General features: G+C 41.8%; 1 protein-coding gene and 1 long non-coding RNA gene across 3 annotated transcripts; one reads left to right on the top strand and one right to left on the bottom strand.

Annotated features, from left to right (window-relative positions):
• Positions 1-17,912: 17,912 nt before the first annotated feature.
• LOC123349546 lies at positions 17,913-48,349 on the top strand. 2 transcript variants are annotated; one of them, XR_006573573.1, is made up of 4 exons: positions 17,913-18,040; positions 37,231-37,336; positions 46,228-46,297; positions 47,008-48,349. It is a non-coding gene; the product is annotated as an uncharacterized LOC123349546 (long non-coding RNA). The 2 variants fall into 2 exon arrangements; XR_006573572.1 differs by having other exon boundaries at positions 46,681-48,349.
• Positions 48,350-58,333: 9,984 nt separating this feature from the next.
• IRX3 (iroquois homeobox 3) lies at positions 58,334-63,088 on the bottom strand. Its single transcript, XM_044987454.1, has 4 exons — positions 62,550-63,088; positions 60,351-61,368; positions 59,385-59,451; positions 58,334-58,657 (listed from the first exon to the last, which is right to left on the bottom strand). The coding sequence occupies exons 1-4, from the start codon at positions 62,769-62,771 to the stop codon at positions 58,603-58,605; spliced, it is 1,362 nt and encodes a 453-aa protein (XP_044843389.1). The 5' UTR covers positions 62,772-63,088; the 3' UTR covers positions 58,334-58,602.
• Between the last annotated feature and the right edge of the window lie 9,001 nt (positions 63,089-72,089).

The following is a 72,089-nucleotide window of genomic DNA, read 5'->3' as shown; positions in this document are numbered from 1 at the left end:
GGCCGTTCTTATGTTAATATTCCTGGGGGGGATTTGTCCAGTGGGACAGATCTCAGGCTTGGCACTATGTCCTAGATGCATATATTGTTTTCTCTTTCTTCCACATAGATCTTAAGCCAGTATCCTTTGTAACCAGCTTTTCCTGCAGTCACTGGCAGCTTTGGATTCCACCACACTAGCCCCAAAGTCTCAATTTACCTATTGCTTTGCATAATATATGCTGTACTCAGAATATGTACATTTCTTATTTTCTGACAAAGGGCTTATAAAATAAAAATGAGAAGGGGATTTTGTTATCTAAAAAGATCAGATGTGTCATATAAGCTGTACAGTTGGGCACATGCTGCCATCAAATATTAAAGATGGTATCTTAGGATAAAATGTAGCACATTTTTGTGACTTAAAAACTTCCTACAACAGCAAAAAGGTGTTGGTGGATATTTTAGTTTTTAAAGTAAAGCAGATTTTAAACTACACATGATCACTTGTCTCTACTGCATCTACATCCCAACTCTTTAGCAATGTATATTTAAAAACAAGCAATAAAGCTATTCCCCAAACTTCCATAAATCTTTCACCTTTTAATGATTTTTTTAAACTACTCAACCTCTCTTTATATTTCTTGAATTTTTACAGCCAACAGTTTTGTATGTGGATAAAGTACTAAACAACTGTCATTACAGTCTTATACATGGTGCTCTATGGAAGTATAAATTCAACATTAACATCATACTAAAGAGTAGCTGAATGCATTTTAATAAATGTCCCCGGTGACTTCAGTGTCTAGTATCCAGACAGAATAAAAAATGCTCATACATTACAAGATGTTATGAACCTTTCTATCAAAAGTAGTAAACAAACAGACTTCTTGTGTGCTTAGGTTATTGGGTTACATTTTTAAGCAGTACAGTGGATGACAAATAAGTCCAGGGAGAAGATTATTAGTTGATCCTGTTCAATATTTTCCAGCTGCTAAATGCAGGCATTTAGGATCTGGTCAAAAATTAGACTCTGCTCTCCATATGAATTCATAAAAGTATTGTAATTATGACACACGTTTTTGGCACCCAAAGAGATCATCTGTAAATAAACAGAGATTTACTGATCTGAAGTATTTAATTTCAGTAACAACAACAAGAGGATCTTGCTCAAATCATTAATTATCCAAAAATCTAGAATTCTTAGCTAATACTTTGCAAATTAATAGTAAATATGCTTTCTACTGTCAGACCCATGTTATGACATAGAGTTTGAGTCAGACGACATCATTTTACAAAGCAATAACTGGAGGCAAGCACACTCGATGTAAGTATAATAAGTACCAATGGAAATGATATCAGGAATCTATATTTACTTCATTAATTTATACCCCAGAAACATTTTGTGTATTGACTTTCCAAACGGAATTCATCAGAAAGTAATTAGCTATTCGGTTTATCTGCATTAAGTAGATAAAATATCATTCTATTGACTATTTTGGATGAGCAGATGTTTTGGTTTTGGCACATCTGTATGCAGTAAATCCTTTTTCTGTGCAGGAATGATGTTTTATTATAAGATTTTATATAAAATCTTGAATAAATAATTTAACTTGGAGTTTTTCTATTAAGAGGCTTGTTTTCTAATTCAGAGATCCTTGTAAACAACAACCAGAACCTTTTCCCTGTTAGTAGCGCAACAGCCAAATATGCCACATGTATCCTTATTTTGCACGTGTGTTAACCAATTGCCTTAGAAAAGTAGCAGCCTTACTAATATCTGGATTTATTTTTCACACAAATAGATACATTTCAAGTCAATAACCATGTCATGTACTGTACTAGTCTTACAACATTTCTGTTGCTACTTATGTCCCTGCTTTTTCCATGTGGGACAGTGTAGCAAGTTATGTTTTTATCTAGTAAATGGCTTTCGACTGATAGAAATGGGGGAAGCAAGGGGAATGGGAGATGGAAGGCAAGGGAAACACCGACCTCTTCCTGCCTGTCTATATATTTCTAACTCATCCTCACCATAGTGTTTGGGCACCAAATACAGGGTTAGACTGAGCACAGAGTAAATGGTTTAAGTGACACAGCCCCAGGACTAGAACAGGGAGGTATTGTGTCTTATTCCCTGCCTGGGGTCTCCCTTCCTCTGAGGAGGAAAGGAAGTTATTTCACTCCTTTTCCAGCTGCAGCATACTCACCACTTGTACCTGGTACATGGGAGGGAACAGAGCCATAGGTCCAACAGCGCCTGACCCACTCTCCACTCTTTCTTGCCTAGTTACTTGTTAGTGACTGTGAGGGGAAGGGAGGGGACACAGCCCATTTCCCTCCACACATACACAACACTGAAGCCACAATCCAGGCAAAGCTAGCTCAGCCCCACGGGATAGTTAGGGCTGCCTTATGCTCCCACATAGCCCAAGGACATATTCTAGCCCATGGTGCTTTTCCTTTTCTTTTTTTTTAAAGTTATTCCCTTTCTGGTAGGGGCACTTAGGTACAATGATGGGCCCCTCGTGTAAAATTCAGATTGGCTATTTTCCTGTCATAGGACTGAGCCTTTTGGCACTTTGCACGGAGAGCATGCCTGGCAAGGCACATGTTTCCTTCCTTCATTGTGAGTCTTGCTTCCTTTGCCATTGCACATGACCAGTGGACAACCTGGACAATTGTCTTTTTATCATTTTTATAGTCCGTGGATAACTAATTGTTTCCTGGCCATGTTAATGCCTGACAGGTAGCTGAGGGGCTGCTGTTTTTTTCAATGTCCAGCTGCCAACTCTCGTCAGCCAACTAGCTGACTTTATTACCAGCTCAGGCACCTTTTTTTATGAATGGAGATAGTCAGGGGCTCTGGAATTTACTTCCCCCAGTGATCCAGCAGAGACCAGGTTTGTTTACTGTTAAGTCACAGTGCAAGGCCGATCTATCTTCCCATCTGTTTGCCTTGGGGGGTCGGGGTTGATTGTGGGTTATGTATATGCATACACAGTGCCATTTATGTGGTAGGAGTCTGTTTCTACTGTTACTGATCAACACATTGGTGTTGGTTTTTTTTAATATTGTGCATGTGCCCAGGGACTATCGTGATGAGCACATATTATGTATTTAAAATACCATTTCAAAAAACGCTATTTCCATTTTTTAAACAGATGCCCTAAATCTTGTAAATTGAGCTCGGCTAATGTATTCAGTTGCAAGCTTGGGCATTAAAAGTAAAAACTGTTGATTGAAAACAGAAACATATGTTGCTTTACAGTTCTATAGTGGTGCAGAGTGCTCACCAATGCAACTGGTTTGACTTTTGAACTGAGTACCTGCAATGTTGGCCTCCAGACCGTTCAGAATGAGCCCATTGGTCTTAGTGAGTCCATATGCCTACTCTGAGAACTACTGTCTGTGACACTGACTGCCAGCTGTCTTGGTAGTCTGAGCCACATGAAACAGAAGTGAGATTTTTGGTCACGTATAAGTATCTGGCTGAATGATTCCATAATGTGGGCTGTGCAGTGTGTCACTGGGCCAGATCATGAAAGCCATAACAGGTAGATGCATTTCCCGCTTTCACTCTATCTCCTTTTGTATTCTGGGCTCCAGTCCTGACCCCAGTGACCAAGCTGTTAACCAGACCGGGCGCTGGGTAATTCCTCAGAAAGGGGCCAAGAATTCTCACGCAAGCTATGAAGTAGGAGTAATGCTTGGGCTCTCTGTGATGAGCAACTTCTGACTCAGGTTGGCTTGTGATCCCAGGAGGGTGAGTGGAGACTTAGCTGGATTCGCAGTTAGTGAGACTAATGATACTTACCTATCTCGCTGTGGCTTTGTGAGGCTTAGTTAATTAATTCATGTTTGTAAATCACATTGGAATCCTTTGATGAAAGCTGCTAGAGAAGTGCCAAGTATTTTTTTTAAAGCGTTTATCCTCGCCATTACCCTCACTACTGGTCTGCACTGATCCGTCTAATATCTAAAAGCACACGCACAGCTAGTAACAGATACTAGTCAAATTGTTCTTCATGGGAAGATGTATGGAAGCTTTCACAAAATTAGTTTCATGGATTACCCTGCTTTTCGAAGTACTGCGTGCAGCACTGCAATGAAATGTGGTAGAGACAAGTGTCTGGGCTTCTCATTGATTTGGCTGTGGCCAGTGTGATTTTTTTTTTACATTCAGCACCATGTGCTCTTTCCCATGACAACATTCAGAACAATAATCTGAATTTGTAGGCAGGTTTTGAATTTCCAAATAATTTTAATTAATTCACCCCTTCCATAATTATTTTATTTTTCCACTTCTGGATTTCCAATGGCAGTGTCAGTGATTGAATGTAATTCTTGGAGCCTGGGACAGCAAATGAAGATTTTAATTGATTACCATTATCTGTTATTTTACAGCACTCCAAAAGTGTGTGTTAATTGATCTCACAGGACAAAAGGAGACATGATCTGTGACTAGGGAACTTACAGACTCTGGGCCTGATCCTGTAATTGGTTCCAAATGGGCAATGCATGAGCGCATGGGCTCACCCACCCAGATCTGATTACAGGATATGGGCCATAGTTTGTAACCTGCTCGGGCAGGGATCCTATCTCCCTGTGTGCGGTGAGGTACCTAGCACACTCCTGTGTGCTGTGGAATAATAGTAAGCTGGGGGCCTACTTTCAGACATAGCCCAACAAGGGCAGGTGGGTGAGAAGGTAGTAGAGATGGGCACAGGAATAACCAGGTTTAATTTGTTACTTAAGATCTACACTTAAAACTTTTGCTGGTAATGTTGGCTAGGGGTTTACATTTTTATACAGGCAAAAGTCCTGGTATAGACAATGTTTTACTATCAAAGTATAGCTTATTTCATTCAGGCAATTGGTATAAGCTACAGTGGCAAAAGCACTCTTGCTGGTATAAGTTGGGGCCACCCTGGGCGGGTTTATACTAGCCCTGTATATTTATACTGGCTAACCTTTTCTAGTGGAGAGGCCCTGTAGAGAAGCTAGTGTACAGCATGATGCAACAAGGAATTTTAAAAAATAAAAGAAATCAATGTCTCAGGGCTGTAGCACTCCAGTATAGAAACTAACTTTGCCAACGGCAGCGATTCTCCCATCCGTGTAGGTAATTTACCTCCACAAGAGGCAATAGCTAGTAGGCAGAAGAACTCTTCCATCAACCTAGGGCTGTTTACACTAGGAGTTAGGTTGGTTTTACTGTGCCGCTCAGGGGTGTGGATTTTTCACATCCTTGAGCAACGAAGTTGGGTTGACCTAACTTTTGTTGGCTAATTTCTTGTAGGTATCACAGCAGAGGCAGATCTTAGAGAGAGATTTCATTTCTGCTGCCAGAAGTGAATGCACGCTTTTTCAGCTTGTTGCATTTTCAATTTAAAACAAAACAAAAAACAAAACAGTGCACGTTGCTACAGTATACTGCCACATATGCAGTAAATATCTTAGAAGGTAGGGTGAATTCCATTAACGAAGAATGTGAGATAATTCTGTCTTATTACCTATGTGCAAATGGTATTCTATGTTACAGTAAACATGACACACATATCTGGATCTTGCTAATTGCTTGAGTGAAATTTAACTTCACATGGTAAAAATAATGGAAGGAAATGGATGTACTAAGCACTTTACACCTAATCTTCTTTTCCAAAAGCACAGACAAACATGAGAAAACATGGCATAAACATGTCACTTCAGTGTAAGTCCTAAAAGGAATATTTACCAATCCTCTGAAGTATTCTTTCTCCCTAATCAGCAGAGCTGGTCAAATATTGTTTTCTGATGCAAAGTGGCCTTTTGACAAAACAGAAATTTTCTTGTAAAAATGTTTGGGGTTTCGATAAAGAGCTGAAAATCTGAAAAATGAAAAATGTGTTTTTCTTTTTTAACAGAATTTAAATATAATACATTTTTGATCATCTCTATTAGAGCCATGTGTCAGTGCATACATCACCATATTGATCAGGCTGCTATCAAAAATCCCACCGGCCTTGCCTACACACAGAAGTTGTACCACAGTGACTCTACTGATATAGTTAAAGCAACACATTTCCCCCTTCATGTGAATACAATTAAACAGTTATAAACATGCTTATAGCATATTTTTCTAGGGGGAGGGGATGAGCTATATCAGTATTCCATTCTATTCTATATAGGTTCTTATACCACACTCATCACTATAGTATCTAGTACCTTTCTTAGTGCACTAAACAATGTGATTAACATCTGTCATTGTTCTCTCATCCGATCCCCGGGGGAAGAAGCAGTAGATTGTCTTGTTTTGGTAGGGTAATTTTTTTAAAACATACATGTTGTTATGTGTTTTGTTAGACAAGGCAAGGTCAGAGATATGTGCCTTTCACTTGGAGTGGAAGGTGGTGACGTCTCGATAAGGCATCTTTATACTGGTATAATTGCATCCACACTGGGTTGTTGTACCGGTATAATAACTATATCTGTTTCCTTCCCCAACCACAAAGCTTGTGTCCCATTGGTTTTCCTTCCTAATGACCCCATCCTTCCAATACTTACATTCCTGTATTTCATCAGCCTTTCTGGCCTTGTCTATGTTAGGAAAATTAGCACCCATTTTTTACCAACATGGCAGCTACTCATTTTATCCACGTGTGCACGGGTTAGCATAGAAAAGGCTTGGGTGTTTTCACCACGGTGTCATTACTATTAGGTTATTATTTATTTCTTATTTAGCAATAATTAGTAGTACTAGGCAAAGTAACACTTCCAACTCTGAGACGGTTTTTCTTCATTGTTTACTTATGAATTTACTGCACTGCAGATATCCATGGTACTTTAATATAATATATAAGACATGGCCCCAGCCAAAATCAGCTCTGAAATCAGAAAATTCTGATTTTATTCTCTTTTGAATTTAATTCTAAAGTCAGAAAGGTTCTTGTAATTAGCATCCAAAATCAATCTTTTCTCTTTCTTTTCTTTAGCACTCTACTGTTTTATTTTTCTCTCTTATTTGTATTACTTAAAACTCCCTTTCCTTCTTTCTTCCATTTGCACAGGAATGCATTAGAGAATTGGCACCTCCCTCACCAATCACTCACATAACTCCAGAAGTATGAAGGTCAATTAACACCAAGCCACAGGGGAAAGCTACAATTATCACCTGCCTGTGTGTGCTAACACCAAACCTCTTACAAAGGCCCTTTTAAAAAACATAAGAACATACCACTATTGGAATTCACCGAAGAACGCACTCAGACAACTGGTTTGTGCACAGAGTGATAGAGATTAAAGCATTTCTGGGGCTGATTGGATGATCATGCCATGAGAAGCACTTATATCTTTAAGCTGCTGCTTTGGAGAAGCTGGAGATTGGGACATGTGTGGAGGATCTATCTCAAAGAAATAGATGGATTCTCTTTGGCTGCCTCTACAGTAGGCAATTGGTGGTAGATGTGATGGGTAGGTAGATAGGTAGGTAGTTGTGTTGTGATATCTGTGTTAAAAAATGAGGTTATCTTGTCTGCTCTAGCATGCTACCGTTGTTAGCACTAGTGGAATTGCACTAGTGACAATGTTATTAATCATGTTTATTATAGCAATGCCTAAAGACCAACCAGGAATGGGACCCCATTGTTCTAGGCACTATACAAACACAGAGTAGTATATGGTCCCTGCACACAGAAGCTTACAGTCTGTATAGACAAGACCAACACAGGGCAGGGAAAGGAGTAGAATACACCAGCAGAGGGAACAATGTTACAGGAGTAAACAACGTTAGCACCACGATTTGGGGGTGGGTGGGTGGGTTTAGTTTGGAGAACCTAATTTAAGCGGAAAGAACAAGAAAAGGACATTGAAGGAAAGTGGGGGTGGGGAATAGGGCAGGAAAGAAGAGGGGAAGAAGGAAAGTGGTGGAGTGAAGCTAAGGCAAAGAGACTGAGGGAGAAATAGGGCCTGGGGCATACAACCAAAGAGCACTGGGGAGAGAAATGCAACATAAATCCTAACTGTTGGACTTTCATTTTCTCATCCTAAAGCTGTCATGGAAAAATGTTACCCACTGTATCAGAGGTGAATGGATAGTAATGTAAATAGCAATTGTTACCCATTGTAAGCTGTTAATTTTAAAGCTAGGTTAACACATAACTTTTTTAATTACTTTTTTTTTTTAAAAAAGCTTTGGTGGTGGTGGGTGCTGTTTGCTTGCCTTTTTCAGTGGCTGTTTGCACTGCAGAAGCAAGCAGAGGGACAGACTGTGTGATCAGTATAAAAGAACAGGAAAGTAAGAACCGACAAGAGAAGAAACCGATAGCAGGAAAGAGCACTCAAACCATCAGAAAACTGTAATGAGTACAGGATCAAAAATTAATATATATATTTATATATATTCTTCCTCCCTTCCTCCCCTCGCAAGGAAAAAAACCACAAAATTAAATTAAAAACCAAAACCCAGGACACTGAAAAATATTCAAAACTCAGACCATACAAACAAGTAGATGGATTCTGTCACCCTTACTCACATTGGGTACTTATTTTGTGAGCAGCCCTATTGATTTCAACTGATCTCAGTTATTCCAGTTCTCTGTTTTGTAGCAGCTCCTTTAAGCAACGTGCATTGCACAAATTAATCATACTGGATATATATCTTTTTTCCCTCTATTCTCCTTCCGTCATAGTCATCTTAGATGTTATTGATATTGGGTCAAGTTTTCATTCAAGAAATGATTTTTAAGTTGACAGTGCCCCTTTAATTGGTGGGAAGATGGTTGTGAGAAGACGATCTTGTGGTTAAGGCACTGGGCTAGAACTCAAGAGACCAGGTTTCAGTTACTGGCTTTGCTACAGTGACCTTGGGCAAGTCATTTAGTCTCTCTGTACCTCCCATCTGTACAATGAGGAGACCAGAGCTTCCACATCTTACACAGGTATTGTAAACCACTATGGTGTTAGCTGCCATATAAATATCTACAGAGGGCAATCAAAGATAGGACATCATAGGCTGGCCTATGGCAATGTTTTACACCAATTTAAGTGCTGTGGAGAGGCTGTCAGGGAAGGGAGCAAATGGGGGGAGTAAATGAAAGGGAGATATGCTGGGCAGAGCATAACCAAAGCAAAAAGGCTAAAATGATCATATCTGTAAAGATTTGTCTTCCTTGAAGTTATTTATTTCTGTGCATTGATACCCTTTGATTACAAGGGCCACATGTGTACAGGGGTCCAATCACATGAATCTGATTGTAGGATCGGAGTCCTAGCTTGTCTAAATATCTGGCCCGGTAAAATCTAATCATAATGTATTAAAACTAAAGTCTATACCCCAAGAACAGTATCTGTAGCTCTGAAAAGTTTATGTAGTAGTGTGTCTGGGTGTATTTTTCCAAAGGATGCTGTTTAAATGAATGTTTACAAAGTTGAACAGCGATAGGTACTTCAGTTGGCAGAAGGCTTTAAATACCATTAACTTGCTGTGCAATAACCTTTGTAACTGTCATGTACATCTGTACCAGATACGGACTGGCTACAGAGCTTGCTTATACACACCAGATTGTTCATCATAGGCTCCTTTAACGTTGTGCCAGGTCTGGCTAAGGTTAGCTTTAAATAAGGTATTTTAATCACAGTGACACCTAGTGACTAAACAGTATAATACAGATTAGCATTCCATTATATCTCCCCCTTTAAGTTTTAGGTTGCTACCATTTACAATATTTACACTAGCACACTGTCTTTGAGTTCAGTATGGAACAGTCTGGTAAGTGTCTCCAAGTGAATCCTACTTGTTTTCTAATTACACAATCTAAACACATAATAACTTGGTCATCTGACTGTCCATGAGTTGCAACCACCACTGGCTGTGGTAGGTTTGGAATCCTTGTGTCTTCTTCCTCTTGTTCTGCATCTGCCATCTGTGGAGTTTGCTCTGTGGATTTTTCTTTCTGAGGAACAAACTATAACTGTCGATGGCTTCTGTTCAACTCTCCACTGTTGGTCTCGATAGCATGTGATCTGGGTGCTGAAATTATTTTTTCTTTGTGGCAGCTGGAGTGGTCCATCCCTGGTCTCCATCCAATTTGGCATGAACATAGTAACCAGCCAGGTTCTAGACCCAGCAGTTTTCTGAGTGAAATCTGTTGTAAAAATATTCATAAGCTTTTTCAGCCTTTTTCTCTGATTTGGCTACTCTCTTCATGTCTGCCCACTTTGGAGGAGATGCTTTACCAAAGTTGGAATGGTATTTCTGAGTTGTCTTCTCACCAGGAGTTGTGCTGGACTGTATCTAGTAGCTGCTGATGGTGTTGATCTGTCAATCAGAAGAGCAAGAAATGGAACTTCCAGCTGATTTTCTTGGCATGCTGTACAGTTCTCTTAGCATCTCCAGTCACTTGTGGATAATATGGGCTGCTAGCAATATGATCAAAATTATATTTTGTTCAGAATGACTTAAAGGCTGCTGCAGTGAATTGTGATCTGTTGTCCATCACTAGTTGTTCTGAAATACCAAAGTGAACAAATGTGCACTTCAGTTTCTTGATAACTCCGTGACAAGTTATGTCTTTCAAGTACATTATTTATATACCTCGAAAAATAATCCATGATGGCCAGGTGAGGGTGTTTTCTAAATTCACATACATTTGTAGTTAGTTTCTTCCAAGGGGTATTTGTGCACTATATGTCTCAGCGTTGTCTCTTAAGCTGATTTCTACTGGATCTCCTTTTGAAAGTCCAATATCATCAAATCCTCAATTGAGTTCTTTCACCTTTCTCACTAGGCCCATCAGGGCTGCCAAACTGCGGCTGAGAAGGTTGTTGGTCTTTGATCCTTTGATCACTTGCATTTTAAATACATATCTTTTGTCTTTGTAAGCTGTTTCTTGGGTTGGTCAGAGCTGGGTCAGGTGATTTAAGCTCTGGGAGGGATTGTAAATCCCTTCTGAGATGATTGTGATGTCAGCTTCTGAGTCAATTTTAAAGCCAATCAGGTTTCAATCTCCAGGCAGGTTCTATGTCATCACAAATGTTAGATTCCAGAAACAATGGCTCTTGATTGTCTATAGTATGAATCAACTCCCTTACTGATTTGGTGTGGCAAACAGCTGCAAAATGTCCATTTTCAGGCATGTATTACACTGTGTGTCTCTGGATGCGTATGTATCAACTCTTGGGATCTGACTTTTTCCACACCTTGTAGGCTGGAGTTTGTCCATCGAAGGCCAGGTCTACACTACCATTTACTTCAGTATAACTTTAGGTCGCTCAGGAGGGTGAATAATCCCCTCCCCCTCCCCCAAGCAACATAAATTACACAGACCTAAGCGCAGGGGTGGACAGCTCTCTGCTGGTGGTAGAGCATTCTCCCGTTAACATAGAGCGTCTTCACCAGATGCACTACAGTGCCGCGGCTGCATCGGTGCAGCTGTGTTGATGTAGCGCTTCTAGTGTGGACTAGCCTTTAGCCTGGGAGTTCTCTTTCCTTGCCTCCAGGGTTTTATAATGATGATTTTAGCACTCCAGTGTTTGTTTATATCTTCTAAGCTACTTTCAGGATTTTCAAGAGGTTCCTGCTTTTTGTTCTGTTGTTTGATTAATTCTGACTGATTTGCTATCTGCATAACTGTGGTCAGGGTTAAATCTCTTTTCAGCTGTAGCTGTTTTATCTGTTAACCCAGTCACCAGCCTGTCTCTGATATTTTCATGTTGTGCATTCCCAAAATCACAGTTTTCAGCCAATATATGCTGAGCTCTTATAAAACATTCAACATTTTCCCCTCGTTCTTGAATTCTCTGGTGAAAACATGCTCTTTCTAAACCACATTTCTCTGGGGTATAAAGTATGTATCAAACATAACCAGAACCATTTCATAGTCATCTTTGTGATTGTCTTCAGTAGAGTCACAGGATTTAAAGATATGCTTTTCTTTGTTCTCCATAGCATAAATTAAAGATGATACCTGCATATCTCCAGTTTCTTTGTGGAATTTGTTTGCTATTGTTAATCTTGTTTCCAGTTTGTCAATTGTGAAGGTTTGTCAAAGCTGAAGTTCTCTGGTGCATTGAAGAGTGACATGTTGATGAAATCCTGCAACCTTTGTTGCTTTGTTCCTTCTCTTTGGAACCTTCGTTGCTGTTTCTGCTCTGAATCCCAGTTGACACTATGCCATGTACTTCTGTACCAGATATGGACTGTTCATCCTAAGATCATGTAATACTTTGCCAGGTTTGGCTAAGGTTAGATTTAAATAAGGTATTTTATTCACAGTGCCACCTAGTGGCTAAATAGTTTAGCATTCCATTACAGTAATAGATCTGATGCTTCCTTACTGGGAGAGATTGAAGGCAAAGCAGGCAAATTCTAAAATAAATTTAAAAACTGTCTATAGTATTTATATAATTGGGATATTCAGCTACAGTTTCAGAATCAATTGAAGTCTACTGATCAAAGTGTTTTGACTATATTCAGTGGTGACCTAAATGAGATAAGAATGGCCATTTAGTTTCCAGATATCTTTAAAATATACTTAAAAGTAATATAACTTGACAAGAACTGTGATAACATTTTCCATTCACAGAAAATATCAACATGTAAATATTTAATACACACACAGTAAATGTAAATGCAGTAAATTTTCAGCAGAAAATGAGGCAAAGAATTTCCCAAAGCAACGTAGTTGTGATGGGGTTTTGTTTTAATTTTTGATGAATATTTGTTCTTTAGAGGATTACATAACTGGTATCACAAAAATCCAAAGGCCTCTCTTTCTCCTTAATCAATGATAACTTAAGTGAAGGCCTCTAGCTTTCATGTTAATTCAGAGATAAGTCTGACTGACATTTATAGTGAACTAATATTGGGACTTTATGATAAGAGCTAACATGTGAACTGAGAACCCTAAACTCATTTCATTAGACAAATCCAGCTCTACTCTACATATGGATGCAGAGAAGAAAGACAAATGGTTTATCCTCTAAGCCACCCAGCATCCTGTTCTTGATATTTCAGTAACATATGCTAACATATGCTTTCCTCTAGAACTTCAAAAACATGCTTTTAGCAGCAATGAAAATAGTACCATACATCCAATTCAACTTTAAACCTCATAGTTTACCTCTAATACCATTACCTCATGTACAGAAGAAAATGTAAGTCTAAAATATGCTGGTGATTATAACCTTTCTTCCTGACAGACATTGTAATATAAATGCACATAAATTGAATTTCTTCTTTAAAGAAATTTGAATACCTTTAGAGCATTTTAGCAAATCATCTCCAGCCTTTATGGCACAACTTCAATGGACTGTGGAAAAATGATCTCCCTATGGCATGACTTCTGCAATAGAAGGATATAGCAAGGCAAAGACATGCCAAGAAAAATAGAATGTACTTTATTGATATTCAAAATTTATTTTATTAAACTTGCATAAAAGACTGAAAAACTGGAAGCTGGTTTTATTAGAAAAGGCATTCAAATATTAACTCTGCAAATGCTGGTTGTGTTGCTCAGCTGGAAAAAAAATAATTGAAGATTTACAGCTTTAACATTTTGACTTTGCTCTCCAGGATAATTGTTTGATTCCTTGTGTTAACCGTTAAATCAGAAACTGTTAGAATGGGTAAGTAGTTGGTAGGAGGTCCTGATGCATCAGATAAGAATTCTTCAGAAGGGTTCTCCATAAAGGGGGAAATGGAAGATATTTGAGCAGTCTTGTGCTAATTAGCAAATATGCTAATTGGTGGATAATGGCCATATTTGAGGACTCCATTTCTAAGGGAATTTATGGCAGCATTCCCGCGTACTATCGGCTGTCAGTGTTTATCTTAAAATAGGTTTGGGAAATAGAGAGCCAAAAAAGGAGAATTTTTCATATTGGCAAATACTAACATTTCTATAATATATTGAAGGATAAACTAGCTGAAGTTTTGTGGGTGTTTTGTTAAATAGAGGACAGCCAAATTTGCGCTAAATTAATTGGCTCCGTTTTATGTGACTCAAAATAAGACAGGTGCTTACTTTAGCAAGGTGAGCTGCTTCGGTGCATTAAAGATTTCTACCTCATTCTGCATAATGCAATGTGTATAATTTATAGTAATCTTGGGGACCAAAAGAACTGCTCATTGAGGTAGACTTGTCACATGATCTATTTTAAGATGATCTACTGCCAGGTAAATTCATGGGTTTCAAAAGTTACCTCAGTGGTGAAATATTGCGCTTGGCCTTCAGCTTCACATATGCTACAAAGTTTCCAACTTTAGGACTTTAGAAACTGGTAAGTGCTGTAACTCGTCAATAAAGTTTGATATATATGTGTGTATCAACAGAGCCCCACTGCAGCCATTACAGTTAATGGTCTGTATGTATTTCCATTTCTACTACCACCTCCTATTTTCAGGGCTTTATAACTCATGCGTAAGCATTTCCTCATGACTGCAACTTGGTATGCAGCATAAGCCAATGAACCTTTTCTTTAAAATAAAATCTGTTTTGACATGAAGTTTACAGCTTTGGGGGCATTTTTTATAATCCTAAGAAATCGATAAATAATTTTTAGAAATAAAGACTTCAAATTTTTGTCAAGATGGTAATTCATATAGACTAAGAATTTATATTGAGCTGACTGGAGGTGTTACACCATATAGTACTTCTCTGGCAGGGGCGGCTCCAGGCTCCAGCACGCCAAGTGCGTGCTTGGGGCGGCATGCCGCGGGGGGCGCGCTGCCGGTTGCCGGTAGGGCGGCAAGTGGCTCTGGTGGACCTCCCGCAGGTGTGCCTGTGGGAGGTCCACCAAAGCCGCGGGACCAGCGGACCCTCCGCAGGCACGCCTGCGGGAGTTCCCCCAGAGCTGCCTGCCACCCTACCGGCGACCGGCAGCGCGCCCCCCCCGTGGCATGCCGCCCTGCTTGGGGCGGCTAAATGTCTAGAGCCGCCCTGTTCTCTGGTGCCTTTTTCAGTTGCTGCAGGATTTAAGTGTTCATTTTTTTAAATGTTTTTTAAAAGTTACAATTCTATCCTTTCTGGTTAGGTGAATTTTTCAATGCATGAGTGACTTAATCCTATTTTCAAAAGTGTCAGAGCACTTAAGAGCCTAAGTCTCAGTGAAAATCAGTGGGATTCAATGGGAGTAAAGCACTTAAATACCTTTGAGGATTTGGGCCTAGGTTTCTAGGGGCTAGATTTTTAAAAGTATTTAGGTGCCTGAAGATGCATATTGGCCCCTAGTATGATTTTCAAAAGCATCTAAGCGAGCACAAAGCACAGCTATGCAAGTTGTGTCCTTGCAGAATGATTTGCCCCGTGGTGCCAATTTCAGACAGACAATCTGTTTACCACTGTGGTTGAAAAACAAATATCCACACTTCATTGGTCAGGACCTAATGTTAATTGTACTCTGATGAGGCAGAATAGCCATCCAGGCAATAGAGGGAACACAAGCTACCTACACCTGGGCTCATACATACGCTGATGCCGATATACTGAGGAAGTACGTGAAGCGCTCATTTGATGCAAAGGGAAATATTAACATTTTTTAAATGGAGAAAGGGTATTTTCATTCTTCCTAGAATGTATTAGAAAAAAATCTAGAGTAAAAACCAAAATATTAAAAACAATTAAATACAGTGTTGCCAGATAATACGATTGTTGATGTTTTCTTAAGCCCTAGCTCCTGGAATGCTGGGATGATGTGAGTGGGTTAATTAAAAGAAAGTAGGTTCCTAGTCCTCACAACCTTGGAGAAGAGTTTGAAAATATAAACCCTAAAGACGCCAAAACCAGAAGGTAAATAAAAATCCCCCTCAAATTTATTGTTTATAACATTTCATGTTTTTTTCAGTCAATCTCATGATTTTGGAGGCCTGACTCATAATTTTTGAATGCTTGGGACTGGCAATACTGTCAATAGTAAACTCTGGTGAGTCATTTTAAGAACAATTGCCTGCAAAATCACACACTTTAAGGTCATCTATTACTGGAAGAACTGGGTGGATTAACCTCCAGAACTAATTAAAATTGTTGTGCTTTTAGTTGCTGTTTGTTTCTTTTTTAAAATGTAAAATATATAGTATCAAAATAAAAAACTCCCTGAGCACAGAACCCCCATAAAGATGTTCAGCTGGAGATAATTTTTAATCACCGTTCTAAGCTATGAAACTGGGGTATACAATAGAAATGCTGACAAAATTTTAACTGTGCTGTAGTACAATAGTTATGTAAATACAGTACATAATGTACTTAATATGTTAATCTCTGAAATCTCAAGGAGCAGAATCTTACTGGAGCAGAACTCTGCTGTGGCATATCAGCCTAGTGTTTACAAAAAATGGGGGAAAGAATGCAGAGCCTACTAGTGTAAGCTGGTTCTTCTGGTTAACGGCACTGGCATTTTGGGAAGAGGCAAACAGCACTTCTTAATTTTCACTTCAACCACTGGCTGGTTTTTTACATATGTACTGCCAGTTGTGCTTGATTTTTGCCATGTATTCCGATGATTTATTTTTGTTTGACAATAATGTAAAATACAAACCATCTGATGCTAGGGTTTAGCTCCATTACACTGGGAACCACAAACCTATGCCATGTTGCTTTTCCATTTTATAGTGCTTGTTTCAATCTTACTGGCATAATTGCTCAGACTTTTTTCCTCTTTTGGATTAAATGATGGTTTTGGCCACAGTTTTGTGCCAGGAAGCTGAACTTTCTGACTCACATCTCTAAGTTGTACAGGGCTATTAATATAATATTAAAGTGTCTGATCTGCAAACACAGTGATGTGCTCAAAACGTGCTTGACATAATATGCCCAATTTGCCTGTGCTGTTACATACATGCATATGCCCAATGACAGTCATTTGCAGGCTCAGTTACCCAATCTGCACACAAAAATCAGGAGTTAAATCTTGTGTAAATTTTGCACAAGTAATTGCATAAATAACATGTTTAAAATCAGGCCATATATATATATATATATATATATATGTGTGTGTGTGTGTGTGTGTAGTGGATTGTGGAAAGAATTCAACATTATGTTTTAAACAGAAGCCATGCTGCAATCTTAACTATGAAGGCTGAGATCCTCAATGGTATTTGAACATCTAATGCCCGTTGAGGAACTGGGCTAGGTGACCATCCATAATGTAATAGTCCCTTCTGCAGATCCTAGCAAGGAGAGAACCCTGTAGGCGTCTATCATTTGAGTTAGAGAAGTAAAAAAAAAAAGTTAGTTTCCTGTATCCAGATTTGTAAAGCCTGATAAATTCCTTTTACAAGCCAGTCACACATTTTATCCCACACTATCCTTAATATATAACATCTATCTTAAGTCATGCATAACAGCTGCTTCTGACTCTATTGTGTGTAGCACTAATAAGTCACAATGGATCATAAAGAGTTTCTTATACAAGAGAAGTGGACTTAGATCTCCAAAACATATGGTACATAATAGAAGAAATTCATAGGTCTTTTGGAAAGAATTTACCACCAGGTTTAAATTGTTGTTAAATAAGCCCAACCATGTTAATACAGCTCCCTTCAAAACAGAGAAAAAGTCATTTTTCCATTCAACCTGTTAGGGATTTACACAGGTATTTCCCATTAATGTTAAAGCCTCTCTCTGCAGCAAAGAGAGAGAGCCAGCAAGAAACAAAACAACAGCTAAACCTCTGTTTTCACCAAATGGAAGAAGGAGCAAATCAGAAGGGTACAAACATGTTTCAAGTTTCTAAGATGCAGTTAGCATTCGTGGGCTGTTTGAATATGACGTTTAATCACAACTCATCTCATATTTGTCTCTTTGGAAACTAATAAGCTGGATAAAAGATTGGGGGGAAATGAAGCAAACCTGGTTATTTTAAACGTGTGAGATTTCTGAAGGGAATACTTAACAGCTGAAGCAGTTCAGCAGAAGGCTACTTTTAACCAGCTGTTATGGACCGGTGTGTCTGGGAGGAGGAGAAGGAGACCTGTTACTCTCTCATTCAGGAGAATTGTATGAGCTGCTTCAATTATACTGTGATGCATTTTGGCTAGTTCACTAAGAAAGAGTGGAATTGAAAGGGAATGTTTCCTTAACTACAAGGTATTAATATCCTGTTTAATTTTTGCTTTCTGTTACTGTGCACCCTTTTCCTTTAACATACAGTGTCAGCTCGGCAAGGATTTTCTGACAGTATCAAAGGAGGATTTAACTCTGAAATGCTGCCATGAAAATCTCTCTCTCTCTCTAGTGTAGTCTTTCAAAAAGAAGCATTATGTGTCAGTAGAAGACAGTTACTGAGTGAATAAGAATGAACCCCTGGGGCTGGCCAGCTACTGCTGCTGATAGGGGCATAAAGAGTCACACTTTGCCCTTGGTTACACAGTTGTAAGCCTGGAGTTACTCTATTAAGTCAATGGAGTTATTCTTGATTTCCTCTGACTGACCGTCTGGAAGAACGTGAGTGGGAAATTATCACTGTTTACTAGCAGAAAACAGATGGAATGAAAACAAACTGCATGAAACTGAATCATTTCCAGGTAAGACGATAAATCAAAGGTCATTAGTACGGACTGGATCCTGCAAACTCTTATTCATGCGAGCAACCCATAGTCCTATGAGTAGACTCAGTGATTTCCACAGTACTACTTGTGTGTGAGAAATGAATACTTATGTGAGCAAAGACAGAAAGGTCCTGGCCCCAGGTTCATTCAGTGATAGCCTGCGGCTGCATAATCCTCTTGCACTAAGGTAAATTGAGATAATAACCCACTGGGGGAAAGGAGACACTGATTTCATAAAAGGGAAATGCTTCTTTAAACCATACATATATACTACTTTACATCAGAAGATGGAGAAGTCCAGGATTAGAGAGTCAGATTTCTTTTGTAGGAATCACCAAATACTGTATTAATTTGAAGAGGCTGATATAGGCTGATATTTTTTTTTACCATTCATTTCATTTTGATTTTCCTGATTTAGTTAAACAAGGTCGTTATGGGTTTGTTTGTCAATGCTGTAGGCATTTTTCACACATTTAAACTATCCTGTCCTAAAATGAATAGGAGACTCTATGGTTCATATGGCCCATCCATTTCCCCTGCACTTAGATGGAGCAGAGAGTGGGGTTTGGCCACTGTCAATAGGAATGTGAAATAAGAAAAGACTTTCTTGGCTTTAGATTATTCAGAAAACCATTGAAAAGATTCCTTAGATTGATTTAATTAGAGATGAGTTTAAAGCACAAAGTTCAGATCCAGAGCTTGATTTCCCCAAAGTCTGGTATGTTCAGAGTTTTTGTTTGTCTCTAGGTTTTCCTGTATACAGACAGCAGGATATTAATGCCTGCAAAATTTCCTACTTGCTCCACAAATGAATCCAGCTCCATAAACAATTGGTTAAATAATAGATCAATTTCAGTGCACAGGGACTAATTAATAATTCCTGCTGACTCACAAGCAATTCATGAATCATTTTCTGAATGCTGAAAATGGTTCATGAATCTGGAAAAAAATAAGGGAAATTAACAAAATAAGTAGTTGGTAATTATCTTGCTTATGAATCCAGCCATGGGATTCCAAATTCACTATGATTAGTCTATCCAACTGAATCCTGAAGAACCAATTAAATCATCAGTCTAGAATTCCATTTCCCCTGACATCATTAGAATATTTCTATGGGATTGGCACCATTTCAAGTACCATATACAGCCTCGACTGTTTAATTATGTGATTTCAATTCCAGGGTGAAATCTGCATTGGATAACAATCCAGACCATGACTGTGTCTTTTGTATATAACCAAGTTACACTGTTCAAGTGCTTAGTATTGAAATAAGAATGTGACTTGCATTCCTTCCACTCAATGTTTCTGTCTTTTTTCTTTTTAATTAGAGGGTCCCTGACATTGCCCTGGCCAAGCCACTTTTAATATCTGCTGCCAACCCTATTTCTCTGACTAAACAGTTACAAGACAGTGCAAAATATCCCGAAGATGCAGCTCACTGAGTTGTTGTCTGGTTGGTACATATGAAGAGTGTTCTACAAGTCGTGTGGCAACTCAGACATGTGTTTTGAGGTTTTTTGGTGTGGCCACATGTCACTCAAGCCTCTTGGCCCAATGTCCCTTGTATGGCTGGCTGATGGATTTTCTCCTGGCAGAATATGCTGCATGTGGAAAATAGACTTTGATTGGTGGAGTTGGCAACATATTTCCTTCGGCTGACATCAAAATATAAGAAATTCTGTCAGGGTTAAGGCAATCTTTTAAAAAAAAAACCAACATTTATTTAATATAATTAAATCAATGAACAAGCCTCATGTATTTGTTACTCATTGAGCACGAGTCCCCCCACTGTGCCTGATGCACAGAAGACATGGGTCTGTTATACCACTTCTTTTGAGAGCCTGGCTCATGCTTTTAGCACCCAAGATCCCCCAGTTCAAATCCTGGAGCTGACCAAAGTGCTACAACTGTTGACCAAACAAAACAAAAATCCCAATAATTTCCAGCATCCCATAGGGTGCCCACCCCAAATTCCAGTTGGCTTTAGTAGGCATTTGTGATGCTTTTCCTATGACAGGCTCAGCCTCTGGTTGTACAGTGGAAGTATTTGTCTTAATTTCTAACCCATCCAGACTCTCCCAGTTACTAAAATCCCATATTTTAACCCTCAGAATAAATATGCCTCACTTGCTGTGTGACTCTGGGCCAGTCATTTAATCACTCTGTGACTCCGTTTATCCGCCTGTAAAATGGGGTGGAGCACGTTGCCTTCATTGTAAAGAAGAGCCACAGATAAAAGCTTGGAGATCCACAGATGAAAAATGCTATTTTTAACCACTTATCCTTGTGACTGATTATTTTAACATTCCAAATGGTAAGGGGCCTTTCTTACGAATTACTTTGAGAAGTATAAAACCTGCTCCAGGTTTTCCAGCTGTTATAGCTTTTTATGATGTTAATAGTGAGAAAGGGTACAAATTAAAAATACATAATACTTATTTTTGCTTTTTGGCTATAGAGGGGATTTTACTTTTCTTCTGCTCAGACATACGAGCAACAGTGATATATATCCAAAGGGGATCTTTTATCCCATCCCATCCCATCCTTGGATGAAATATATTTTCTTCCCTTATTTTTCTCCTATTATTTGTAACACTCACTGCAATCACATTTAAAATTAGACTGTCCCTGTGCTGGAGCACTTACAGTGTCGTGAACGGAGTGTGTTATGAGTTCCAGTGAACAGCATACTGAATGGGGAGGCAAGAGACCTGAGGCTTAAGGTTGGTGGTAGAGGTGGGGCTAGAACCCAGGGATTTGATTTTCTGTTGCCCGTACCCTGTGTAGGCAATTACATCAGAACAAAGGAAAAGGCTACGATGTCAGTATGGAAGCATTTTGCACTGATATCAACAACTACACAAGATGAAGGGCAACAGAGAATCAACTCTCTGGGGTCTGTTCCCAGCTCTGACACTGACCTTCAGTATGGGCTTGGCCAAGTCGCTTTACCCCCCTGGGTGTATCGGACAGACCATCTTTCAGAAAGAGCTATACATGAAAAGCACTATAGAAAACTGAATTATGTATTTTTTTATTTGCACCTCATATTTTGGGAGGGCACAGGAGGCAGGAGGGATAGCTTAGTGGTTTGAGCATTGGCCTGCTAAACCCAGGGTTGTGAGTTCAATCCTTGAGGGGGCCACTTAGGGATCTGGAGCAAAAGTCAGTACTTGGTCCTGCTAGTGAAGGCAGGGGGTTGGACTTGATGACCTTTGAATGTCCCTTCCAGTTTTAGGAGATAGGTATATCTCTTATTATTATAATATAAATACGAATATATTGATAATGGTTTGTTAGTTGTTATACTTTGTCCTCAGGCATTGCCAACTGTTAGCCTTAAGAACATTAAAAATGTAGAAAGAATAGTTTTGTAAAGCGAAGGGTGTTGGGCTAGATCCACAAAGGGGACTTAGACTCAGCATTGCAATGGCCAGAATTTGAGTGCCCTTGAGCCTCGTGGAATCTACAGCCCTGAGTTAGGCACCCAAGACCCTGATTCAAGGCATGAAGAGAGTTAGGCTCCTCTGAATGGGCTCCACAAAAGTCAACAATCTGAGTAGGGAGCCACCTAAGACAGATAACAGGAAACACGTAGGCTGGGGGGTGGGCTGTGCACAAAGAGTTAGGCGTTTAAGACCTATATTCAAATCCATGCTATATGTCAGGTAAGGAGGGAGGAGGGATTTGAATCTGGGTCTCCTACATCCTGCATGAATGTCTAACCACTGGGCTAAAAGTTGTAAGGGGGTCTACCTTCTCCTCAGGCTGTCTTGTGCATTGGGCACACCTGATGGCTTAGGCCTCACAGATCAGCTAGGTGTTGCCCTGCCTAGTTTGAAAATGCTGCTGGGACTTAGGCATGTGCTAGGGGTTAGGCACTGGCAGAAATTAAGGAACCTATAGGGCTTTACCAGTGGAAGCGTAGGGGCATAGGGATTAAGGGGCAGCTGAGTTTTTGAGGATCTACATTTTGGACTTGGGCACCTAAATCTCTTTATGGATCTATCCCTTTGGCACAATACAGAGTCTAAAGAAAAGCTCTGTTATACAGAAGTAATAGAGGAGAAACAAACTTCAATAGCAAGGCAGGCAGTCTCCTTGATTGTACATATGTTTTAACTTGTGGATAGACAAGAACAGTCTTCATGCCACAGATGTCTAAAAACTTGCTGAGCTGTCATCTCGTGAAGCTATCAGTCAAGACCCTAGTCGTTTTGTTTCAGTCTCTTGTGGTTTTTTCCCCACCTCTCTGCATTTTATTGTAAAGGAACTCGAAAAGTCTCAAGTGTTGTTTTTATTGTTATTATTTTCTACAGAGCCTTAATCTGTTTTACATCTGTGTTTGACTGCAGAAAGGCAAGAAGGGGTAAAAATGGATCAATCCACAGTTAAGGCAGTCAGAAAGCTATTTAGTACTATGGTGAAATAACACCTGTCCAATCCTGACAGATTTCAGTGCAAGGAGCTGCAAGAAACGTTAAACAATCCTTCATAATTTTTTTAAGCTAAGTACTAATATTCCCTCTTGGGGCATTTCTGAAACTATTCATATGTAGGTTCACTGGAAATATTTAGGAGAAACAGCTGGACATTACAAGGAAGCTGTCTTTTATACTTAGCCTCCTTAAGCAACTGAGTTCATATTTATGGAATTTTTTATTGCTTCAAATTTCCTCCTGCTACCCCCAAATTTGCTGTATTTTCCTTTAACAGGAGATTTTTTAAAAGTGGCCCAACATAGAGCGCAGATTTTCAAAACCCTAAGGACCTGATCCTGAACTCCTTGCTCAGACACAGCTCTTGGAGAACTCCTGGTGCTTGAGTTAGGTGTCAGTTCAAGATCAGGTCTTGTGAAGGGGTTTGCTCACTTCAGGAATGCCTCCCCATGGACCGAGTGTTGTAGCAGCTGTCATTTGGTCTGAAGCCCCCTGTTGATGGCTGCTCCATCACTGTAGTGGTCTCTCCTCCTATATCTCGACTCTACAGCCAGCAGCCAAGGTCTGCACAGCCCAACTCCTTGCTGCTGTTTCCCTGGGCTTCTTCCTACCCAGCCTTTCTCAGGCCTTCTTCCCTGCAATGTCTCTAGGGTGACTCTTCTTTCAGGTTAGGATCCCAGGGCTCATTCTCCTCCCTGGGCTGCCGCCTCACCACTTCTCTGTTCCCAGAGAGGAACTGCAGACCCTCTCCCTGCAGCCCCTCTTCTTGGTCTTTTTTTTTTTAAAGAGGGTGAAAAAGCCACACCCCTGAGCAACATAGCTAAGCCAAACTAACCCCGGTGTAGACAGCGCTAGGTCAACAGAAGAATTCTTCCATCCACCTAGCTCCTGCCTCTTGGGGAGATGGATTAACTACAGTGACCGGAGAACCTCCTCCCTTCCCATCGTAGTGAGTGACGACATTGAGACACCACTGCAGCATTTCTAGTGGAAACAGCCGTTGTCTTTGTTTTTTCAGCTCAGCAGCCTTTCAAGCCCATGTCTACTACAAACTTCCTTTTTCTATACTAACCAGCCTGCTCCTGACTAGCTGGGCTTCGTGATCAATTAAGCCCAGATCTCCTTCCAGGTGCAGCTAGGTAATAGAACTGGCATCCTAGGCCCACATTAACCCATTCATGGTCCATGCAGGGGTACGTACCACTTCACAGGCCTCTTAGGGGAGAAATTTTCTAAACTGGCCCTGACATTTTATATGTAAGACCGCAGCCACACAGATGTAGATCTGCATATGCAAATCAGGTTTTTAAACATGCAGCCACCTGATTTGTGTTCACAAATACTCATAAATGAGTACAGCCAATTTTTCAGGTACTGCTTCTGCAAATGATGCTGTCAGTATTACTGACCTGCTGCTGTGAATACCTTAGGACAGAGTTATTGATATGCTTTAGTCTGGTCCAACACACCACCAGTGAAACTCCACGACAGCATTAAATCATTTTAACTGGGCTCAAAATAGATAAACAAACATCCCTGAAGTCCGTGCTGCTATTAGATCATAATCTGGCTAAAACATAGAAAGTACAAAATGTCCTCAGAGGATTTTTTTTCCTCTTATTTTTGTTTCAATCTATCAGATCAAGCAGTTGATGCAAGATTTGGACTGAATATAACATTTCAATAACTCATATTTTAATCAGAATCAGACGTATAAATTCTTTTTTGAAACCAGCCCAGAAGAATTTTCTTTAGGGTATTTTGGAAGCATTGCATATAAACTGTGATGTAGTATCTCCCAGTGTTCTGGGAGAGTATTTATCTTCATTACTACTAAACTATTTCATCATTATTTGCACTTGACAGAATAAACTGAACAAATAATAGGTTGTGACAAGTAAACTGTTAGGAGAACCAAGGATATGTTTTTATTGTTGTTTTTCCAAAAAAAGCCCCGAATCTGAGTTGGAGGAAAATGTGTGCTTTATAACAGAACAATTGAAAAACAACTAAAACCCTGTAGTAATATTTTGCCATTCAAAAAAACAAATTACTTCTCCCCAGTAGATGACAGGTTGCTGACAGTCACTCACACAGGCCCCGATCCAGCAGAGCACTGAGCTCCCCTCTAGACTAGGAGCACTTTACCAGTATAGGAATACTGGCATGCTATAAAAGAGTGTTTTGCCGTATCTACATTAGGGGCTTCTGACAGCCTGTGTATTCAGGATGCAGTCATTCCAGCAAAGCTGTGATTTGTACTGGTATTGTAAAACCACCCCCACAAGTGAAATGAGCTATACCGAAAAAAGCAGTTTCGATAGTATAACTGCATCTACATGAGGAGGTTCTGCCAGCACTGCTATGCTGGTCAGGGATCACACCTCTTCACACGCTGGACTGACGTAGCTACGCCAGCAGAAATCTGTAGTGTAGACACAGCCTAAAGCACGTATTCAATTTTATGTGAACAGGGCTATGGGCTTCAGCAGGACGAATCACATACTTAAAGTCAACCGCATGCTTTGCTGGAACTGGGCCCCACACACGTCCTTGCCCTCTGTACAGTGTGACAAACCCAAACAGCCTTTAGGTAAGTAGCCTAGTCAAAGGGGCAGCGATAGCTGCTGGTGACCACTTAGAACCATGTGCTGCTCTTCCCCTTCCTTCTTCCCTGTTTGATTCAGCAAATTTTGGACCAGTGAGACCAGACAAGGAAGCAACTCAGCCCACAAGTTGGGTTCTTCCAAATCATGAGACAGGACCTCATATTAAAGACAGTGTAGGCTGAGGCACACTAGTGTAATATGCATCTTGATTAGAAGATCAGCTGTATTTTCCCCATCAACTTCTTATCTAGACCCAGGCTACAACAATACAGCCTGGATGCATGGCCACCGAGTCATTGTTCTGATAGGAACCACTTGCTAGATCCCATTGTAACTGTTTCTGTTTGACTGCCCAACACCATAGATGAATCTGGTAGGACCCAGAGCTGAACACTGTACTAACTCCCAGAGGATGAGCCATACAATCCAGAGAATGGCCACTCAGTTCCTCAGAGTGTTTCCTCCTTCCAACTAGTATTGCTATTGATTTGCCTGGGTTCACTTCATCTAGGTTCCAATCTCTTTCGTGCCCTGAGAGTTCCAGAAGATAGTACTGACTGTGCTGGGCAAAAAGGATCTATGTATCCCCTAGAAACTGTGCTGGGCAAAAAGGATCTATGTATCCCCTAGAAAATATGTTGTGTAATAATGTTGGTTATACATGGTAAATAAACTGGACAGTAGTTTGAGAATTAGAATAAGTTGGAGATTGGATGGTAGGTAGTGAGTTTGTTGGCACTGAGTGTAAATTACCTGAGAATGGATTTAAATACCTGTGTAATAGATGCATCTTCTTATTTTTAATTCCTCTTAAAGAAACCTCCTCAATCCTCTGTTCCAAATCAAATAGCTATTTTTCTCTTGTTCTTTTCATTCTAGAAAGAATAACTTGTGGAAATTTTAAACTTTGTACCTAACCATATCTCCATTCTAATTTCCATGAACCAATGGAAAATCTGACATGAAAACAAATCTGACATTTTCTTTTTTTTTTTTTAATTTAGCAGGATTTCCCCCCACAAATACAACTGGTCTTCAACTTTCCAAAGCATAAAAACTACTTTTGTCTCTATCTCAAGACAAAGCTGTAAATGATTTCTCTAGACACCTTTGCTTGCATAGTTAGAAACAGATTGTGATAGCCCTTGATTGGCTATTGTACCAAGGCATGAATTGTGCAAGAAGCTTCTCCTGCTCCAACCCCTTTACATTGCAAAGTGAAGCTTCCTACAGTAGTAGTCTGTGTGCTCGCTATTTTCTGAGGATTGCAGACACTGTTTGTTCCTACTTTCCTCAACAGGGAACAAGTCCCCCAAAACAGGGTGGTGGAGCAAGGAAGAGGCATAGCAGATGGAACAGATTGCACGTTGCCACCTCCCGAGCATACAGAGCAGCAGAGTAGCTTGTGCCTGTCTGAGGCACTATATCCCTGGTCTTCCTTCTGGAGCAATGTGGCTTGATGCTGCCCCTACACAGGGCTGTAGTTTAAATGCCACAATCTAGCTCTTAAATAACATACAGCTTGAGTTTAAACTGTTCCTGGGTTCTAGAAAATAGTTTCCCAGCCCCCTGAAGGGATACGGGGAGAAAAAGAGAATGAATCTTGAAAACCCTTATGTTCTCTTTGGAAGAAAATCATCTGTTTTTCCTTTCTTGCAAGCTCCTAGAGTCTATGAGTAGTGCCCTGCTGCTATATCTCAGAACTGCCCATTTTGCCAAATATCTTTCTGATGCAGGTGCCAATGTCATTTATCCAAGGATGATGTCAACATTCTTGTGTCATACGTGATAAATGACAGCTTAAAAGAGTGCCTCCTGAATTCTGCTCCTTTCACGTGGTTCTTTCCTCATTTACTTTACACTCTCAAGTGAAATGACATTTTATTTCCCATAATGTTTCAGTTTAGACTTATGCTGTCTCTGGAGAGGTGAACTTTCAAACTGGCTCAAGATGAATGATTAGTGCCAGGCTTATAAGGCCAAATTCATTCCCAGTGAAAATTTAGGAAGGCACTGGAGGACTATCAATGGTTTAGCCTGTGTCCTCAATGCAAAGTGGGCAGTTTACCAGCCTGGATGAAAATAGATGAACTCCAGCCTATCCCACCTGTGGGGCCAGCTAGCCTGAGTTTAAAAGTACACTAAACTCAGGTGAGAGGGTTTTGTGTATGAACCAAAGGGGATTAGGGGCAGGGGCTCTATGTATTTTGCTGCCCCAAGCATGGCAATCAGGCGGCTTTTGGCGGCGCGCCTGCGGAAGGGCCGCCGGTCCCGCACCTTTTGCGTACCCACCGCCGAATTGCCACCAAAACCACCCCAGGCATGCGCTTGGTGCACTGGTGCCTGGAGCTGCCCCTGATTAGGGGTAATGCCCAAGTAAGGGCCCAAGTTATGTCTGCAATGAAGACATGGCTTTATAGTGAGATTTTCGAAAGGGATCAGCACCCAGCATGCTACGGTCTTTGAAAATCTGGCCCCAGTTGTAGCTGCTGAGCCACACTGAAAATTCCAGCCCTTGTGCCTTGAAGGTTGTTTGTACAAGGTCCAGGGCACAGTGTTCAAATCAAGATGAAACTGATTTTTCTGAAGCAGTTGGCAATCCATTCAATTCCATTCTCAATACGTTCCCTCACATGGTCTATTGATGTATCCATCTATCTTAAGGGTTTTCTACTGCTGCCCATTCATGTAGTGCCTGGATGCCTTCCATGTAAAACCAATAGCAATAGCTAAGTCCCTAGTGGACTTCATGGAGTCTTGGTCACTTATTTCTATATGGGATAAAACCTACGTTAGAGGTTTTTGTTTTGTTTTTTGAGTGAGTGGGAAAGAGGTAGATTTTATTAATTTCCTCTGATTCCATCCAATCCACACTTGACCTTTAGCAGTTTGGGTCTACCAAACTATCTCCCCAAAATAACTGAATCTTGTCTCCCAAAATCACACTACTTTGCATAGAGACACTCCAAATATTTTGAGGAGAGTTAAGGAAATGATGCTTCAGATTACACCCCATTCTGAAGCCACTCATTTTAAGACTGGTCTACACACACTTGCACCAAAATAAAGAACTGGTTTTGATTCACATCTTTTGTTATTTCAGAGCAAGCCTGCACGTGGACAGTAAAAAGGGACACGTAAGGAAAAGCACTTTTATTCCACAAAATGAATGTGCACACACAGAGAACAAAAGGGGTGGACTGAAAATGATTTAGTTATTTTGATGCACGTTTGCATGTAGACTAATCCTTACGTACAAAGTATGTGAGGTGCAGAATCGGATCTTTCTTTCCCTCCTGCTTCCTGTTGCAGATCCTTTCACCATTAATGTTCATTTATGTTTTCAGGGGTTTCTTTACAAGGACTAGGGCTAGAAATGTTTTTTAATTTTATTTTTAAAGCAAAAGGTGAGATTTTTTTCTTTACATTTATCATTTGCCCAAATCAGGGCTCCTTCTTTAGCTGCAGGCTTCACCAGCCCCAAAGGCTGTGATCTTATCTTAGGCTGCCTGATACCTGTTGCTGGGTTTTCTTTTACAGAAATGACCAAAGGCTTGGTATTCTTTTCTAGACCTTAGATACATAATACGAGACCTTAAGGCACTTAATCTTATCTCACAATTCTACTCTAATATTTTCAGAACTGCCAGATCTCCCACCACCTACTAAATTACTATATTCCCAGAATATGTTGGTGACATTCACACGCCCAATAACTTAGTGCAAAGGTAGAGCTTTGCAGTCTGCAGCTTTGCAGTCTGCAGTCTTCTCTGGCTATACCGAAAGAAGGACAGGAGACATTTGACATGGGTTTAATCAGGCCACAACTCTATTATTAGATGTCTGGGCCTACCCAGCAGGTAAAAGTGTACAGTACAGGTAACCCCATGTTTATTCCATAATTACCCAGGGGACTTTTACCACTTCCCGCTCTGTTTCCATCCAGGTCCCTCCAGCAAATCCATTACAGGGACTGTACCATCCACCTCCCCACCCCCCTCATAGGAGGGTGTCATGGGATCTCACCCCCACTTTGAGCTTGTGGGTTCAAAGATGGGGACCCGCATGTATTCTGCCACCATGTCCTATGGGATCTCACCCCCACTTTGAGCTTGTGGGTTCAAAGATGGGGACCCGCAGGTATTCTGCCACCACCCTAACCCTTAGGGTAGGGTTCCTTCTCGCTGCCACCACTCAATTAGGAAATGTGAATTGAGACACAGTCCTTCCCCAAAATCCTAGGGGATTCCAAGAGCCCCAAATCCATGGAGTTCTTACACCCAGGAGAAACAAACCATTCCCCCTGCTTCCTCCCCCCTCCCTTTTCCTAGGAGAGATACCGGGATCCAACTACAGAGGGATACCTCCCCCTCCCCTTTCCCTGAGAATCCACCCAAGGAAAGACCAACAAGTCCTTAATAGAAAAGAATTTATTAAAGAATAAAAAGAAAATACAGAATCTCTATGAGCCCAAGCTGGACACTCATAGGGTATAACCTTATCAATCTCTGGAGAGAATTCCCCCTCCCCCCTTTCTCAGTCAAAGCAAAATCAGCAAACAGGAATAAAGCATTTCCTTTAGCAAACACACAATTGCAAATATAGAAATCAAATCATAAGACTAATTCGCCTTTCTAATTAATACTCACTATTAATTAGTAGAAACTACTCCAGGAGAACTTGGAGACATGACTGTCCTCTGTTAGATCCAAAAACAGTTCTCACACAGACAAAGGCTTCCCTCCACAGAGATTTGAAAAAATCTTATCTCTGATTGGTCCTCTGGTCAGGTGGTCACCAGGTACTACATGTTAACCCTTTCCAGGTAAAACAGACCTTAACCCTTAACTATCTGTTTATGACAGAGGGTTAAGGTGGGCCATAATAATGGGGGTTGGCTCCCTGCTGTACTAATCATAGGAGTTCCCAACCGCGCCCCCGCCTCCTATTCACTCCTTTACCGAACACTTCTTTTTGAGTCCTTTCTCAAGCCATTTCTCCAGTCACTGTATACCTTCCCTATGGAGCACCTGCACTGGACATCCGCCCTACACTTAAATAATGAGTTGCGACATATAGCCTGCCGCCCATCACGCCATGCATGAACAGAGCCCACCCGAACCCACTATGGGGAAGGTGGAAAAAACCCCAACTCCACCTAGGCCGATATGGTGGCAAGGGAAAAATTCCTTCCTAGAACCCTCAACAAAGGGGCGGCTAGTGTAATGCCCACAGCAGGTCTGGACCAAACCAGGTATTTCCCCAGCTAAAGGGGGAGGGAGGGTGGATGCTGCCTCACCATGTTCCATGCAAAAGGGAGGGTTAAGGCACAGGGCTGCCCCTTTTAAATCCCTCGTTCCCAAGGGATGAGTCAGCAACCACGCTGCTCCTTTTGCAGCAGTCTTCATTCCTCCCCCATCCCCAAGCCAATAAGCACAGTTCCCTTCATTGGCCGGCCAGCCAAATACCCACCCTTTCCCTCCACCCCCCACTTAAAGGTAAAGGGCGGTCATTCTCTCAGATAATCCTGTTGTTAATATTTTGATGTGAAAACTTTTGTTCGGGCTTCTCCAGGCTCTGAGAAACATTCCTCGTTCTCCAGTGACTGCCAGGAGCACACCAGGTAACTTTTCAAGTCATGTTAGGTCAAGATCACTTTAAAAAAAGAAAAGATAGGAATTGATGATTTCTTAATGCTTATCTAGTCTGGCTTTATCCATTATTCTTTAAGAGTAGTTTTTCTGTACTCTCTGTTTCTCTAATGAAGCCTGTTTACCAAAAACACCAGTCTCTCCCATGTGCTTTATATGGTTTGTAACTCAAAAATTAGACACAATTATTATAATCAAACTACCTTGCTGCCTTTATGTAGATAATTATCTATCTAAACTCTTTAAGGCAGCCGCTACTCTTGTGCAAATACAGTAACTCCTCACTTAATGGTGTAGTTATGGTCCTGAAAAATGCGACTTTAAGTGAAACAATGTTAAGCAAATCCAATTTTCCCATAAGATTTAATGTAAATGGGGGGGTTAGGTTCCAGGGAAAACATTTTTGCCAGACAAAAGTCATTATATACATTTTAAACAATTTTTAACCAAGCAATTTAATACTACGCTGGGGGGGAGTAGAGTGTACATGCTGTGTGTTTACAATCATACTGTACATACAATACAGTACTATAGTTGGGAGAGTGGAGCATTGCACAACTTTAAATGAGCATGTTCCCTAATTGATCAGCAATGAAACAACGTTAACCGGGACGACTTAAAATGAGGAGTTACTGTAATACCAAGGTTCAGGGGGATGCTCAGGGGCCTTGGGAACAGAAGTGTTAGTGGGAAAGATCAGTTTTATACCTCATTCCCCCATAACTTGTCCATTGTTGTCACTCCATCCTCTGACAGCCAGTCTAGTGTATCCTCTCCACTAGATTACACCCACTGTGAATCCAGCCCCGATCAGTCATATCCAATGGCTCTTTGGTGAATTGAGTTGTTGGTGGTCTTAGTCCAGTTTCCTGGGAGGAAGTTTTCATATCACAAAGCACACTATCACACTTGACATGAGCCAGGAACCTCGTTGGCAGACTCAGCAGCGAGACAAAGGATGGAACTGGTGTAAAGACTGACCTATCCCCTCACCTATACAGGTTATGACTAAGACACACAGTGGGGCATTGTAGGGGAGTTTGCTGCTGTGGATGAACAAATTACTTCAGATGTCAGTTGTCAGTACAACATGATTAGTGTTTGCATTACAATTACACCTAGAGGCACCACCTGAGACTGTGCTAGGCACTGTACAAATACATAGCAAAAGATAATCCTTACTCTGAAGAGCAAATGGACAAGAGGTGAGGTAATTTGTCCAAGGTAACACAGCTGGTCAGTGGCAGAGCATAGGTTATAAAGCAGGTCTCCTTAGTTGCAGGCCAGTGCCCTGCCGACTTAGTCACATACATTTAAATGAAAGTCAGCAGCACAATTTTTAAACGTATATCTGCAAGTTGATGGTCTTTGTTGATATTGGAAATTATACCTCAGTATAGAATGGTGCAACTTAGGGACACTAAAAGGAAAGCACCGAAATGAGGAGTTAGTGAATTGCATACGTTATTTGAACAGATTTCTGAGTATGAGAAACCAAGTGCTAGTGTAAAAGGAATAAGTCAATGATATAGATGCTTCTACACACTTACAATTATCAACCTTTTACTTGGCCATCTTTTCATATGAGATGACAGATAATAGGAAGAAGTCAGATATGTTAAAAATATACTTAGCTTTAACAGCACTGAGACACTTAAGTTGTCAGCAGACCAATTATTAATCAGATTAATGGACTTTTAGAAACCCACTGCACCCCTAGGACAATTGCTTGGTTCATGTTTCTTGAATACAGAATAAGGTTGCTCACATGTTACAAGACCCTCAATAATGAAAGATATAAGAAACTAGCATTCTTTAGAATGTGGTGCTATAGCATCTCAGCTACAGGGATGCTGAGTACTGCCTGTATGAGAGCATGGTTTAATGACACTTTTTCACATATGGGCACATGGGCATAAGGAACTCCTGTCAAAACTTAATTTTAGAAAAAATGTTCTGATTGTATTTTTAAAAAATTGTTTCTTTGTACACTATTAGAAATATAAAACATAACTGTAAGAGCCAACAAGGGCACCAGCAGTAGTAATAACCAATCTAAAAGGTGCATTCAATAGCTAATTTATTTCAACCAAGGTAACAATAACTTGACAATATGAAAGAAGTTTTCATAGACTTGTAAGGGAACTGAAATCTAACAACGTGCTGAAATGAAATCTATGGCTGAGATTTTTCTAAGCCACCTATTTCCTCTTAGAAATGTAATGTCCAAAAAGTTCAGGGAGTCTTCTAAAACTCTTTCCGTTATGCCTGACAATATCATCTTACGAAAATGGAAAGAGAAAAGGGTCAATAAAACAGTTCAGCTTCTGCATTGTTTTCATGAGATCCTGAAAATGCACAACTGGGTAGACACATTTAAGACTGAGCAATACTATCTTCTGTATATTGGCATTAATTTCAATATTTTGCTTAATTATTTGAGATATTTTGTTCATTTGCTAAAATTGTTTTTTTTGGAAGGCAGGAGGAAAACACACAGGAGTTTTGCCATTGAAGGCCTGATCCAAATCCCATTGAAGTAAAAGCAAAAACTCCCATTGATTTTAATGAACTTTGGATCAGTGGGATCAGAATAGGGTCCCTTATGGTATGTCTGTCAGCATTTTAGAGCAAGCCTCCCAGCCTTGGTCGACAGTCTTGGGCTAGTGCTTGCACTTGTGATCATAAAAATAGCTGTGTAGACACTGCTTTGAAGGTGCAGCTCAGGTGCTGAAGTGTAGGCAGGGCGGGTATGCTGTGTAGACTTACCCTTAGAGGCCATTGAAGTCAATGGCAAAACTTCCATTGATTTTAATAGTGCGGGATTGGTCCCTAAGGCCTTGAGCCTACATGACTGACATGTATGGGATCTTTGCCATTGACTTCAAAGGACGCCGGATCGGGGGCTAAGTCCCTGGTTAAAGTTAAGCACGTGCTTAGGTGCTTTCCTGAATCAGGGTGTAAGTGACTAATGGATAAAGCAGGAACATTAGTGGGAGAATACACTTTCTAGTCCCTCCTAAAAGCAGTGGATGTCTCAACTGGTAAGAAACCCCTCTCCCCCCAAGGAAAAGTAAATAATATACAAATAAGACTAGAGCTTGTATATTTAATAGCTTTTCAGTTTAGCAATTTAAACCTAATTACAAAGCAGCTTCTATTTCAACTATGTTGCCACTGAAACTAGTTGCACTAAAAGGCATCTTTATATATTTGTCTCATGTATTTTATACAGTTGTAATTTTACCTGTACGTCTGTAACTTGCCTTTTTATTAAAGTAGGGCTCGTGGGGGCTTTTAAGAAAAGAAATAATAAATAAAACCAGCTTCCCTTAAGGAACCACTAAACTTCTGCTATGTTGGTTGAAGCCAATAGGTATCGTACCCAAAATTACAAAAGGCTTTGGCCTTTTGTGGTGTGTGTGAGTTTTAGTTTAATTACTGTAAATATTTCCACTTAAATGATTTATTGGCTTCCTTTGTAATTTTGTCAGCGTTCACTTGCCATTTCAATCTGAAATGGCTATTAGCCCCCTCACCCCACTTTTTTTTTTCTTTCTTAGCAAGAAGTAAATCTCTGCTATTTGCTGATTTGTTTATTACGGTCTGGAAACTTAATCCCCAACAAAGTCAGAGATTTTAAATATGCCAAATCATCTTAAAGCTACATACTAGTTATATGGGTGACATTATATGTGTTCATGAGAAATTCATTTCAAGTACTACAAATGAGTCCTTTAGTAATACCCAGGAGTCATAATGTCTGTGACATAATGAACCCTCCTAAATTACAGCCTACACTAATTAGATCACTACTGCTACATTCCAGTCCCTGAAACAATTTGCTTAAAGTGGTAGTTACCTTTAATGAAAAGACACATAACGGAAAATGTCAGCAACCTTTTACATTCTACATGACTTATCATATGGACTGTCTAGTGTGAAGTGCTAACAATCTTGCTGGCATCGTCACCAATGAGACTGAGTCTATTGTAACTGAGTGGCTAGGGCATAAAAAAAGGACAGTGTCCCCCCCACGAGGTAAAATATTCTGGCAAGTTTTGATATTCTCTTCACCACTTCACTGGTTAGGTGTTCTCTCAGTTTTAATCTTGCATCAACTCTGCTTTAAATGTAATATTCTATTATCTCTTCATTACATTTTCAATGTCTTTTGAGGAGCTCAACAATATTTTTATCCACTTTCGGGAAACATTCACGCTTTCCCTCACTCACACACTCTTACTTATGCAAGAGACAAAATGACATGGCTTAGTATTGTTTGATGTTACTGACTGACGTGCACAATGCCCTGGGAAAAGCATATGGGCCCAATCCAGATATCGGCCCAGTCCTTGCTTAGGCAAAACTCTCTGATCTAGAATCCCAGTGGGACCACTGAGATCAGTAAAAAGAAGGTGGCTGTCTATTCGTTAATTGATACTGAAGAATTAGAAGGGGGGCAAGACAGCACAAAACTTTGCTTCTAGGTGGAGTCTTTTAAAAAAAACAGTGGGAAAATGGTAAATAATTTTTAAGTAATGAACATTTAGAATATGGCAGAAATTCCAGCAATGAAAAGGGCTCATTTTTTTTGTGCTTAAACTTTTTAACCAGGACCCTTTTAAAAGGGTGAGATGAGACTATAAGAGTTGGTGGTACACTGTTGTATATGCACATGTGCTCATGATTGTCAGTTCAGGGTAAAGTCTGTCTCCTCCTCCTTACACCACCATGGGTGAAGAGGATCCTCTCACAGGAGACTCAGTCTGGTTCCACTGCTCCTACTGGCACATCTTCTGCATACCAGAAAACCCAACTCCACTGAAGCTCCCTGAACCCCAAAGGTGGTTTGGAATGAGGCAGTTAGGATGCCAGAGGTGGAAAGGTTTGTTCCCTCGCCTTATCTCTTGCCTGGGTTTTGGATCTATGTACTTAGGGCTTCACTGGGACCAAGAATAACAAATGTCTGGCATTGGAGAGGTTTGAACAGGCGAATGTTTGCAAGGCTGATATCACTTCCAATGCACATAAAAAATAATAAGAATGAGTCATTGAGATGCTTGTGGCTTCAGAGCCACCTGGTTTCAAGCAAAAATGTTCAGAAGAAACATTCCACCTTTGAAATTGGCATAAACACCCTGGACGCCTAATCTCAACCCATCAACTCTTGCCTTTCAAATCTGCTTCCATACCTGTGCTATAAACACACTCCTAGATTAAACTATAGTCCTAGATTAAACAGCACATTATGATCTTACCAAGTTTCCTTTTTATGGTATGAGCTTTACTGATCACCGCTGCACTGTACAAGTTTTCATACTGTAGTGCCTAACCTCACAAAGTCTGTGCTGGACATAGATTCTCTGGGGGCCACCTTCACACCCACACTCACCTCCTAATTCCTGACTTGTGCTACATGTTCCTTGCCTGCAGTGGTGAATGTTTTTCTCTAGTTTTAAGGTGGTTACTGTTTGCAACCGTGTAGGATACCAGCCTGCCCCCACATTTTTTAAACAATGTTGCACTTTTAAATTAGCTTTTTTAAATTTTCTTTTCTCCTTTTTATGATACTTTAATATTCTTGTAACTTGACTGTTTGCTCAGCATCCTAAGCATGTTGGCAGGAGGAACGGGCAGAAAGGATATACCTGTATAAGTAAAATAGCTATTACTTTATTTAAGATTAGCGTCTGAGAATTCTGCAGACCTTCCCACGGCCAACACCCACCTAAACAAACATTGCATTGAATAGAACACTAGACTAGAAACTCCCTTGCTTAAACTTTTGGTAGATGGTATTTTCCTGTTACTAGAAAAAGTCTCTGATCCCTCCAGCTAATTTGTACATGAGCCTATGCTTTGACTTGGAATTTACTCTTCAGAAGACCATGACTTTATTTATTCTACCGTCTCATTTTAGGAAGAAAACATGTCCGTGTGAGTAAGAAGGACTCCACCTGTTGTTAAATTGCTGTGCGTACATGATGTTAAAGTAGCCAAAACAGTAACACAACTTTTTTTTTCCAGTTGCCTCTGCAAAATAAGCTGCAAGGAACCTGGGACACTTAAGGAGGCTGACAGGCATGGAAAGGTCAAAATAAAGCAGGAGAGCTGTTTCAGCATATTCCTTCTGGTAATTCCCAACGGACTTTTCTTAGACCAAACGGCTTTTTTTTTTTCATTCAAGAAAATTAAGAGATGACAGGCTGAAACTGCCTACTTTCCTTTCAGTGTCAGAAAAAGTAAATAGTTTTAATCTGCAGTGGTTTCTGAGTGAATATCCTTTTGAAGTAATGATAGCTATAATTTAAAGCAACAGTTACCATATTTTCTTTTCTCTATGACATTCTTTGATGCAGTAAGTGTAACTCTGCTGAAAATAGCTGTAGCGATGCCTGAACATACTACCAGGATCTGCTGAGGTTCTGCCTTTAATTGCCATCATATGTATTTGATATCACAAACATAACTGACTAATGACAAGGTTACTGCAAATAATTTCTTGACATAAGAAGAAAGTAGTTCAGCGAGGCACATTCAGTTCAAAACGGTTTGCTTACACTAAACTTTTTTTAAAAGAAATTCCTTCTAATTAATGTAAATAGTTCTTCTCTGCAATAAGGCTGTCTATGCCTAGCTGTACATGCGTCAGTACGCTATAATGAGGTATACTTTATGTTATGATATAGCATCAGAAAATTCATGATTTAAAAAAAATGGAGTAAACACAATTTCAGAAATTTATCTTAAGTATGTAACAAAACGTCCAGACTTCTTATATTGTTACACAAAAAATTATATTTCATCAAAATGAAGCAGAACCCTCTTTGAGAGAATAGATTTTCTTTCTTTCTTAGAACAATTCCATTTTATGTGGTGGATCACTGGAATCTCACTTTGCACACTGCAGCCCTCTGAAACAACTCATGGCTTTTCATTCCATTCCACTGTAAAGACAGTTAAGTATGTCTGAATTCTCTCTAAGTGGATTCACTTTAAGGAGATGGTAACATTATTCCGGATGATTTTGCAATTCAGTGGAGAGGGAAAATGCACTGAACAATTATTTTAATGACTTGTTCAGTTACTTATTTTAAATATTTTTAAATTGCCATTTGAATGAGTGGTGATGAAGGATCAATCTGTTACATTTTTGCATGAGGGGTGAGACCTCTGAAAGGTCCTTCCCACAAAAACAGCCATGGCTTCCACTCATGAGAGAGTAGGGACTGCACAGCCGCAGGTAGCAATTAAGGATGTGTCCTAACTGCAGCATTCACTTGGGTGATTGGCACCCAGATCCGAGCCCCAGGGTTAGCCTAGCCCTGATGTGAGCTGCTACACTGAAAAGCCATACTTGAGTTACCCTGTCCTCACTAGTGCTGCACTTGTGCGTGTGTGTGTGTGTGTGTGTGTTGCTAGAATTTCTGGGAGAACTTGTCTGTCTCAATATACAGGGTGAATTGTGGGAAGGCAATGGAGGACGATCAGCACCTGAGTGGGTTAGCATGTGTCCTCATTGCAAAGTGGGTGAGTTACCAGCTTGAATGAAAGCCTCTCTCAGACTTCAGCCTAGATCCCCAAACAAGCCAGCTAGCTTCGGTTGAATGCACCACCAAATTTGGGTCAGAGGTTGTTGTGTGAATGGGATGGGAGTTAGGGGCAACACACACATAAGAGGCTGAGTTAGCCGTGAAGGACATTTCCCTAAATATAGAGAACAAATGAAATGTGCAGGGCTGGGTGAGAGGTCAGAGGGGCATTAAAGGGGACCAGAAGGGTACACTGAGCAGAGAACCATGGACAGTGTCTTGAAGGGGAGGGCTCTGTCTATAGAAAGAACAAAGAGCTCCCCCTTCAACAGTGGGAAAGGGCCAAACACGCCCCCCACGGAATCAACTTAAATACAGGGAACAAATAATGAATAAAAAGACCTTGCATCAAAGCCAGGGTTTCAGAATGAGACCCTGAGCAGAGAACCCTGGACAATACCCTCTGCCCTGTAAAGACGTCCTGGGAGTCAGTAGATGTAAGTCAGACTTTAAACCCAGGTGGCTGAAGTCCTATCCATGATAGTTACTGCATGGGCAGTCATTACACAAATTTTCTGCCACCACTCTGGGAATGTGTCGCAACCTTTTTCTGCAGGGCCTACACCCTAGCGAGGTGAGAAGGTGGTTTGATCTTCATCCATATTTGTTCCTTGTCCTCTCTGCTGAGACTCACAAGTCAATGCCAGCGGCAGTGGCGGCAGATTGGTTTTTGAGGGTAACTCTCAGGATCGCACATGCTGCAGTGAAACATACAATCTGTGAATTTACATTTTAAAGGGTTGGTTTTTTTCCTATTGCGATGCCAGTTTAGCAATTCATTCAATCCCACAATAAATATCAGACAAACACTGGTTTTTCTGCTAATTATTCCTTGATATGTACAAATTAATCGTGCTATGCAGCACTACTCATCTGCAGCAGTGCCACCGTCGGCAGCAATTTCTATCAGTCCACTGCTGGATAAATATCCCATGCAGTTAAATGCTTACTTCCACCCAAGGCTGTCAAATTCTGCTTGCTTCACTCATGCAGGAAGGCCCCGATCCTGCAACGTATTTAGGCTCCTAACATCCATTGATTTCAATGTGGGGTAGGCCAAAGAACTGCATGACATTTTGGGGGATTAAAAGTCTGATTGAGAATCCTCTGGGGGGGGGAAGGGGGCTCTTGAGTCACAACAGGTTTGCCACTAAACACTTTCTCTACACCAGTTTTCCCATGCAAAGCATGGCAGCCCCCAAGGCCATCACAGACATTTGTTCATCTGTTTATGATCACACCATAATTTGCATGTTTAAGAATCCCAATATGTTAAACTCATAAATATTTTTCTTTTAAAGCCTGGAAAAAAATCATACGCGACCACAGAGAAAAGTGTGGCCTTAGCCAATGCATAATATGTTGTGGGCATGATCCCGCAATACTGAAGTCAATGGGCATTTTGTAATTAACTTCAATGGGAGCAGGATTGGAACATGTGTTCCTCTGATGGCAAATTTCTGGGTTTGGGTTTTTTTGGTTTGGATACAGAAAACGGGTTTCTGAGTTGTTAACTCTGGTAGCCGGATGGGGCTCCCAGTGAAGCTGATTGAACTAATGTCTTCAATGGAATCAAAATCAGGCCCTAATTCTGCTTCAGGCTAAATGGGAAATTGTTCTTTACAGTTTTTCTCATATTCCTGAATGTTCTCAAGCCAACTTTGCATGGTTTGCCTCCTTACTTATTTCCTCTTGTTTCTACATGAACATCTGTCTGAAGTTCTGTATTCCATACTAATTTTTCCGTTTCATTTTTTTTTGCATGCTTGAGCATGATCACAGTGTTTGAGTTCATTTGCACTAATTTGCCTAGTTTATATGCTTTTGATCTTTTTATCAGTTCTCATAGTTCATGAGTAGTAAGTGTGTATGTGACCAGGACAAGCATTTCTGTAGCATTTCCTGGCTCAGCTAACTCTTTGACAGTGTCTTATATGTAAATGATAGGGAGCTGATGATGGGACTGTTATTTTTTCACAGAGTATCTAAAATGGTGTAATGAAGGAGTCAGAGTGGTGGGCCTTTACAATCTGCTATGATCTTGTTGGCTAGCTTTGTACAGATATAAAGACTGTGTTGTTTCAAGTTTGTGTTTAGCCTAGGCCCTGATCTGGTCCCATAGGTGAGACTGTAATAGAGATAATAAAAGTTCCTTGCATTTTTTTGGTGTGGAAATTTTTTTGTGTGGAAATTATTCTCTACAGAACAATGTAAGCACAATAATAAAAAGTCATATCCTAGTGGACTAGAAATGTTTTAATGGAACGTGAACATCTTACAGCTAGTCTAGGGCATAGCTGTGTTTGTTGATTATCCTAATTAAAGTTATGACTTTCGCTGTGGTGTTTGAAATGGAACATTATTTAATAACTTAATTGCTCCATCCTTGGGTGAAAGTATTCCTGCAAGAGCAACCCCTGGAAGCATAGAGTCTCACATTAAAGTTGCAGTGTGTCTTAACTGGGACCTTCTCCGATCCCTTAGTGAAAGTGGCAGCCAGTGTCCATGCTTTGCTTTACTTCTGCTTTGAACAAAATGAACTATTTTTGCATTGTGGTAGTAAAGCAGGGCAAACAAAGTGTGATTTTTTTAAACAGACTGTCCCTGTGGCAAGAGCGAGTGTTAGGGCACTATAACCATATGGTGTCTAATAGGTTCTTGACTTCACTGGTCTCACTTCCAGCCATCCTTTTTTAGTGTACTGTTCAGCATAAAAACATGACTGGTAACGGCTCAGATCACACCTCACAACATTTGAAACTCTTATGTTTGACCACTTCTCCCACTCCCCCCAATTCCACAAGGCCAGAGAGTGGTTATTGGAAAAGTTCAAGCCCCCTCAGTTTAAAAGAGAGGAAGCTGCCAAGAGGGCATTCTCCATGAGAGGCCTTCAGCTTTGTAACTGGGGTCAAAGGCACTCACACGGCTGATCTTTATCCAGTCTTTGTGGCAGAAAGGGGTTTTGATTTCAACAACTGTTCATTATTTCTGGTTCTGTGGGGAGGAGCTGCAGTGGTTTGAATCTTTTATGTGACAATCTTTTGTTTTATAGCACACAGAGCCTAAGATGGGCACTCTTAAATATACACAGTACAAACTGAGACAAATACCACTTCTAAGCCTGATTGGAGGCAGCGTCCAGACCTCTGGTCTTTTGATATTCTAGAATGGTTTCAGTAGGTCATCGTGAAAGAAGCCCCTTCTAGGCCCAACCCTAAATTACATGCAGAAGGCTTACATGTCCTTCGGCAGCTTTCTTATAAACCATGAGAATGCATTGCTGGGGCAAGGTTCTTTCTGTCTTAGGGATGCTCTTTTTGTGTCTCTACTGGGGACACATTTGTTAGTTTATCTGTTGTTGTTAGGTTCCCATCTCATTTCTGATACCACAAGGCTGATGTTATTGCTCAATTGGAAGATATATTTCACCTTTCATTTCATTTCCCATTCCTGCTATCATAGAGTATGTTGATATATGTTTGCCTAGATCCATTCCTGTAGAGTTTGAGGGTAAAACTCTTCATCACATGTCATCTTTGTCTATAATTACTGTTCCGTCATTGTCCTGGAGAGGAGCGTCTTCTGTCACCCCCATCGTCAGGTTTTTGTTCCTTAATTTTTGAAGCTTCACTGTCTCTCGTACATATCACAGACGATGCTGATAGATTTTGTCATGACTTTTTTGATCTTCCTCTCACACACCCAGATCTTACTCCGCAATCTTCCTTGCATTTCTGTCATTGCTGATAAAATGTATTTCTATCAGTGTTATCAGTATTTTAATAGAATCACCAAAAATAAATATTCCAGCTGTCGTAATAGCAAATACCATGCCAAGAGCCATCACCTTGTGTTGGCTAGTGCTCAGAGCTGTATCTATATTGGTTCACATATCTTTCCTAGATGCATCTCTTCCACAAAAGTCAGGTGGAATAACTAATACAATTTTGTAGTTAACTAGCATGCTTGTAAGTTTCTAAAATCTTTCAAAGTCCTTCTTAACTTGTTCCTTATTCTATTGCCATACATTAAAGACCCTGATGCCTCCACCTCAACTCCATTTTTAAATAGTTGTGGAACTTCAAATGCCTGCTTGCAATGGTATTGCTCTTTGAGTCTTTTTTTAAGTATCCTTTGTTTTTCTTTTTGTATGTTATATAAATGTTACAAGTAGAACTAGTCTATTGTACTAGCTCATTCAGAACTTTATAAAATACCTTCCCAAAGTAAAAGTTTACTATTGCATTTAAAAAAAATAAGCATGATACCTTTATCACCCACATGCAGTTCTCTTTTAAAATATCTCCCATTTGAAAATCTTTACTGTAATAACTAGGATATGAGGACAAAGGCTGGAATTTTTTCCCAATAAGAAAGCTTTAAGCCATTATTTCTTAGTATAAAAACTTCTTTTTCTTAAATTATATACAAGTATTTTCAGCGGGACCTCCTGAGTACAACTATGCAGTATTAACACAGGTGTTACAAATACCCTCTCACTTTTCATATGCATGTTATGGTGGGGTGTTACTTGTGCTCAACTGTGTTACTCTCTGCTTTTCATTCTCAGGATCGCCATTCTCTTGAGCTTCTTAAGACCTCTGGAGAGAAGTGGATCATAGACTTGTGTTTGGGACTATAGATACTGAGTCAGAGCAAAGCACATGCTTCTTCACTTCACATTTTATATATAATCATTTTTAAGATCAGCCTTGTCTTTTGCTCTGTTGCATCTCCAGGCCTACTGCAAAATCACCTGCTCCTCTTCCTTTCTTCTAAACCTGTATGTTCATATTTGGAAGAGAAAATCTATCCCATTCTTCAAAAAGAAGGAACTGATGCTACAGCAAATCACCGTGTACTTAAGGCTAAGATTTTCAGTGGAGATTTCAATGGGATTTGGGTACCAAATAGCCTTAGATCATTCGGAAAATCAGTCTAATGGTTCTCTGGTTTTGCTCTGATGGGTATCAAAAATTACATTTGCAGTAGAATTTTTCCTTTAACTTCCCACCTTCCTCCAAGGTGCACTTAGCATGGAGTGCCTTAAGAGCGTGGCATAGCATCCTCTAATTTTGCCTCCCCATTGCCTTCCCTCTGCAATCAAGCTGATTCCACTGGCTCAGGAAGGAGGAATTGCATGGTCATATTGGATCTGAGGTCTCTCACATGGTAACACATGACTCTGTCTAGAGTAACATTTTTTTGAAATTTCTATATACATTTTTAGCTACCTCATGATTAACTCCTTTCATACCATGCTAGTCTATAAAAAGAGTTATGTGGGTGTTCTGTGATTTTTTTTTCCCATGAAATTTTTGTAAATGGTGTGTAAGGAATGCCTTACTGAACAAGGAAAATACTGAGATGATGTGTTTGCCTTTCAGCACATGAGCAGGGTTTAATTCAGCATGCAGTCACATCTAAAAATCAAATACTGTTGTGGAGTAACTTTAAGCTAAAGTTGTATATGATTCTATAATAAATCAGAACTTGCACAGCAGTGTATTCAAAAGTCATGAAAGATTGTCATCAAAGTGTAATTAGCAGTGCATAGTCTTGGAGCTTGCTTTTCATACTTCTATTTTTTATATAATTTCAACATTTAAAAAAACCAGAATTGCATATGCTTTTCAAACTGTGAATGTTTTTTTCTTTATAAGAATTCAGCGTGAATCTCAGGAAACTTGCTAGTAGCCAGAGGATAAGACTTCACCACAGATCTAACTAACCTGGAGGGTCATATTATCACACAGATTAACCATTCTCAAGCAATTTCTCAAATTCATTAGGCAGCTAAGATGTTCTATTAACATTTGTCATGTGTACTTTGTCCTTCTACCTATTTGTTCTTAAACATATTTATTAGCAGGAAAAACCACTCAGTCAGCACCTGTCCTTATAGCATCTTGTTTGTACAATATTGTCTAATTATTTTTTCTAAAATGGAAGCAATTAAGTGTAGAACAACAAGGTCTATTATGTATTGCTGCTTCACAACTTCGTGTCTAGATGAATGGTACCAAGAAGCACTTCCTTGCATGTGTGACACCTATGAAGTTTAAATATTATACAATAAAATAAGAGACAATAGGTATTTATTCAATAAATGTTTTCATACGCTATTTCCTAAAAGTTAACAAAGCTAATGCATGCCGTATGGAGCCACTTGGCATTGATTCAGTAAATAAAGGTTTGAGCCTGCATGAACTCTGGGTGAAGTTGCTCATCGCCCTCTACCACACTTAGGGCCCGTGGAGCAACCACGTATCCTAGAGAGAGTCTCAGTACCAACCCTGCATGGGCTGTCTGGGTGGCCGATGTAGGGGGAGGGCAGAAGCAGGCTCTGAGAGGGAGCAGGCTGTGCATTGATATGGATCAACTGACCCCCATAACCTAAGCCAATGACAGAGAGGAGCTGCAGTTGCTCTTCCAGGCCATAAACTGAAATAGCAACTGCAAAGAGGCTGCTTTCACTCATAGGCCAAATGGCGAGGGAGTCGATTTCATATACATTAGAGCACCTAAAGCCCTCCCATCCTGGCAAATAAGCCAGAAGGAGGATCACCACGACAAGGCTTTGGAGGAAAAAAATGGGTAAATTCTTGTCCCATACAAACTGAAATTGAAAATTACTCTAGAACAGTTTCATTTCTTTTCTAATCATTTAGAGTGTAAATATGTTCTCTTCACAGAAATCGTCTGCAAAACGGTAGTCCTACTCTTACACCAACTCACTTAATAAGTTTAATTAAATGGAAGCTTATGATAATTAAACCGAAAGCCTAAGGGCCTGTTCTGTGAGGACTTACTCCTTGCATAAGGCCAGTTTCCATGTAATTTAGACAATGCAATAGTGGAACTGTACTCTCCCATCTAATTTACCGGTATGTGAAATGTGTATTCTCCAACCCAGATTTCTATAACACTGCAAACATACTTACTCACTTAGCAGGAGTGAGAGGAAACTAATGCACAAGTACACTGGAAGATGAAACGGGAGGGATTTAAAAAAAAAATTTTCATTGTATTTTTGAGTGCACAAATTAAAGCTAAACTTTGCTTAAGGATCAAATATAGTGAAACAATTTCGCTAAATATTAGCCACTTGTAGATTCTTCTTTCATAGCCGATTTACATCTTCCAGGTACATCCTTGAACTAAGGATTGTGAGCAATATGATGGAATGCCTCAGTAGCTCTTTCACAGTATCCCAAAAGAGTAATACCAGACACGATTCTGTCCTGCACTTGTACTTTTCAAACAAAGCTCCATGACTGTAGATAACTACATTACTCTAGTTTTACACAAGTCTACCTTAATTGAAGTCAATGGCGTTTCACTAGCTTAAAACTAATGTAATGCAGTGGGAAATTCCCTATTGTACGAGTGGAGGAATAGTAGTCTGACTGCTCCTTCTTTTCCTGCACAGGTTCTGGTGATGCGGGTACCCCCTTGGGGAGGTAACGGAGATGCTCTTTGCCCTCATTCTCGCTACTCAGGTAGGCAACAGGCCCTTAATAGTTAGTGACCTCGCTGCACAGGCAGTTCCCTCATTGGAAGTCTGAAGTGTATTTTTCGCCTCTTAAAACACATAAAGACTATCAATTTTAATTCTAAGAGCATGAGCAAGGTATAGACAGCAGTGGGTATGGTGGTTTTTGTAGCAGAAGATGATAGAATTAGAAGCATCAGCATGAACAGGTTGCACTAGGAACCAAACAATTCTTGTGTACTGCTGCTTTGTTACTCACTAAATGGTTACTTGTACATTTTTTCATATGGTCAGATAATTAATACACCTATTTGAAGTCCACTCATAGAGCTAATAGGCAACATCATTTTAGGTAGCATATATCTGTTGCTAATACCTATCTTCCTGCAGCCGTAGGGAGCCACTGACTAGCTTCATACTGCTGCTTCACTTCTACCGCAGGCTGGATACACAACAAACAGCTAAAACTCAGCCCAGACAATATGGAAATATTCGTTGTGGGACACGCCATCTGGAAGAGCTCATCGCTTGATGGCTGCCCTACGTATTGGTGGGATTTAACCCAAGCAAACTGAGGTTTGCATCCCGAGGGTCATTTCTGACAGCAATCTGAACTTGGAAAGCTTTTATTTCTTTATTTATGAAAGCAATCGTCAAAAGAGGCTTTTTAAAAAAAAAAATTCTAAAGTATTCAAAATTTGTGACCTTTAATTCCAGGCACAGACCTTGTCATCGTGATCTATGTCTTTGTGGCCTCAAGGCCAGATTACCGTAATGTGCACCATTGAAAACCACCTGCAGGCTGGAGCTATTGCAGAACACAGAAGCAGGACTGCTCAAGGGGCTTCATCTGTGAGAGTTGGCAAACCCCCATGCTCTGTAAACTACATTAGCAAGTATGATTCAAGGTCTTTTACTATTATTTTTTAAAGCCTAAAACAATATGGAGCCGGAATCCCTGAAGTAGCAGTTACTGACCTGTTCTCTACTGTGGCAATTGTGAACAGTGGGGGTTGAAAATTATAATCATTTCTAAATATAATATGATCTAATGACAACAAGTGCAGGGTGTTCTCCCTCTTGGGGAAGCAGCTCAAGCCTGATCCATCATGCACTAATCATGAAAGTAGGTCTGTGACATTCTTTGATCTCAGGATCTTTGTGCACCCTGTTTGGTTTATGTTGTTTAGTGTCAGGTTATTTGAAAATATAACAACCATAGAAGACAGAAAAGAGCCCCATCAAATCATCTAGACAATTTCCCTGCCAAGGCAGGATTGTGGAAACAAGATTATTCCCCAGTGCATGCTTAGTAGTGTTGTGTCCCAACCAGACAGCGGGGCTTCCACCATTTTCCTTGGGAGCCAATTCCACACCCTACTAGCTTATGTATCCGCAGGTTTCTTGATATTTTGAGCACATTTTCCTTTCTTTTAAGTATGACCAGATCTCTACTTCAATGAAAGAGACTCCTGAACTAAAACACCAGATCTGACCTCATGAATTTTGTATTCTTCTTGAGTTTTGTATCCATGCCTACATCTAGACCTGCAGCCAATAAATGGCCCTATCTTTAGAACAAGTTAAACTAAAACACCTCATCGAACACATCTTCACTTTATAATAGGACCTAAATACCTTGAAACTCCAGGGTGTTAAAATATGGATCCAGACTTAGCAGGTGGGCCTAGCGCTCATCATATTCTATGGCGTGATGCTTCTTTTGTTTATTTTGCACCTGCACTTGGAATTATTTGGACAAAATGATTATGTATGATAATTGGGTGCCTGATTTTTCAGCCCTTAAATATGTGACTAGTCCCACTAAAATCATTGAGACTATTCAGGGGCGGATGGACTGCAGGAGTGGGCCCTTAGCATTTTTGCTAAAGCTCAGAGAAGACTTTGGGCATGAGGGACAGATGGGAGGAGGAAAAATGCCAAAGATAGTGGCTCTTCCCCATTCTACCCCCTCTAAAACTCCATTGAGCCCAGTTCGCATGAAGCTCTTTTTCAGGGGCCTTTGTGTCAGAGGATCAATGCCACAGAGGCAGCATTCCTCCTTTTTGCACCCACCATAAGAAATCTGCCATAGCAACCACTCCACAGAAACAAATGGAATGACTGAGGCCAATATTATTATTATTATTATTTTATTGCAAAGCCACTCCCAAAGCCTTTCTTGCATGCTGTCAAATGTTTGTGTATTTAGGAGGAACGTTCTACTGCAAATTTTTCAAACAGTGCACCCACAGGGACAAAATCTGTTATCTGTACCACAGGTTTAAATTTGGCTGTGGTGCTATGTTAAAAAAAAGTCACGAGGAAAAAGATATTCACCCACAATTTCAAACAATCACACTTTGTGTTCACACACATTTCCTAGCTGATATAAAGTCTGTATGTCAGACCTGGTGTAAGCAGGTGTAATTTCCATGGCAGTCAATGGGATCATACCCACTTACACCAAATCAGAATTTGGCCCATAGCATTTGTTAACTGTCCCAGAAAAATGATAATTTATCTTGCAAGAGCAGAGTAATCCAACAGCCATAAAGAAACAAACAGAATACAAGCTGAACACAGAGCTATAAAACTGAGCTTCTGGGGTAAGAACAATCCTTCTCATGTACTTTCCAACGCCAGCTCTTACCATCTGGTTTCAGACACATTTCCTTAACAGTAGTGTATCAAGTGAAGGAAAAAATATGTCTTATTAGTTCACATGCGGCACTGAGATTCTGAACTACAATGATAAATAATGTACAAAGCTGAGAAAGTATAATTCTGTTTATTCTGGGCCTCTTGTTACCAAGATGTGAGGTAAAAGGAGAAAAACACTTATCCTGCTAAATTTGTGGAGCTGACAACTATACTGGCATGGCAGGAACTAAGACAGCTGAGACAATCAGTTAGCCAAACATACTACATGCCTGCCAGTCATCTGCAGTCTTAGTTCACTAAGGCTCTTTTCATAGGAGAGATTCCATGTACCAACACATTGCAGACACAAAGCCATTTCTAGGATGTCATTCCCTTGCTGTTATTTTACGCGTCCTTCTCAAAATCTTCAAAGTCTATTTTTAACATATTTTTATTAAAACTTTTTATCACTTATTCAAAAGAATGTTTGAATCACCACTTGCAACCCCACTGGCTAATGCTTGCCGACTTGCTGAAAAAAAGGAGGCAAGGGAAACTGTGCTTTGTCGGGAGGAGAGGGGGAAAGAAAATAAAGAGAAATCGGCCTAGCTTCAAAGGGCACATTTCCATAATTGCCCTGTAACTTTGGCAAAATAAATCTGAAGGGCTGAGAAAAGCGCAATCTCTCAGATGAGTGCACTACAAAAGCCCTAGAGATTCCCCAGTCCCACTTGTTACTATTCTAATTCAGTGAGAGAATTCAGTTCCCTAACCTCAGTAACAAAAGCCATGAAATCACTGTCCTCCCATTCCACTGGCCTAGTCCTAAAGAATACCTTATCCAGCCTTTGTCTCCAGCCTACCCACTAACATTCAGTTAAAAAAAAATTAGAATAGCATTAAGAAGCAGAAGAGCTGCTAGAGGTGAAGAGAGAGAGAGAGAGCGATTCCCCCAACCTTGGTTTCGTCTTTCAAAAGATTTGCTGAAATCTGTTCTCACACAATAAATGACAAACCTATCCTTTTTGCTTCCTCTAATATAACATTAGCCACTTTTTTTTTTCTTTTAAGAATCACTGAACTAAACTTGAGTTGCTTGCCTACTAAACTTCTGGGACAAAACAATCATAGCACAATTCTTTTGTTTGTTTTGCTTAAAATCTACTTCTTCAGTAAACGCTGGCCAAATGGTTTCGTTTTTGTTCTAGGCATGAGGCCATCGTTCCAAATAAATAATAGGAAGAATAACTTAAATAAGCTTTGAGAAGAGACTGTTTCAATGTGCCTTTTTATGAGGTTGTCCGTGTTTGCTGGTACTTCAAGCCAAACCTTATAATACCGAAATGAAAAAAAAAAATGACGACGGCGTGTGAATAGTAGGCCTTTTACAGGAAAGGCCCAATCACCCATCATTTGGCTTCTCTCTGACTTTATTTTCTCAATAAGACAAGCTTTTGTGGTGATGTTCAGTATGGACAAGCAGGATAGCCTTATAAAGGGATTTAGCAGCGTACACAAAGGGCTGCGGCAGCATCAAAGCCAGCCCAGCAGCACAATAGAGATGACATTTTTACATCCCAGGGCTTGGGCGGGCATTGCCTCAATACTCTGTCCATAGAGGTGTCAGTAAACAATGAGTAAACTGGGAAAGGGGTGAAAACACAAGTCAAAATCTTTTTATTGGCGTCCCCTACACATTCATTGGGCAGTTTTAGCTCTGTATTTGAAAGCTCTTCCATTTACTTACTCTCCAGACTCTCCTATTTAACTAACTGACTGATGATGGCTCCATTTTGATATCCGAAAGAAAAGAATGGGACTTTCTTACTAGATTAAATATATTAATCCACAAGGTTTAACTGCATTTTGTTTTCAGTGAACAAAATATTATCCCTCTCGTCTTTTTCTTGGTGGGATAATGTCAGGTTAAAAAAAAAATCATATGTTACCAAAAAACAGCATCCGTACCCAGGCTGCAGATTATACCTTAAATGCTGATAAGTGAAAGCATTTTAAAATTTAATTTAGTTTTCTCCATTTATGCAGGTTACTTTTTTTGGATTGTGAAAATAGACACGTCTGTTTCACTTTTGATTCTAGCCAGTTTCACTTCCAGTTTCTCATGTATTAGCATAAGGCTGCAATGTTGTGGGTGCAGAACCTGCAGGGAAAAGTTTAAAACCAAAGGGTCACATCTTTGTTACTTTGGTCAAGAAAGCAGTCCTGTTGACTTCAGTGGGTATAACACGATAGCTGGCTTTGACCGAAAACGTCTTTCCACTGAATTTTCGTTTTCAATTTCATGAAACTATTTCTATTAATATTAGTTTATTCATTTAATTTGGTAAACAAAACCTAAATGTTGACCCTAAATTTCCTGACGGTCTCGTTCAATAATTAGAGCTCTGTGCAGATATAAAATTTGTATCTGCATCCAATCCACAATTTGCAAACATGGGCTGCAGCTACAGAGCAGAAATCCACAGATTTGCAGGGCTCTAGCTATAAAATTTGGATCTGCGTCCCTCTGCAATCCACAGACATGGCTATCCGCAGATTTGCAGGGCTCTATTAATAAATAATACCTTGTACATGTCCTCCATATGAGCACATACACACTAACCCTGCTGTCCTACAACATTTCTTAAATGCTTGTTCATATTAAATTATTGGGAAGGGGCTAATCACTTATTAATGGAAGCAAATCAGTATGAAGGAGCTTACTGTTTATATCTAATTTCATTTAAAATATATATTTTATACATATCAAATTAACTGTTTCCTATGGAGCTTGCAGTAGTATGTAGACTTATTTATGCGGATATGGATTGTGTCAATTATTATGTATTTCTGGTGTGGTACACTAATAATTATTGATGAATTCAATTCAGTGGTGGTGCTCACATATTTTCTACAGAGATGACCATATTCCTTTTTCACTGTTTTGCTTGAAAATAAATTTAGTGATAGATGTTAATATATTAGAACCATAGTTTCATGCATAGCTAGTAATTTTATTCTAGACTGGCTAGCTGGCCTACTGACATGCATTTCCACAACTGCTAAAAATAATGAGGAATCCAAGTGACACACCGTTATGGCTAGGAGTGCCATCACATCCCTTGACCTAATTGATCATGCCTATACACCTTAGCATGCTTTGCATAACCAACTTAGACAGCAGGAACATTTTCAGCCAGATTGATTGACATATTTTATTTCGAACATAAGCTTAATCATGACCAAGAATGATTCATTTATACCTCTCAAACTTTAGGAATTGACACAGAAGACAACTAAGCTGCAGGCTCCAGCGTAAGCAATGGAACAATCATAAGTAGGTTAATAAACTATATTAATATATAGGTTTTTTGCCCTCATAACTGCTGAGGCTGATGTCATAAAATGGATTAATTAAGTGGTGGCAGAGTTACTTTATTTTATACAATCTATGTCAAACTAAATTTTTGCATAGATGGTTTTAGCCTAAATCACTCCTCTACTGAACATCTGTGTGAATAATTGTATCTAGAACCTTGCAAATGTACTGTATCATACCTTTGATTTCTATAAAGCAGGTGGCCAATTTTTTTATAAAGCAGGTGGTTCACAGCAATAGCCAAACTGATTCTCAGGCTTAGAATCTTGGATATTTAAGGCATAAAACATCTTCAAATGAATATCAGAGCTTTCCATCTGACTTGCCTAAAACAACGAGAACAAAGCTCCTAATAGAATAGACTGTAATAAAAGTGCTATTTCCAATGTGTTTGTCTGTGACTGCTCTCTGCTGAGAATGTCCTGTAGCACTTTTTAACCGTATTCTCTAGTGTGTCAGCAAAGAGACTCCATCAGAGTATTTAACATTGCTGGGAGCAAAGGAATAAAGTGGAGTCACTGTTGATTATTGCTCATTAGCCACAAGGACACCCACTTAACACGTGAATAAATGAATGACACCATGTCCTAATGGAAATGGCCTCAATATACCTTTAAGCAAAATGTTGTTTAATATCTTCCATTTGCTGAATAGTAAAGAGGCCTGTTGGACATTCATAGTTAGCAAGCAGCCATTGTCGCTTTGTTCCCATTTCAGCATTTAATGAAAGATTTTGTCTTAATTATATACCACACTTTTAAATACCAGCTTCCTAAAAACCCAAATGGCAGCATATCCTCTTCCCAATCTGCAGATTCAGACTATTTTGTTTAAAGGGTTAACATCCAAGCGAATATTTAAAAGGTGCATGTTCCTCTTTATTCTGTTTTACAGTCAAACCTATGTAAAATAAGAACCTGTGATATCTTTATTGGTTTTCTTAGATAAAATGCAATCTGGGTATAAGCCTTAATTTTCTTATATCCATTTGTTAACAGGGAAGATAACGCTTTCAAAAGTACATGATTAGAGCTCACTTTGATTTGTATCTTGTTAGTGCTTCTAGGGCAGATTGTATTATTGTTTTGTTTCACTCATATTTCTCATCAGTCATAAAAAAAAAGAATTTTAAACGTGTAAATATTAGACATGAAGGTAAACTGCATAGTCTGAATTGCATTTTGAAAATTGCCATGCCTGAGCATACGTTGAAAAACATAAATCATCACAGATCAGAGATATATTAATATCCTGAAACCCTATAGAAACAGTCAAAATGAGACTGTTAGCCTGCAAATCACTGAAGCAATAACTTATTTAATTCAAGACTTATTTTTCTTTTTTAAAGTTTGCCCAATTTATCCAAATAAAAGAGCTGCAGATTAAATATTAAGGATGGTTATCATATTATCGTATTAGAGACTGTGACATTAATATTGTGATTTACATGATCAAGTACTGTGACAGAATACATTCTTTCTACTGGGATAAAATGGGGTTGAACTATCCAAGAAGTGTAAAAAGCAAAGGTTTCGTTTTTATTTTTACAGTATATTCTGATTCTAGCTAGCAGAAAAGGTGGTTTGTTTTGTTTTTAAAATAATATTTTCCTCCCCACTTTCTGTTTGTCTGCAGAATGGTTAAGTAGGCTGAGAGGAAGCAGTGCGCTGAAGCCAACTCACTGATATTTATCAGTTCAGACGAACTTTCCTCTCTTATCAAAAGTCCATGATAGGCACGTTGGCTGCAATGAATGGCAAGCATTACATGGCTTGCTTAACTCTGAGCGCTGTTTTCTAACAGGCCCAGCTAGAAGTTGGTTTGACAACTTGGAAGTATTCTCCTGCCATCTCCTTCCTGTGTCACTTCCTCCATCCTTGCCTCATGGAGGAAGGGAGTGAGTAGGAGATGATTACATCAATCAGTGTCAGGCCTGGGCACTGTGATTTATGAATATGCATAATGAGTTCTCACCTTTGAGAAGGACTAGCTAGGAAGATAATTGATTAGACAGAAGAGAGCAGCCTAGAAAGAGAGACTGAGTGAGAGAGAGAGAGAGCGGGAGGGAGGGAGGGAGGGAAAGACAGGGAGGCCTTGCTAAGAGGTCTCAAGTAGTCCCCGCTCGAGTTCCAGTAAACTGTGACAGTGAGAGACGGAGCTTCCCAAACATGTAAACAGGATTTTGAATGTCTCCCTGAAACGTGCACTGCAAAATCTTTGCTCACAAAATTAATGGGAGTCTCCTCCACCTTAGGGAGGATTGGCTAGACCTATGGACTCCTCCAGGCAGCCCACACCACCCATTCAATAGAACTCCCACTCTGAGGAGGACAACTTCTCCAGCAACTCCAGAGGAGGAAGGGGTGGGAGGAAACTGCCGCTGGCTCTCCCTCCCCTCCCCCCCAAATCTTATGTGTGATTAACCTTTTCCCAGAAGGAAGAGGAGCTGGGAAATAAAATACAGCAACTTGGGTTCCATTTACGTGAGATACAACCTCCTGCTATACCCACCACCCAAGGAGTCTGCTCATCTGTAGTAACTACACGCTAAGCTGCTGAAGTTGCACAGACACTTAGGGCTGCAGGGAGAAAACTGTTTATTTCCTGAATGATTGGTGCTGGGAGAGCACATTTTTAAAAAGAAAGAAGCTAAAATGCACAGATTACAAACTGCTAAACTTTCTGGGCCCCCTCTGCCTGCCTCTGTTTGTGCTTAAGCCTGCTCCATTTCAGTGATTATTAACACAAGCTCAGGGATTTGGGCGCACGCGCGCACACACACACACACACTGCAAGGTATATTCACTCCACTGTGAAGCAACAATAACACACGCCTGGCAGTTGGAATACCAATCATGTAATTTGGGGGGGGGGAGGGGACAAAAAACGTGCTGCTTACAAACGTCTAGAATTTAAAATGTAGTTTAGCGGCCTACTGCAACCAAATCCTATAAATAATACATTCCTATCACTATGACCTCAAAATGTCAATACTGCACACCCCTGCACATTTGCATATCTTGCACTGTCTAAACTTGAAGCATGTCAGCTATATGCTTCTGTTTGTACTTTAACTTTCATTTTAACTCTTGCCTCTTAGCACCTAGCACCCTTCTGCCCATAGGACCTGGCCCCGAAATAAGAAAGGCCGCAGCCAATTAATCACGACCTCCAAAATTCTGCCACTGCCAGGATGAGTAAAAAAAATTACAGAGGGAACGTAAGCAAGAGGCTCTGAACACAAGCTGGCATGAACTGTCCTGCTGCTTATACAGCCCAAGTTGTTAATCACAATAGTTTGTTAGATCCAATATGACGTGTCATTTTCAACATAGCCCTGCTCGACCTCATTACAGCCTTTACTTTAGCTTTTAACATTCAATAGCTGCTCACATGTAATTTTGGAAGCTAACAGGGGAAAGGAAAGGGAGGGGAAAAAAGGCCTGGGCTGGTTTTAATTTGATTGTACTGATTTCACTAAGTCTAAAGCAAAGGGGTCAGCCTCTAGAATGTGTCTGCTTTAATTTTCTTAATGAGAAAAGACAAATGCAGGAGGAAGTCCTCCCCCTCTGAAGCCCTGGCTCCTTTCAGGTTGCAGACACGATTTTCCCAGCACTCTCAAGTTGGCAGGTAGAATTGAAGTGACTCTAAGCGTTTTGACCTCTTACAGAGCTGACCAATTTTCAGCACTTTGCCAAGGAAATGAAGCTAAAAGTTGTCGACGCTGCAGCTAGCCATCAGCTTAAAATGTAATTTGCAAAGTTGTAGCTATTTTAATTAAAACCAAATTGGGGAGGATCTCAGTAGCTCCCCGCCTTTTGAGGGTGTGTTTTAGATTAGGCATAACAAACCCCTGTTTTAGGTGGGTGAACCCCACCCTTTCACTGTGCAGGGTTTGCCACACGCTCCCCAATCAAAGTAACAGGTCATTAGAAAATTCTTTGCTCTAAATTCTCCTGACTAGGGCTACAGCTCCCTTCTGCACTTGTATTCGAACCCAAATATTGTTGTTACTTTGAGAACTCAGGACCTGAGCCAAAGCCTACTGAAATCAATGAAAAAAGACGCCCCTTGACTTCAGTGAGCTGTGTTGGGTGACCACACAGCAAATGTGAAAAATCGGGACGGGGTGGGGGGTGGGGGTAATAGTCACCTATATAAGAAAAAGCGCCACAAATCGGGACTGTCCCTATAAAATTGGGATATCTGGGCACCCTACTGGCCCAGGCTCTAAAAGCTTTGCATAGTATATACAGAGAGCTATATTACTCATATGATATAAATGTATCCCATCAATAACTTATGCACATGGCGAGCCAGTAAGTTTTACCACTCCTGCAGCAGGGCAGCTTCACAACAAATTATAACGATACCAGATATTATTAATTGTCATTATTCTACTGCTGGCAGAAGACAAACCATCTTTATTTTAAATAATATCATGTAAAAGAGTAGCCAGGCCCCATCTCCAATTCCTTCACGGTCTAGGCAGCACTTAAAAAGCCATGTTGGCTCAAAACAGAAGCTCACCGAGAAATGCACAAAGAAGGAAGTCAAACCAAATCGACAAAGACCCCCCCCTCTCCTTTCCACCCCCCTGCTTTCTGTTGTTGTTTTGCTGCCATTCATTGAACTTGCAATGGAGCTGGTTTCCCACATAAGCAGTTACTCCCAGGGACAGAATGCAACGTCTGACTATGACTCTGAGGCGCTCGAAAGTTTTCTTTAAATCAAACTCTCCCTTACTCCATGATTCAACTGCCACTTGTACGGGGGGAGGGCAGCGAGAGCTAACACCGAGTAATACGGTCCGGGGGGGGGGTCATAGGTCACAGTTGAGCTGCTCCCAGATAGCCATTGCTCACCAAGTGAAAGGTCTCCAGACTCACGCCTCCCCACCCCCTTCTACTTCCCCCCAGGGGATTTTTAAATCACCCTCCCCTCCCCAGGCTATAGCTGTAACTTACATGGCCATTGGTTTTGGAAGCCAAAGCAGCTCTGACTCTTAAACAAACAGCGTTCAAAGAAAAACGGTGAAAGCAAGACAAAAGCAGGCAGGAAAAGAAACTATTTTTAAAAGCGAAAAATGTTGCCCGTTGGTGTTCGGGTGGGAAGAGGGCGAGGGAATTGTATAGGTGTGATTTTTTTTTCCCCAAGGGTGCCTGCAGGAGCGAAAGGGTGTTTTCCCCCTGCAGAGGGCGCTCCGGTTCCAGATTTCACCAAATTCCCTGGGCTCGTTACCACGAGGACACCCCTTCCCCCTATCACTTTCTGGGCAAGGCCTTTATAAATAGAAAAGGCAGCAGACTAAATAGAATAGAAGCGTGTAAAATAGCGAGCCAGCCTTCCCCAGAACCTCAGAGCCCAGCACCACGTCCACGCCGGAGCTCTGGCCAGCCTCGGCTCTTGAGTCCTTTAGCTTTCGCCTTGGCAAGCCCCGCACCCCCAATCTCTGCACAGGCTGCACCCCGGGAAAGGCTGGCCTGCCCGCCGAGCTTGGCCAGGCGTGAGCCGGGGGCGAGCACAAAGGGCTTTTTTCCTTTTCTTTTCTTTTCTTTTCTTCCAAATAACTGAAGGGGGGGGGGTCCTGTTTCTATAGGGGTTTCCCGGCAGCTCTGGCTCCTAAAGCTCGCCCACGATTAAAACGCTACCCCCAAAAGGCCGTGGTGCGAGCCCCAGGCATGGAACTTCAGCGTCTCCCCTAGCAGAGACCCGAGAAAGAACCAACCTCGCCGCAACCCTGTCTTGCCTCGGCCGCGTTCCCCGACCATTTCCCCTCCGCGCCCTTTAGCCTGTGTTTTCCGAGTCGATCCTCTACCCCCAAACTCCTGGCGCCTCCCAGAGACGTTTTGAGCAGACAGGACATATAGACTCGGCAGAAACTGGCCTATTTTAAATTCTCCAAGCCACCTTTTCGGGCTTAAAAAACAGAGGGGGTGGGTGGCGGAAGAGAATGTAGTCAAAGTGGCAACAGTTTATTTATTAGCCAAAATATATACTTTCTTGTACAATTTGGTTCACACATATGTACATTTTTACTGTATATACAAAAAAAATCGAGACACCTAATTCTGACTGGACTTCCAAAAAAACCTCACGAACTCAGCTAATCCAGATGATAGTACAGAAGCGGTTTCTTTTCTTTCTTTCTCTCTCCTTTTTTTTTTTAATTTTTTTTTTTAATTTTAATATACGGACATGCTTACAAGTTGTAACTATACAGAGTTTTTTGTTGTTGTTTTTGTTTTTTTTTACACAATCGTTACAATATTAATAATAATAAAAATTAACTATGATGATGACAACGCTGATAGAACCATAGCTGCGTCAAGTTGGTTCTGGGGCCTGGAAAAAGAAATGACACAGAAGAAATATTTAATAGGGTTTCTATTCCGGCTTAGCTGGCACAGTTGATTTTTAACTTGAGAGAGCATTTTGTTGTTTTTAAATAAAAAAAAATATTTAAAGATCAATATTAAAAATGTCTATAAACTTTATACCCATTTTAATTAGCTGTGATGTCGGATGGGCCCAATCCGTTTTTTTTTCCCGGCCAAAGTGTCATTGACTTGAGTGGGAGTTATTCCTGAATGAGGCTAGGCAGGATCAGGCTGACGTTTCTTGTATCCCACCCCCCCTTACAGTATCTTTTGCTACTGTTCCCTGAATTCCCCCTGAATTCACTGAATTCTCCCTTTGTTTTTATCCAGGCCTGATTTGTACCTGCACTATTTAAGGGATAAGGACTATGGTAACTATTCCTGCTGCCTTGCCTATTTATTTTAAACACAAACAAAAACAGTAAGCCCACAAATCAAGAAGTGCCTGATGCAACTTTGCAAGGAATCGTTTGCAAAGTCGAGAATACTAAATTGCAAAGTCAACAATACTTATATATTTAAAATGATCATCATACCCCCACAAACCGCTCCGGGGAAGAAAAAGCTGCTTCCTTATGACTAGTTACTGTAAAGGGAACTAACGTAGCAGAGAAAATGATCTATTTACAACTTTCTCTCTCTGTGTATATATATATATATATCCATAGGAGACTGAGGAAGTAATCTCTTACCGCCTCTGAACTGGCTGGAAAGCTGTCTTTATTAACTTTTTCTCTACTTCCAAGGCACTAGATCGATCTAAAAACAGAAAAAAAAATGTTCCTTTTTAAACTCCCTCTTTTCCCCCCGTCCCCGAATGAAGCCGCAGGGGATAACATTGTTGCTTAGGGGGGAGGATTGGTCGACTGTAGAAGTGACTGTAAAATACTGGAGCAAGTCTCAGGGCCAGTCTCCCCCATAAAAGAGTTCCAGCGATGACCATTTTAGCAGCAACAACAACAAAAATCTCCGTTGGTGGCAAGTTATTCTTTTTAGGAACTAAATAGCGTCGCCGTGTTACTTTAAAAAGGAACTAGCACCGCGTATTTATTCTCTTCCACGCGAAACACGGTAAGTGACTGTATTGCGACTGACCACTATACAATTCAGCCTTGCAGGTCTCTGCATAGCACCACAATTAATGCTAACTTAAAAGGAGACATGTTCCAAAATATAAACAAACACGAGCAACAACATCCAGAACTAGTCCTGAAATATAACTGGCCCCGCTAGCCAAGCTAGAAGAATGTTACCATTAAAAACAAAGAAGAGGTTATATATTAACCAATTACCATTTTTCTATGCAGTCCCCCACCCGCCCCTTTCTTGGGCTGCTAGTAATTTGGAAGAGTTGGGATTTTAAGCATTGGGGTCGTTCCATTTTTTAAAAACTGTTTCTGGGTTGATGGGTCCCCCAGGCCTCTAGGTAGCTGCTCCGAGATGAGTCAAAGGGATCAAAATCTGTAACCGCTTCAGCCCCAAAGGGAAGCGCTGATTGTCTGGGGGAGGAGGGGATCCAGCCGGCAAGGGACAGCGGCAGGAGGGGAGTTGCTCTGCCCGCAGGGTGGGGTGGGCCTCTCGAGCTCTGTCCCTCCACCTCTCCCCAGACTCTGCCCCCCACCCCAGCCCCCGGATCCAGGAGACCCCTTAGCCATCACCTGTTCCAGCGGACTCCGTGCTCTGAGCCTGGTCGGCGGGTCTGGGGAAGGCAGCGATGGCCGCAGCGCCGGAGGCTGCGCCGGGAGTGGCCCCGAGTCCCAGCAGGTGGGGAGTGCTCAGTAAGGTGAGCGGGTGCGGGTGGTGGTGGTGGGCCGAGAAAGCCCGGCTGGTCCAGTTGGGGAACTTGCCCAGCGGACAGGAGGAGACGAGTCTGTGGGGCGGAGCCAGCGGCAGGCTCTGGGGGGCCGCCGCCGGGGGGGAGCAGCCGCTGCCGCCCCCGGGGGACTTGCGGGGGTTGTCCGGGCTGGTGGCCGTCTCCGCCAGGGACCAGATCTTGGGCTTCTGCCCGGCGCCGGCTAAGCTGCCCTCCGTCGGGGGCGAGGCCGGGGCGGGCGGGGAGAGGCGGTGCTGCTGGGGGGGCAGCTTGAGGGGCTCCAGCCCCCCGGCGGGCGGGTGGGGGCGCCCCGCTTCCATGGCCTGGAGGAAGCGCTCCTCCGAGCCGGGCAAGTCCTCGAAGCCCTCGGAGCCTTCCGAGTCCGTCTTGGAGTCGGAGTGCAGCAGGTCGGGGTCCTCCTCCAGCTCGTCCTTGTGGCTCTCCATGTGCTCCGTGTCGATGTTCTCCAGGTCGATCTCCTCCTCGTCCTCCCGCTTGTCCTCTTCCCCCTCGTGGTCGCTCCCGTACGAGTTCCCCTCCTCGTCCGTCCGGCTGCGGGGCGCCCAGGTCATTTTGTTCTCCTTCTTGAGCCGCCGGCGGGCGTTGGCGAACCAGGTGGAGACCTGGGTGAGGGTCATTTTGGTGATGATGGCCAGCATGATCTTCTCGCCCTTGGTGGGGTAGGGGTTCTTGCGGTGCTCGTTCAGCCAGGCCTTGAGGGTGCTGGTGCTCTCCCGGGTGGCGTTCTTGGGCCGGGACGGGTCCCCGAACTGGTACTGCCCATAGGGGTAGAAAGCGGGGTGGTGGTGCGGGAAGGCCGGGTGCTGCACGCCGGGGCTCTCCTTCAGCTCGTACTGGGCACCCTAGAGCCGGCGGGGAGAAGGAGAGAGAAAGGTTTCAGGGCGGGGGGGCTGAATTGGGCTCTGGCTGGATTTCCCCTCCCCGAGGTGTCCCGGGCCACTGGGCAGGCGTGTGGGGAGCCCCCGCCAGGGCTTGCGGGGCGCCTGATGGAGTGAAAGGGGCCCGGAGCGGGCAGGTCTCTCCCTGGCTGTACAGGCAGCGCGCAGAGCCGCCTAGGCGGCCCCGCTGGCGGGGTGCAGCCCCCCGCCGAGCGGGACACCCCGACCTGCCTTTGCAGCCCCACTTTGCAACTTTGCAACCGCTTTTATAAAAATGGGCGCGCGGGCAGGCGCGCATACACACACACCGACACACACACACACACACACCCTCTGTAACAACAACGCAGCCAGCCAGCGGCCAGTGCAGCGGCCCCCGTAGCGTGACGTGCTGTTTATAAAACACTTCTAAAGCCTTTCGGAGACCCCTACGAGCACAAGCAGAAACTGTCAATCAAAATCTCTCCCGGCAGAAATTCAACCAGGCCCCTCTCTCGGTGCGTGGATCTGTCTCTGTTCCCAGCCGTTCACACCGCCGGCAGATCGCCACCCCTAGCAAACCTGCCTGGGCGCAGCGAGAAACAACAAGCCCCCACTTTGGTTTGTTTACAGTTCATAACCCTGCCCCCCCCACCCGTACCTGCCTCACTTTTAACGGGTCACCAAAAAATAAAAATAGATCATTGTTCTTCTCCTTAATCATTAAAATCCTGCCAACGTGCAAACGTGTCCTTAACTCGGTATTGCTTGTCCCGGCTTCACACAAACAGAAAGCAATGTAAAAATAAAAACTAAAAACAACCACCAAAAAAACCCTTCCTTACCCCCACTCTCCTCCCCCCCCCGCCGCCCCCCATCGAAAGAATTAGATCCAGGTGAAGATGGTCGCTTGGTTATAAAACAATCGGGGGCTTGCTTAGGCGACAGCAAGGCAGGCAAGTCGGACTTCCTTGGAGAGATTCGCGCCGGTTCTCCACTCCTCCTAGTGCCAATCGCTCCTCCGCAAAGGCCAAAGCCGGATCGTTCCGAAAGCACCAACAAGCCCCCTCAAGGCAGAGGGCGAGCCAGGGGCACGGGGGGTGGAGGATGCGGGCGGAGGTTGGCCGGGGATGGGGTGGGGGGTGGGGGGTCTGCGCGGCTCTTACCAGCTGCGGGAAGATGGGGAGCTCGGCGGTGTAGGGCAGGAAAGCACCATATCCTTGAGCCGCCGCGGCGGCGGCGTAAGGCGCTCCGTACATGGAGGATAAAACATTGGAGAGCGTCCCGGACGGGGTGAGCTCTGTCCCGCTTCGAGCGCCGCCGCTCCCCTGGCGCTCAGAGGGGTAAATCGGCCTGATATACTGGTAGCCCAGCTGGGGGAAAGACATGGTGGGCAGAGGGGGCAGGGGAGGGGGGGAAAGGAGGAGGAGGGGGGGAGAGAAAAAGGGAGAGAAAGGAGAGAAAGTAGAAGGGCTGGTAGGAGAGGAGGGAGCTGGCTCGCTCGCCCTTGCTGGCTGTCTGCACTTTTCAGTGCCTCCCGCAAACTCTTGCAGACATGGGTGGGGAGGGGAGGGGGAGAGCGGGGTGCTGGAGAGGCCGTGAGCTTCCTCCTCTCGCTCTCCGGCCGCTGCTGTACACGGTCCGATCGCTTCTTTCTTCTCTCACTTTTCCTATTGATCTGAGTGGACTCAGGTCAGGTCCTAACAGATTGCCGGAGATTATTGGGACTCTGGGCTCTGATTGACATTTCTAGTCTCTCGCAAGCCCCTCCTATTTCTTTTAAGTCTCTCTCTCTCTCTCCCTCGCCTGCCCAGAGCTCTCTCCCTGGGTTTGTCACTAGCTTTTTTTTTTTTTTCTCTTTCCTCCCCTTCTCTAAATCTGTTTACTGACGTCGCGATCTTTTATTTGAGTTGCTTTCAAATCTCGTTTTAGCACTCGCCAATCAGTTCTGTGTTTTACCGAGGTTTAAATCCTGCCCTACGGTTTTATAATTTATATATGTGTTAGACAGTATAGAGAGAGAGACACACACAATTATTTTCCCATAGCCCCCTTGTTCCCCCTCTCCCCCGAAATAAAAGAAATAGGAAGCTGGGGCTGGCAACTGTTGGAAAATTGCACGCCGGAAAGAGAACAAAAAGTTATGTGACGTATTTAAATAAAGCCTCTTTCCTTGCAGAATTTTACGTTTACAACCTTATCTAGTGTAGGTTCATTTTTGTTTTCTTTATTAGGAGATTCCCTCCCCCTACTCCTCCCCTTTTCCCCGGCCCTAGCATGGGTTACATCTCCTAATATAGATTTAAAGTCTATTAGATTTGGTAATTTGCATTTCCAGAGCCAGTTTGAAATGTCCTAATTCTGAATCTTTAAGGAGTTCTCTACATTTTGTCTAGCCTAACAGTGGGCAGATACAGTGAAAAAGCGAAGTTAATTTTCTTCCTAATAAGAGACTTCAAAGAGTGTAGGGTCACAATTTTACATCAAAGGCAGAAAAGAAGGCAAATTAAAATCCTAACAAAGAAGAGACGGGAGCAGCCCTCTGGGCCATTAGTAAATACGTGGTGTGAAGAAAGGGACAATGACAGGCCCTGGAATTAAACTAATTAACACCTTTTTGTCTTGGTGCGAAATCACTAATTAGGAAATTTATGATCATTTTGCTTAGTCCCTCTGTTCTGAAGCACTACACGTGCAGCCTTACCTGGGACATAGAACCATTGCAATGGGTGTAGTGGCATAATGTTTTAAAGAGTTACTGGGAGCAAGTCGAAATGTGTTTTAATTACTGAATAACCTTATTTTATGATCAACGCAGTTTGAGATACTGTTTTTCTGCAAGAAGCGTGTGAGTTGTAATTGTAGCGTTTTAAGAGGAGTTCAAACGCATTTGGATGTCTTGAAAGAAATGGCATCTCCTGATTTGTTACCGTTGTGTTGGAGGGCTCGGGTAAATGGAACATAAAAAGTTTTTGCAACCTGTAGAGTTAAGACTTTGTTGGGGCAAAATTCTGAATTTACCACTGTTGCTTTTTGGGAATTAAATGGATTAAAAACAAACCTCTGAAGGGTCTTCTGAGGCGTTTCGTTTATATTTGTTATGCTGGAGAGTCATTTAATCATATTCTCCCATGTTTTTGAATACTCTGTGGATTTATTACCATTAAAATATGATTTAGCTACAATATAATAACTGTGCTCACAGTATGGGTTTTTACAACTACATTTCTTTAAAAAATGAAATTCGTGTCAGATTATACAGTTAAAGGAATCGACCTTCATAGCTTGCTATAATAAAACAATATCATCTTGTAATAAATACGGATTATGGCAAAGCAAGACCCAGAATTAAAATTCCCTGAATCAATATATGAAAATCTGTAGGAAACATCTCTAATCGTATTAAGTTCATCTTTATAGCATCCCCTATCTGCTAATCTAGCGCAAAAACAACTCTGGGTTGGAGGAATTTATTTTCTCCTATTCAACTTTGCTCTTGTAATAGGTTTTTATAATATAATGTAATGGAGATAATATTAAATTCAGTTGTATGTTTGTTTCTTTTTAATTCAAAAGGAAAGTAGTGAGTGAAGCCTGAGTCCTTGTTTCATTTAATTCTCCGTACAAATTGCAAGGTTTGATCGCTGCGATTCTGAGAAGGTTTGGAAATAGCTTCAAAGCGGAACACAACTTTTAGGAATGTATTTTATACGGGGGGGGGGGAGGTGGAAAGGGAGGAAAGGTAAAAGCGTCAGAGAAATGACTTATTATTTGATCAATTCTCAGCAAGTAGTCCCCATAATTCTACCTACTATTCTACATACATATTACATATTGTACCCACACTCACACATGATAGATTTGCATACACACAGCCCAGACCTAACGCATCGGACACGTATTTTTATTGTGGCGTCACGATTGACATCACTACTGCTCATTTACTGCGTTTATGAACCTGGCAAGATTATTTTATCTCATCCTACTGTCTTGTGTCATCAAGATAGATTTTTAATCAACAATACAATCAATATAAGTTCATCCCGAACGGGAAAATACACGTGTTCGACATGGATTGTTGTACTGATTCATGACTGACACGAGTAGAAGCTGAATATAGTATAGAGAAGGAATATGGGTTTCTTTGGCACTTCTTTAAAATGCAGAATAAAACAAAAAACGTGTGTCGGGGTGTGTGTGTGTGTGTGTGTGTGTGAAGAAACCGCCGCTACCCAGGTGAAATAAAAATGTAGAAATGCACCCTACTATCCAACAGCACGGAGAAAAGAAGTGGGATTGAAGATATGTGAGAGCAAATGCAAGCCCTGACAGAGGGAATATGGGAGGCGAGAAATTTATGGGGGCGAATGAATTCAGGTCAGGATGAGGATGAATGATGGTTTATTAATGGGAAAGAAACGGACAGGAAATGCAGCCGCACCAAATGGACTGGAGGAGAAACCTGCAAAGCTATAGCTGTTAAGCGGAGAGGTTCAAAAGAAACCCGAGCCACCACCACCACTAGGAGCAGGGGAGAGAAAAGACCCCAGCCGAACTGTGGCAGGGGAATGTTCAAAGCATCTCCCCGGCCAGAAACGCACATGGCACCGGGAGGATAGAAACACCAGCATGTGACAGCCCCGCGCCGCCTAGGGAGAGGGCTGCGGATGGGGCAGGAAACTTGCTAAACGTGGAGCCATTCAAACAGCAGCCTTGTCTTCAAACCAGGGAGTGCTAAAGAGTGGGAAGGAGGAAAAAAGCAACGCTGAAGGAAGGGTGGAAGAGAGGAAAAAATAATAGACGGCAGGCGGATGCAAAGCAGAGAAGTGGGACACATTTTGCTAAACATCTGGCAACAGACAGGAGAAATAAAGTGAACCCTGCCGCTGGCTTGCAGCGAATGTGCCTGCCCAGATGGAGAAGAAACCTATTCAGGGGCTAGATGGCTAAAGCCAATAGGATTGAAAGTATCTACTGCTCCCTCAGATCAGCCGGCTTGTCTCTGTGCAGCGCTCCTACCTCGGACAGACACGTGTCTTCTGGCCGGGATCTGTCAAAGCTGGGAGAGCTGCTGCTGATTTATTACCCCAAACATCCATACTCTCCCTCCCTGGGTCTACTTCCCTCCCTCCCCGGCTCACTCACACGGTCAGTGAGCTAAAACCAAACCTCCTCCAACTTCAACAGAGCCTCCTTGACTCCAAGCTCTGAGGCAGAAGCTGGGACCCTCTAATAAGGAAAATGCGGGCTGAGACCAAGAAGGGTGCACTGGATTTGTGTTCATTTGTACCGAAGCTGCTGCGGCTTTCGCTTCTCCCCATGCAAACAGAGCCTCAGTCCTTCTGTGGGCGCAAGGAGAAATTCTGCAGGCAGGACCCAAGGCTGTACATAAAACATCCCTGCCTAGAAGTATTTGGACTTTTATTTAATATGTACATAAATGAATCAAAGCTCCTGTCACACCCTACGTGGGCTTGATAGCCCTGATATTTCGTACCACTCACATGCTGCTGCTCCCAGATACATCAGGTCGCAGACTATATAAAGTGGACACTGTGCCGTGTTTTATCCTCTGTTTCCTTTGAACGTCTCCCTCGCTCGCTCCATGAACATCCATAGTTCTAGAGATACTAGCTAGGAAAAAGGGGAACCGTGGCCCAGATAACCCGCCGAGACTTCGAATTCAGGACCACAGCGTAGTAGAATGGGGGTTACTTGTTGGAAGTTGTTGAAAAGCTGTCACTGAAGCTGTGAGTTTAATTAGGCTCTTACCTGCCCTTGTGAAGTCCAATTTCCGGGACGATTATGATAACTGCTTGATTAGGAACTGTGGATTGCCAAAGCGTTGGCAATTTTCACAATCAACACAGGGGGAAGAAAACAAAAGGCTGAAAACACTGAACAAACAGCCAATATACAAGCCCTAGAGGTGGGGAAGGCAGGGTATAAACAAACAAGTGAAATCAGGGAAAGGGTGGCAGTTAAAAAGGAGTTAAAACTAAAAGGAAAGATCAAAGAGCTGAGTAAAAGACTCTTCAAATTACACGTTTGAAGCTTTTCCATAATGCCAAGGCGACAGATAGATAACAAGCTGCACATTCGTTATCACATATGGAATCAATCTTAAAGGAGTCTCTTGATCAAAATCTGTTAATTGCAGTGACATATGATTTGGAAAGAAAACACAATTAATGACCCTTCATGTGAAGGCTTTGGGAAGAGGCCACTGACAATTCGCGTTTTACAACCGACATCAACTTTTTTTTATTTGTAAGCTATTAGGAGGAGACATTCATAAAACCTTTGCGTTTGTTTTGTCTCCTCTTATCTAAGGTTTCTTTACAAAGGGGAGGGGGCCAGAATGTGTGTGTGTTTCCTTAAGGGGTTTGGGAGCTAAAATGATTTAGTGCCTTGTCTGTAAATCTAATGACCTACGGTGAGAAAAAAAAATACTTCGTCTTTTATTATTACCATTTGTGGGGAGCGTTACCAGGAAACAGCAGAACCCTTTTCAAATTGTAAATATATGTATCCATCTTAAACCCATTGTTACACAGATTCCTCCTCTCCCCCCAACGCGAAATAAAGAAACTCTGCCACATAACATTCTAGCGCCCTCTGTCCATGGCAGCTGCTGGGCCGTCCATTTCAAAGGTATTTAGTAATTGTCATCAACAAGAGACCACGTTCTATTTTCATATCGGTGCCCCACACCCCCCCTGTAGTTAAAAAACTTGATCGGGGTGTGTGTTTCAAACCGATTTGTGCGCCACACGTTTTACAATATTAGCCAGGGAGGCAGCAACATTTTTAAAAGCTTTACTCTGTCATTAAAAGGTAATGGTTTTGTTTTAGAGGCGGGGGGGGGGAAGGGGGAGGGAGGGAGAGGTTCATTTGAAGGTTATAAAGCATACACTTCAATAGGATCGAAGTGAAATTAGTTAATAAGAAAATGCTGGCCAGAAGCTCTCTGGGCTTTTAAGTGCTCTCTCGGCCATTTAAGGAAATTGAATAAGAACAGACTCAGTTACCTGCAGATCTCAGTATTATCTCCAGTCCTCCATGGAGGCGAGCTGGAAGACTGGTGCCTCTCAGACTCTCAAAGTTCTCTGCACCGCTTGTCAGGATAGTTCCCCTTTCTGCACAGAATAGTTTTTGTTGTGGTTGAACATAGCAAGCGGTACTATTTACCATAGAGGGTTAAGCAAAGGTAAGAGGCCATTAGCAGATGCTTTAGACTTCCCGGGCAGTTGTGGAAAACAAGACTCCACCGCTTTGGAAAAGCTGGCCTCTCGGCATGATTGTTTCTCTTTCATTTCTAGGAGCTTTCTCCCCATTGTGGTTCTCTGCAGATTTGTATTCGGAATGTTGCCAGTCGGTCACTGTATTGTGTTACCTAACTTCCTATCTGTTGCCTTTCTCTGTTTAAACTTTATAGGTTTTTGAGGTGTTAATAAGACCTTTCCCTTGGTAAATGGTTTATTAGAAACCCCACCGAATGCTGGAAAGACTTCAGAAAAGCAGTGCTCAGGACTGAGAGATTGGGAGAAGGCTTTTGTCCAAAAATGCATAATTACTGCGAATCTTAGGAAACATTAATCTTTATAGGAATTCGTGATTCATATCTGTGGTTTGACCATTTAGGTGATTTATAATCTGTTAGTACAATCCACTAATTTTATGCCAATAGATTTTATGTACACTGTTGGAGTTTCCATAGTCCATGGAAATGAGTGGCTTTTGTGTTAATTTAGCTCTTTTACTTTGATATCCAGCCAGGGATGTTTCCCCTGCTCATAAACTAGGGGGAGTTATTTGGTGAGGGGGAAGTAGGCAGAAAGTACAAGTGCTGATGGGAAAGTTCCCCTCTCCGTTTTCCTCTAGACCTTTCAAAGCTGAAATCAAAGATTCACCCATCACACTTAGCATCAGCCTGGCCAGCTAAGAGCCAGCTCTATCCAGAAAGACCCACTTTGGACCCATTTTGCGCACTCTCTGTATTCTAGTCACGTCTATTACAAACTCCACGGCGCGCACACAGGTTTGGGCTAGTGACTCTCTGGCTACACGGGGAAGTTGAGTGAAATAATTGACGGGGAAGGCCGCGGCGGCAAGTGTCGCTTTAGTTCTGTGGGTGCCCCCATCACGGCTCCTTTGTAAATATTCGCCTCTGTTGATCTTGGGCTGAACAGGGGTCCTGGGGTTTTATGAGGGGCTTTAGGCCTGATTATTCCCCCACCTGCGGCACGGTGCTATTTACCCTTGTTTGTCCTCGGTGAAATCGCTGATGCTCTGAGCCTGAGACGGGGGGCGGGGGGGTCCTTTCTTTCCTCCCCCCGCGAGCTGCCTCTAGACAAATGCCACAGGGACACGTTAACTGATCAGTGTAAACAGAGCCTGCTAGGGCCGGCTCATGGGCGGCCAGGCCCCAACCACCCAGCCACGGCCACCCCCACCCCCACCCCCCCTTTCCCCCGTCTCTCCCCATTAGATTAGCTGAAGTTATGGCATGATTCGAAACCACCAAACTCGGGCCGGCTTATGTCCTGCTTCCCAAGACTAGAGATCCCGCGATAGGTCTGTAGCATCGCCAGTAAAACCTTGCCAGGCTGGGGAGATCCTGCAACCACCAACCGGGCTCCTTGTAAATTTACCTCCGCCCGCCCCCCGCTTCTTTTTAAAACTGCACTGCCCCAAAGGGGGCTGATAACGGGCCCTCTGCAAATGCACTAACATCCCGTCTCCTGCCCCACAGCGATCACCTCTACCAGGCTCAAATGTTTCTGACCCCAGCCAACATATTTGCTTGGTGACTTTGCACGCAGACGGGCATTTTGACGCTATCAGATCCACATGGTGAATTTGTATAAAATAAAAGATAATCCTCCCTTGTATGTGATTCAAGATACCACCGAGTAGCTCCTGACCTTTGACATCTTGTAAATTTCCTCATTCTACATGCATCACCCGGGAGACGCAATCTTATTATAATAATATGCTTGTATTAATTATACTTATTCAAACAGGCCCGAAGATCTTACAAGCCACATCCACCTGGAATGATACTTGGGTTCGGAAACAAATTCTCCGTTAGCTGGAAAGGTAACCTTTACAGATGGCAACGCCCAACGTATGAGAAAGCCCATAATCCCTCAACCTGCGATTTTCCATTCCCTGAGAGGGGGTAGGATAGTTTTAATCAGAATCTCGTTCTGATTTAAATATCAAGGCCATTGTGCCGGTACATGTTCTGTCTCAACTTTTATACTGCGATCACTACTTCATAACTGCTTGATTTGCTCCTCACTCCATAGATGCTGCCTTATATCAGTAACAAACAAGCATCGATTTTATGGTAAAGTCACTTTGGGATGGGAATGAGTAACTCCAGGCAGTGCTATCACTGTATTACATGGAAATGGCCCAGGTAACAAGATGAACATTGATTCAGCATTATGTTTGATCAATAATGAAATAAGTAACTTCAGGGCCAAATTAAAATGCAAGCTGGCTTGACGCTGCCAGCTTCTGGGCTAAGTGACAAGGCTAATTCAGCAGGGAAATGGCAATATTTGCATTAGAGGCTGCATCTGTTGTTTGGTGGAAGTGGTTGGATCGGTAATAATGCTGTATAAAACAATGGCCTGGAACACATTTGAAACGAACTCCGGCGTGTACAGAAAGTTTGCATGAAGAAGTTACAAATGGTGGCGTTTGGGGCTGAAAACCATGCAGCCATTTCAAATGGAGGACAGTTTAACACGCTGCTTGTACCCAGACCGTAAGGAGAGTGCTTGGTATGGCACTTCGCTCTGGCTTTTGGAAATGACTTAAGCGAACGACACACGTTCTTCAAGGCAGAAGAACAGAAAATCACGGTTCTGTTTCCCACTTCCCCAGTTGTCATTAGAAAAGGCAAGATGCTTTTAAAAAGCCGGTGACATAAAGGGCTCCACTCCCTTTATTTTTTCCTCCTCTCCCCCCCAAAAGCTTCTAGGTATTGTAAAAGCGAGCACCGAAAGGGAAGTGATTTAAGCGACGGGTGGTAGCATGACCCACGCTCCCTGTATTGGTGGCCTTTGCCCCAGTTTATCTGCTGTTTTCTCCATGGCTAGTTTTTACAGCTCTGCCATCATTATTGAAACCGTGACACACATTGATTTCCAATAGAGATTCTCGCCTTCAGCCAGAGAGCACAGACACGGGGGCATGGACCGGGTTACCAAGTGTCAAACCTCTGCTAGGAGGCAGAGAAAAGGGGGCGAAGGAGGAGGCCACCCTTTGCCCCCAAATCTTCGGGTGTGGGTCATTGCAAAAATCCACGAAGTCACAAAGGCATTCGGCTGGCTGGGTGGGAAACAGGCTGCCTCTCCGAGCCTTGAAAACGAAGAGGGATTATAATTTAGAAAGCAATAAGCATGGAGGAAATCTGTAGGCAGCCTGAGCCGTCGGTGTGTGTGGAGGGAGGGAGGAGTCAGACCCCGACAAGAAAAGGCGGCTTGGGACTTGGGTCCAGAGGAAAGAGGAGACCTTGACCGATCTAGAGCGTAGATGAGAAAAACCAACTTCCACCCTATTTATTTTTTACTTCTCTCCCACCCATTCCTGATATACGCCAGGGCAGCTGAAAACATCAGTAGCTCACACTGGCCTCATACCAGGGGAATATCCTGCGAAATAACTGACCGCTGAGAGCGGCTCCCAGA

Source organism: Mauremys mutica, chromosome 14, assembly GCF_020497125.1.
Source record: "Mauremys mutica isolate MM-2020 ecotype Southern chromosome 14, ASM2049712v1, whole genome shotgun sequence".
NCBI lineage: Eukaryota > Metazoa > Chordata > Testudines > Geoemydidae > Mauremys > Mauremys mutica.
The sequence above is the reverse complement of the archived record's forward strand: the minus strand, read 5'-3'. Positions and strand labels throughout refer to the sequence as shown.

Coding starts and splice junctions, on each gene's coding strand:
- IRX3 (XM_044987454.1), bottom strand. CDS start 62,771: ATGTCTTTCCCCCAGCTGGGCTACCAGTATATCAGGCCGATTTACCCC. Junction 61,369..62,549: donor TCCCCATCTTCCCGCAGCTG/GTAAGAGCCGCG, acceptor CGCCGGCTCTAG/GGTGCCCAGTACGAGCTGAA. Junction 59,452..60,350: donor CACGGAGTCCGCTGGAACAG/GTGATGGCTAAG, acceptor TTCTGTTTTTAG/ATCGATCTAGTGCCTTGGAA.